The 72,089-nt window shown below is 35.2% G+C and overlaps 1 protein-coding gene across 7 annotated transcripts; it reads right to left on the bottom strand.

Annotated features, from left to right (window-relative positions):
- Positions 1–21,208: 21,208 nt before the first annotated feature.
- Positions 21,209–51,772, bottom strand: LOC131073399 (uncharacterized). 7 transcript variants are annotated; one of them, XM_058009840.2, is made up of 5 exons: positions 51,621–51,769; positions 50,320–50,379; positions 50,078–50,250; positions 21,943–22,042; positions 21,209–21,833 (listed from the first exon to the last, which is right to left on the bottom strand). In XM_058009840.2, exons 3-5 carry the CDS (start codon positions 50,246–50,248, stop codon positions 21,577–21,579), a joined length of 528 nt encoding a protein of 175 aa, XP_057865823.2. In that variant the 5' UTR covers positions 50,249–50,250; positions 50,320–50,379; positions 51,621–51,769; the 3' UTR covers positions 21,209–21,576. The 7 variants fall into 7 exon arrangements, with proteins under 7 accessions (XP_057865823.2, XP_059069217.1, XP_057865824.2 ...); XM_059213234.1 differs by lacking the exon at positions 51,621–51,769 and adding an exon at positions 50,989–51,536; XM_058009841.2 differs by lacking the exon at positions 51,621–51,769 and adding an exon at positions 50,544–50,719.
- Positions 51,773–72,089: the final 20,317 nt, after the last annotated feature.

Below are 72,089 nucleotides of genomic sequence, written 5' to 3'. Positions count from 1 at the left end.
TCCTATGGTAGGGAGAGATGTGGGAAGGATTGGAGTAGGTAGAGGTGGATCTGATAGGGGTCGAGGTAGAGGCATTGATTTTGGTCAGATTGCTCCATATCCTGGTGTTATAGTAGCTCATGGGGGATATGATGAGGAGGATTTAGAGGATGAGGTCCCATTGATCAGACGCAGGATTAGGAGATCTACCCGGGTACAAGCTCTAGTTGGTGGTGAGTCGGGATTGGGACAGGGTGGGGTTGACAGTGCAGGTGATTTGAGATCCCAGATTACTCAGTTGACTGCACAGGTATATGCTCTTACTCTGGAGAGAGAGAATTCACTTCAGAGATTACAAGAAGCTCAGGCCCAGATCACCCAACTTACAGATGAGTGGGATAGAGAGATAGCATGACGAGGCCGTGTCAAGCAGCTTGCAACAACAGTATAATATGTAGCCACACAGGGACTCACGAGTGACACTATGAGAGAGCTCATTGATCAAATTTCTCGAGCAGAGTACTACAATAATATCTTCTTCCAGGTTGTTCCTATAGAGAGACAGGCACCGACATATGGGCAGAGTTCTTGTCGTGGGGGATCTCAGAGATGAGAGGACAATGAGGGAGTGGTGGATCCTAGGAGAGACCCTCTAGGTGGTGATGATGGCGCAGTTGTTGGAGGTGCTAGACCCATAGGCTTGAGAGGCAGTCATGCATGATTCATCTTTTGAGACTTGATTCCATCTTTGATTTTGTACCAAGGAAATTATACATTATTTATTATTATTATTGTGATTTCATTATATACTTGGACAGTTTATTTTTATGATGATATGCAGACATGGACTCTATATGATGTTGATTTGATTTATCATGCATGCTATTTGATGATGCTCTATTGATGACCTATATGATGATTACTCTCATGATATTTACACATGATCTATATGATGTTGTTTATTCTATTAATGATCTATGTTACATGGTGATTCATTTGATGACCTACATGCATTTGATTTTATGGATGCTGTTACGATGATCTTATCTATGATGTATGCATTGATTATTGATGACATGCTTATATATGATGTGATGATTATAATCTATATGTGATGCCTATGATGATGATTTTATGATGCAATGCTTAAATGATGCTACATGATGATCTATATGGTGCACTTACAATGACAATGATATTATGAAATGATTGACAATAATGATGCGACACTTGTTTCCATGATGTTCATGCATATGTTGATTAGATGATATTGTGATGCTTATGTGATGTTATGATATGGTTAATAAATATAAATGTAAGGATGAAAAAATGAATCTAAATGATAAATGGCTAAATGATTAATGATGAAAATGAACTTAATTAACTAAATGAAAAAATGGTAATGGTAAATGAATCTTTTGCACTTAATGATGATATATGATCCCAATGAATATTGAAATGCACTTTAATGCAACCTAATGCAAACTAATGAGTGCAACTAATAAATGATAAATGTTGAATGATATGATGGTAATGATGAAAAGAACCTTAATAAATGCAGGTAAAATAATGAAATGATCCTAAATGATTTTAAATCCAACTAAATGCAAGCTGATCATGAATGAATTTGAAATGTAATGTACCTAATGCAAACTAATGCAATTAAATGCAAATGCAAAATGTTTTTGTTTGTCCAAGTATACTTAATCATTATTTATGAGTCATTGATCTTGAATGATATGGATGAAATGATTATAATGCAACTGACAATGAATGCTTATAGCGAAAATGCAAATGCAATGACATAGTTACATGAGATTGCCATCTTTTCAGCCTTTTTGGAATAGTGCTTGATTTTATCATTGAGATTTTAAAATATTATAAGAAAATACAATCAACTTGGCATAATGATCCAGGTTGACCTGAGTACTTCTCACATGGATTTTTATATAGAAAGTTAATACAAGCATCTCGATATAAGGAACCAAGATGATCTAAGTACTTCTTGCATAACAAACAAGGATTATCCCCTTTCATATATGACTCAGAACGTCCTCAATGATCTTTTATCGATCATGTCCTTAGAAAAGTACATACATTACTAAGAGACAAACCACAAACAACAAATAAAGAAAAATAACCATGCCCCATCATATCTCTTCTAGTTTTGAACATCATCGAGTTGCATAAGGGACATGATTAGCGAAAATCAAGATACAAACATTGAATCATGCATGTTACATGAACATTATCAAAGGTAGATATAATCATCCTGATTAATGATTGTTGAAATGTGTCACTTGCTTTGTTGATTCTCCAAATTCTAAGTTTCATGATTCAATTTGTTGGATATCCTAATTTTGTTAAGCCTTGTTGCCTTACCACTTGTTGGTTTTGCTAAGTTTTCCAATGTTTTTGGATTTTCAAGATTTCAATGTTGCCCCCAACTAAGTTTTGGATTTTTCCCCCAGCTAAGAAACAAACTTTATTATGGATGTATAATGATGATCCAAACCATGGTGGGATACAATGCAGATAATTGTTTAGATACACAAGGGCAGTGACTATGCTAAGTATGTCCATGTTTGACAAGCTTTGTGAGTTGCGGAATTCTGTTGATGGCTTAGGTCAAATGGATGCAAAAGAAAAAAGGTGAACTCATAGATAGAAGAGCTGACTATTAGATAGAACCTATTTGCCAGGTTTTCACCATCTCAATTTATTGTATTTTTCCATTTATTTGTTTTTTTCATTGTTTTCATTGTTTTCGTTGTTTTTTGTATTTTCTTCTTTTCTGCTTTCTAGGGATTTTCTCTTTTGTACTATTTTTTAGATTTTGTTGCTTTTATACTTTTTATGGTATTTTGATGATATTTCAAGCATATAACTTCTTGAGATGCATGGTATTGATAGGTTCATCGAACCATTCACCCTCTGGTGTAGATGATCTGTATGCTCCTGATCTATATGCTGCTACCATGACAAAAGGACCCAACTAGTTTGGTTCATATTTTCCCTTTTTCTCTCTATCCTGCTAGTTGCGTGGATTTTCTCTTAGAATGAGATCTCCTATCTAAAATACTCTTGGCTTCACCTTATGATTGTAGCTTCTTGCCATTATCTGTTGATATGCCTTCAAGTGGTCTGAAGCATTTTGGCGACGTTCTTGTATCGTAGAGACTCTTTGTTCTTCTTCTGGGATAAGTCCTTTCAATGACACACGTAGAGAATATATCTCTACTTCAACTAGTAAGATTGCTTCTGATCCATACACAAGGCAATACGAAGTTTCCCCCATTGGTGTACGAATCCTAGTGAGATATGCCCATAGAGCAGGGTTCAACTAAATGTGACAGTCTCTACCAGCCTCATTGACTGTCTTCTTCAAAATCTTGAGTATTTTTTTATTTGATTCCTCGGCTTGATAATTTCCTTGTGGATAATATGGTGTTGAGAACCTATGTTGGATCTAGAATCACTCACATAGTTTTCTCACATATTGATTTTTTAAAGGTCGCCCATTATCAGTGATAATGGTCATAGGAACACCATAGCGACAGATTATGTAGTTCAGGATAAATGATGAGATCTGTTTTCCTGTCACTGTTAGCAAGGGCACTGCTTCAACCATTTATTAAAATACTCAGTTGCAGTCAGAATGAATTTGTGTCCATTAGAAGATGAAGGATTTATATTTCCCACTGGATCTAGTCCTCATTGAGAGAATGTCCATGATCCTTCTAGAGGATGTAGTTCTTGCGTCGATGCATGAATGAGATTCCCATGAATCTGACATTGTTTACACTTTTTAGCATATGTGAAGGAATCTCTTTCCATAATGGGGCAATAGTACCCCAATCGAATGAGTTTCTTAGCCAGTGTAAGACCACTTGAGTGTGTGCCAAAAATACCTTCATGGACTTTGTTTAGAACCTTCTCAGATTCTTCACATTCGAGACACCTTAAGAGAGTGGTATCCAAATCTCGCCTATATAGAGTATCAACGAGTATAACAAGCTGATTGTCAGATAAAGTTTCACTTCTGATTGCGGGATAGGTTTTGGGGAAGGATATTATCTTTTAGGTATAGATAGGTTTGGTCGTATAGAGAGGCATTAGCTCAAGATATGTTGCAGATGATTTGGGTATTTGGGGAATCAATGGTAGGATAAAATATTTCTTCCACCAAGAACTCGTAATGCTCTTGATTTTCCTGAGTTTGCAAGAGAGATGCTATTGTTGCCATAGCATCAACAACTTTATTCTCACTCCTTGGGATCTGAGTAAATGTGATTTCAATAAAGTTCTCTTTGAAATCTTCAACCAACTTCTTGTATGGCATCAGTTTGTCATCCTTGGTTTGATATTCATCATTGATTTGATTGATTATTAGTTGTGAATCGCCATAGACATGTAACTCCTTGATGTTCCATTCAATAGCCATTTTGATCCCAATGACTAGTGCCTCATACTCCGCAGAATTGTTTGTACATGGAAACTGCAGTCTATATGATTTTGGAATTGTGTGACCCTGAGGCGTTATGAACAAGACCCTTGCACCTGATCCATGTTGTGTGTAGGATACATCAAAATACAACTCCCAAAACTTTGTGCTAATTGTATTAATATTTGTATCAGGAAAATCAATGTGTAAAGGTGCATCATCACACAGGGGCGCTTCAGCTAGTTGATATGCAATTACTTGTCCTTTTCTGGCTTTCCGATCAAAATAATCAATGTCAAACTCACTTAATACCATGAACCATTTAGCCAATCCACCAGTTAATGTTTCCTTGATAATTAAGTACTTCAATGGATCAATCTTTGCAATTAGCTTAACAGAGTGGGTAAGCATATAATGTCGCAATTTCTAAGTTGTGAATACCACTGCTAGACATATCTTTTCCACTGTTGTATAGCTCAACTCATATCCAACCAAGGTCCTGTTGATATAATAAATTGCTCTTTCTTTTCCTTTAGTGTCATATTATGCCAGAAGAGCTCCTAATGATACATCTATTACTGAGATGTATAGAAACAATGGTTTTCCTTTTATTGGTGTTGCTAGCACTGGTGGATTTACCAGATATTGTTTGATTTGCATGAATGCTTCTTCACATCTATCATCCCATATGAATGGAATATTCTTATGTAACAAATGAGTAAAAGGGTGACATCTATCAGCTAATTGAGCTATGAACCTCCTGAATGATTACAATCTCCCTTGTAGAGGACGCAATTGGCTAATATTCTTTGGGGATTCCATCTCCATGATAGCTTTTACTTTTGCAGGATCCACTTATATTCTACGAGCTGATATGATATAACCTAGGTGTTTACCTGATGTAACCCCGAAAGAACACTTCTTTGGATTTAACCTCAACTTGTATTGTTCTAGTCTATCAAAGATCTTGTTTAAGATTTCCAAGTGTTCCTCTCTTGTATGTGATTTTGCTAGTATATCATCCACATAATCCTCCATGAAAGTATGCATCATATCATGGAAAATGGTTGACATAGCTCGTTGATATGTAGCTCCTACATTCTTAAGCCCAAATGGCATGACATTCCAACAGAAAGTACCCCAAGGGCACATGAAAATTGTTTTCTCTTGATCTTCGAGAGCTATCTTGATTTGATTATACCTCAAAAAACCATCCATTAAGGAGAACATTTCATGTCCTGTAAATAAATCCACAATGATATCAATATTTGGTAATGGAAAGTCATCCTTTGGGCATGCTTTATTCAAGTCCCTGAAATCTGTGCATACTCTGATGCTTTTGTCTGGCTTTGATACAAGAACAATAGTTGACACCCATTATGGATATGCAACTGGTCTTATAAACCCTACATCTAGTAGTTTCTTCAATCTGGCTTTGACTAGAAGAGCAATATGGGGATGCATCTTTCTAAGTTTTTGCTTAACTGGTTTTGCTCCTGGAGCAACATTGAGATGATGCATAATAAGATATGGATCAAGTCTTGGCATATCAGCGTATGACCACGCAAAGTTGATTTGTCTCTTCTTGAAGAATTCAATAAAGTCTTGTCTTTCTTGTTCTGATAAAGATGTCACAGGATGAAGAATCTTAAGACTCTCTTGAGTTCCAATATTAACTACCTCTGTGGGTTCTATCAGAATAGATGATCTCTCTTAAAAATATTCTGGTAGGATGTCAAATTTTCCATCTTCTGGCGCCTCAAGGAGGTTTTCACCATCAAATACATCCTTTATTTTGTCTTTTGATTGACCTAATGTTTCCGTAAAATGGTTTTCAGTATTAGACCTTCCTTTTTGTTTTATTTCTTCACTTTTGCAACTAGAATATTTGGCACCCTTTGGACTACAAGAAGCGTTATTTGATTCATTGATGGAAGATTTCTTTGGCATAACAAGTTCAACAACATTAAGGTATATGGATATGGCATGGTCATTTGGAAAGGTATCCAGTTCAAGGATTTCGTCATTTTCCCAGTCAATCAATTCCTGGTGGATTAAGGGTAGGTCATAATCTTGATCCATTTTTGTGTTTTCAATTGTCATACCATAATTGTCAAAAAATTTGGGTATATTAGTTGAGTTAAGGATTTCACTCTCTTCAGGATATACTCTCTTGATCGCTCTCCAATTAGCTCTAACAAAGTCGGAATGAGTAAATTGTGATTCACCCTCAAGTGGTTTTTTTGCTGACATTTGTCCCTCAAATGAATGGATCATATCAACTTGTATGTCTTTTGGATAACACACCTTTTCAAAACAAAATCAGTATTTGAATCAGTTTCATCACTTGCTTGTATTTGACATAATTGAGGAGCTTTTGCTTCTTTTCTTATCATTTCGTGTCTTCTTTCATACTTTTCTTCTTCTGGACTGATTGTCTCTCCCACTTGGATTTCTATTAATTCTTCTATGGTTCTACCAAGTTTCGGTTCTTGATGACTAGAGATTGATGGATATCTCATGTCCTTTTGTTCTTCTGACTATTGAGTAGTGACCATTGCTATCTTTTGGATTGAGACTTCTTGCTTTCTCTCATTTTCTTCTTCATGTTTTCTAGTATATGATTATTTTCTTTTGATTTTGATTTCTTCTTGTCTTCTGTCAAGTTCTTCTTTCTATTTCTTGGAAGATGTGTTATCTTTTGGAGTAGCATCTTTGTCTTCAAATTCTTCACTTGATAAATCAGATGGTGGATTTGGACCCCATTCATATTCACGTGAGTCAGTTTCAAAATCACTTTCTAAGACTACACCACTATATCCGACAAGGATATTGTATGGCGAGAAGAGTTCATTGATAATGGATACCAGTTTTATTGCATGTTCTTATTCAGGTTTTGCACTTTCTTGTACTCTTTGGATTTGTTCATAAACAGACTCCTCCTTTTGACTGGTGGGTTCTTGTTGTTGTTTCTCATATTTCTCTTCTCTTTGTTCTCTAATTGTTTCTTCTACTATTGATTCTATACTAGCTTTATCAAGTTCTATTATGACTTGCACTTGATGAATCTATTTTATAAGAAGCCTCCTCTCTTTGAATAGCGAGTTCTTCTTGTTGTTTCTCATATTCTTCTTCTCTTTGTTCTCTATTTGTCTTTTCAGCTACTTGATGTATCACTTCTTGCCATGATTCCTACTTTTCTTCTCCATTAGGTATTTTGATGATGATCTCATTTTTGTATAGGTTGAGTATGTTTTTCATATCCAAGTCCAAATTTATCTTTAACATGTTGAGAGTAAGGTGTGATTGGTTTTATAATGCCTTCTTGATGCTTGCCAATAGGGCCTTTTCCTTGATATCCCATTCTTTGCATTATCCTGAATCCATTGCCATATTGTTATGTGGGGACAATCATATCTAAAGTTGTTGCTCTGATTTCCTCTTCATCTTTATACAACCAATCAAGAATGTCTTTCTCTTCAGTTTCTTCAGATAATGTTCCAACTCTGACAAATTTTCCACAAATATTTCAATGGGTTTTTGCTAGATTTGCGTTTTTTCATTTGTTGGTTTTCCATATGACTTTAGAGAAAGTGGTAAAGTTTGTAAAGAATACTTTCCCATTCCAGCATCATTTAATTTTAGTTTTTTCTCAAAACTTTTGAAAGTGGATGTATATGATGTCTCTTGAGATGCCTTGGTAGGAGATAATGCTTCTCTGTTATGAGGTACTCTTGCATCTTGAGTTGGTTTCAAATTGTTGCAATATTGACTGGAATCTATTGATATGGTTATTTCTTGTCCATTATGAGGAAATTTGACACATTAATGATATGTCAAAGGAACTACTTGCATATCATGAATCCACGGTCTACCCAGAAGAATGTCATAAGATAAATTCAAGTCCAAAACTTGACAAACTATATCTCTCTCAACTGGTCCTATTTTGAGTGGTAAAACCACTATTCCTGTAGAAGAACATTCTTCTTCATCATAGGCCTTGATTGTTATTTTCTTTTTAGGATCCACTGCATTTTCTGAATATCCCACAAAATTCGAACTTAATGCACAAATGTTTAAGCCATCTCCTCCATCTATAAGAACACACTTGACACTGGTTGTATGAATAGTGACTTCAATGTTTAGGGGACGTTATGAGGATTTTGCAATGATACGTCATCATTTTCTATGAATGATAAGCAATGAGGGGCTATGAGATATCCCACCATGTTTTGAAATTGATCAACATCCAAGTCCTTAGAGGCTATTGTTTCCACTAGAGCTTTCTCCAATATTTCCTTATGCATTGGTGAGATCTTGAGAAGCTCTAAGATTGATATTTGTGCAGATATTTTATGTAATTGATCCACTAAGTTGTATTATCTTGAAGTGGATGTTGTATTGTTTGTTACACCTGAAAATGTTCCCTTTGCCTTACTTCGAGTAATTGTGTTCACTGGTTCTGCAGATGCTTTGTCTTTAATGATGATGACATTCACTACATTGTCATATGTGTAAGTATAGTTTACCTTTGCTTTGCCCTTGTCATCTTGTGTATTTCAGGTTCCACCCTTTTCATAGTTAGGGAGTGGAGTTTTGAAAGCTAAGTGTGATTCATTCGTTTTATGACCATCCACTGTGATAACCTCATTATCAATCAAATCCAGAAAGAGATGTTTCAGTCTTTGACAAGCATTCATTTGTTGTCCTTTGTTTCTATGAAAATAACAAAAATGATTGTCATTCCACCAACTTGGTTTGACCTTAGGTTCAAAATCTCTTGCTTCTGGTAATGTGATTAACTTGTTTGCAAGAAGCGTTTTTAGAGCCAATTCCAATGGTTCCCCAATGTTTGCAAATTTTCTATGGGGGTTGGAATAAAAGGACTTTGTTTTAGTATTTTCTTGATTGTTTACTGGTGTTCGACTTGAGAGATTGAAAATGGGTTTTTGTGGTTTAGCATCATTGTCATGAGATACTCCCTCATTGGCAACATTTTTGTTCTTTGTCCATAATTTTGGTTTATCATTGTTGCTATTATTGCCATTGTTGTTGTTAACATTGTTGTTGTTGTTGTAGTTAGAGGAATTATAAAGTTTTAATTCTCCCTTCTTGACCATAGTGTCCCCTATTTTCAAACCATTTTCAATCATTTTTGCAAAACTAGGAGGACATTGCATTTTGAGTCTATAACTCATTTCACTGGTAAGATTATCAATGAAGATGTTCATTTTCTCTTGATCTGGTACATCTCTTGGATACCTATTAAACAGTCATCTCCATCACTGTCGAAAAACCATGAAAGGTTCACCATTCTTTTGTTTGATGTTGCATAGGTCTAGCATTGTTATCTCATTTATTATGTTGTAGGAGTATTGTGAGATGAATCTATTCACAAGTTATTCAAAAGATTTAATCCCAGATGGCAATTTTGAAAACCATTTCATTGATTGCCCACTTAAGCTTCTAGGAAATAAACGCATCAAATAAGCTTCGTTGTGTGCAAACTCCATACTCATAGTGCAAAATTCCCTAATATGATCTTGAGGATCGGATTTCCCATCATATTTATCGTATTTTGGGATTTCACAATGTTGTGGGAATGGTATCATGTTTAAACTCTTGTCAAAAAGATATGGACAGATGTCCTCCAATGAATATTTCTTGGAACTTGTTCCATTCTGCATATCTTGTATTTTTTGTTGCAAAGTTTGCATTTGTTGAGTGAGATTTAATAGAGGATTATCAACACTGATTCTCCTTGCATCCTCATAAGTTCTTCTATCACTTCGCTCCCTTCTTGTTTCATCTTGGTTCCTTGTATCATCGTGGTCTCTTCTTGTTCTATCTCCTCTTGTTTCTTCTCTATCTCTTCTTGTTTCTTCATGGTTTACTTGGTTTACGTCATCGTCATTGGGATCATCAATGAATTGATTATGACTTGTTTCCACATCTTGTTTCAAACTTTCCGTGTTAAAAACTTGTGGCAATTTAGCTCCTGAATTTGCCAACATTAGGATATACTTTTGTTTTTGTTTTTCCAATAGTTTTTCCATTAGTTTGTCAAATCTGGAATCTTGTTCAAGATCTCTAATGGTATTATTGACTGCTTCTTCATCAACATCTGTGTATCCAAATGGTTGAAACATTGAATTTTCTTCTTCCATTTATTTTTGTTGTCTTCTCAATTGCTCGTGTTGAGCTCTAGTCCAAACTGGCATATGATTGATTTGAAACTTCCCAAGTTTTGATTTTATAAATGCAACTCAATAGGTGATCACTTGTTCGGGAAGATAATCTAAGTTGATTCTATCACCCCTATTGGTGCGTTGAGATAAGGCATCTCTTTGTTGAAAAGAACATGCTTGTAAGGTTTCTTTGTCAAACTTCATTTCGTAACCACATAGATAGTTACGAAAACGGTGTAGGAATGTGCGATGGTTCAATAAAATTTTGCGGCTTATGTATAGAAATCTTCTCTTCTTCAAGATTGCCTTGTAACTAAGTTTCCTTTTCTTGAGACGACACGAAATGGTCATACAAGCATGTAATGGTTGACAAGTTTTTGATCCCAATGTGAGTGCAAGTTTTGTGAAGTTTGATAATACCAAGTTCAAAGTGAAACGATATATCCAAGTCAATGAACAAGGTTAATCTGATTTTAAAGTTTCATGATGAAGGATGATGTATCTTGTTGAGAAACTATGTTTGAAAGATCAAATTTATCAAGAAAAATGTGTTTTGTGCACTTGAGGTGTTGGATCTAAGACTCGTTAAAGGTGAATACTTGTGATAACCTTAGGTGTGATCTATTGTTTTGGGTATTTTGTTCAAGAAACCTATTTGTTTGACTAGTTGTGATATCTGCAAAAGTTGAAATTGATTCTTCTCAAAAAGGGTATCCAGAAATGTTTTCAAAATTTTGAGTTAATGGTAGGATGTACCCTCTGTTATGAATGCGTGAAAACAAATGTGCGACCTTATTGTATATATGCGTTGTCAAATGTGATAAAAATGTTGCACTATTGTGCAAATGTGTGACTCTATGTTTCAAAAGGGCGACTCTGCATTGCAAATGTGTTGTTTTATGCTAAATGCGCTATCAAACAGAGTGTATGTGTGATCTACAGTTGTAAATGTGTTGCTTTGATATGTAAATACGCTGTCAAAATTTGCAAAAGCGCAACTCTACACTGAGAATGCGTGACTCTGTTCCTTTTCCAGCAAGTTTTGAGATTTTTTATCAGGGTAATTATTTTTCTACTTTTGATTTGAAAATGTGATGCAAGCACAACAGACACAATGTTTCAAAAGCAAAATGCACATGCAAGTACAATTCCTATGGTAGGCTAGGACAATAATTGTTGAATCTCACATGGGTTTCCCTGAGGCTACGTTAATCATAGCGAATACTTAGATGCTTGACCCCATTGGCTCCATCCTCGACACTCACTTCTCTAGGGAAGCCAAGCACCAGTTCCCATGAAAACTCCCCATGGTGAACTTTGTATCTCTACTAAGAACCATATGTATGTGAGCCGCTTCAGAGGTCCAACCTCATGCGCCAATAACTAGAAGGATTTGGGACTTTTACACAAAGAGTTTTTAGTCAAGGCATCTGGTCAAGTGGCCATACATGTGGCACCTTATGCTCCATTAAAGAAGGCTCCCAACCTATAGAGGTTGCGCTCTATAGGGTGTATGGGGATCGGAAGAACTAATAGACATGGTGTCAGTATGAACTAATCAACACTCGTTGCTTGTAACTTTCATTACAAACACAATTTATTTATAGTGGATCGGAAGAGCTTGGCGTTAGCCCATTTCCACTTGGGTCATTCCCTCTCACTGAGCCTTAAGGGCTACTTGGGAGCCAAACCCTCTAAAGGTTAAACATTCTAGAAAGTGGGTCTGGTTTTCTGATCACCTGGTTGAGGTGAGGGCATATTAACCTACCACTTTGACAAGCACAGTGAACAAAAGATTGATTTTCCTCCTAAATTAATCTAAGTGCAACTAATCTAAAGAAGACACTCAATGCAAGTTTGCATGTTGTTCTTTCACAACTAGATGAACAAGTATGATCTTTTACTTTGAAAAACCCTTAATTTAGTTAAGTGGGGAAATGCATGAAAAAATGCTTTAAAATGAACCTTGCAACACCCAGTTAGTGGTTTTTCAAACTTCTTGTCTTAGACAGTCGAACCTGCAAAAAGAGTTAGCTGACAAACTATAAAATTCCAGTTTTGCATATTAACAGAGTAAATGCGCTAAAAAAGTATATGTGTGAACAAAATTTGTAAAAGCGTTAACCTTCATCACAAAAGCATTAATCTGCATCACAAAAGCGTTAATCTGCATCGCAAATGCGTGATTTTATCAATAAAAGTGCTAGACAATGTAGTAAATGCATTAATAGAAGTAGTAAATGTGTTATCCTATAGAGTAAAAGCGTTGCCAAATAACACACAGGAGTGAAACTAGCTTACAAATGCATGATTACGTGAAATGAAATCTAAGCTAGAAAGAAAAAGATAGGATATTGGAGGGATGTGAGGCTTCGAGCCCCATGGTGAGCGCCAAAAATGTATCGACTTAAGTTGAACTCCTCAAAATAAACTTGCAATTTGTTTTCTCATCATGAAATACAAAAAGCTATAGGAACTCAAGCTTCAACCAATGAAAAAAAGTAAAATAACAAAATATCAGAGATTATACCTTTTTACCCTTATGTCTCATTGTGTTCTATCCCCATAGTTCTTGGTTGCAAATTGATGTTGCTCGCAGATAAGCATTGTTTAGCTTCCAAGATGGCACATGAAGAATGGGCAGATAACTGGTTGTTGATTGATGATATGCTAAATGACATTAAGCTAATATGCAAAGATAATGATATGCTATGATAAAACTCCTAAAATGCTAAATTGCTTCAAACTCAAAACTCACGAATGCAAAATGAAGACTCCTAGATTCACTATGAGATTAGATATTAGTTTCAAAAATGGCTTAGGAGACCTCTTTTTATAGATTTTTGAGAGGATAAGCTTAGGTGGCGGAGATCAACAGTCCTGATTAAATCTTGCAATTTGGATGGCTATGAAATAAGAGGCTGAGAAGTGAGAGATAAAGGTGGAAGATGTTCTTCCTACACCTACAGAATGGAGGAAAAGGTGGAAGGAGAAGCCAAGTGTCAGAAGGCTCACCTTGACTGAGGATGAAGACTTGAGAGAATATAGGATAGTTGGAGAAGATTTAGGGATATGAGGACAAGTAGACTCAACTCCCTCCAAAGATGTAGGAAGGTTGGAGAAAATATAGGGAAGTTGAGAAATGTGTGTATGTACACATTCTTTGATTTATAATTTAGAAGTTGAAGATAAATGATGTATTAATATTTAAAAATATTAATATCTTTAGCCACATGATTGATGAGTTGACAAAAGAGGAAGTGATGTGGAGATGAGATGAGTTGGAAAAGAAGATTATTTAATTGATGAGACTATAGGATAGTGGATGGGAGATAACTAAATATTATATATTTAATTAATTGGTTTAGAAGAAAGAGATTAATGAATTAATTAATAAAAAAATTCAATTTAATTAATTAATAGAATAATATTAATGAAATCAAATTAAATAAATAAATAAATTATTTAATAGAAGAATTAACACTAAATAAATATAAAATATTTATTTAATTGCTCATAGCCAATTTTAAGTGTATCGACTTAAGTTGAAATCCTCAAAATAAACTTGCAACTTGTTAGCTCATCATGAAATACAAAAAGCTATAGGAACTCAAGCTTCAACCAATGAAACAAAGTAAAATAACAAATTCATCCCTACTATTGCTTCTACTAATTTCACCACTTAAATCATTTGAATCATATCAGAATTGATCTTTCAAATCAAGCAAGTTATCTCTACCTAAAGTACCAACTTCACTATTTGAGGAAGGAGTTTAGTTGACATACATTTATTTCTAACCTTCCGTGTAGCATGTTGTCTTCCCTCTTATGTTTTCATGTCTTTAGGTTCTTGATGATCCCTTGAAAGAACTTTTCTTTCCATCTTTATTTCTTTTGAGCTACAAATTGATTTTGAGCTTGAATATGATAAAGTCACTAGTCTTCACTTGGAAGTGATAAACTTTCCTTTGTCATTGAAGTATTCAATATACCAACCAAGAATTGACTATATCTTCAATGACTATGTTACTTGAGGATTCAAAATAAAAACCAAGCTATACATCACTATATCTTTATTTATTTGAGTTACACATTGATTTTGAGCTTGAATATGATAAAGTCACCACTCTTCACTTAGAAGAGATAAACTTTCCTTTGTCATTGAAGTATTCAATATACAAACCAAGAATTGACTATATCTTCAATGACTATGTTACTTGAGGATTCAAAATAAAAATCAAGCTATACATCACTAGTAATAACGTCATTTTGTTGGGCCCCAAAATCACCACACACACTTCTAGATGATTCAATCCACTTTAAGGCCAAGAAAATTTCATTCTTAAAGAGGAATGAATCAACACATCATCAACATGTGAGCGATGATAAGCCAATTGTTGACAGTGGATAATCTCTCCTTCACTTTCGGATTAGTTAGACCTAGATGGGTATTCCAAGAGGTATCCTAAACAAGATTACCATAATTGAATTATAAATAGACAAATCGTAGTAGTATCCACTGTATATCTAGCCCCAAAAAACTCACTAGACTAAAGATTAACCTACTACATATATTACCTCTATTAATTTAGTGAAAATATGCAAGAAATGATTCTCTAAGGATATAAAGCTATAGGCTCACTGTAAATATTTTTTCTCGATAAATCATCAAATCATGAAGTGTATACAAACTAATATCTCACTCCCAAACCACTAGCTAAAGATGTTTTTCATTTTAAGTACATGGAAAGTCAAAGACTTCTAGAATCAATACCTTTTTCGTGGTTTATAGAGTTAGATCTAAAGGTTACAATGCATAGAAATGACAAAAAAATGATATGTCAATAATTGCACATGCTTAATCATCCCTCTACAAATTCCAAAAATCTATATGTGATATTGAAAAGACCATTATAAAGAATGATTCTGAATGTTGCAATATTCATCTAATTTCTATTACATTCATACCAATAAATGTGGCAAAAGAAAACCCTAACCTAAGGACTTTTTACACTTCATCTCTTAGAAGCTTTTTTGTAGATCTATATGATCGAGGAGACATTCTGTTACAAATATATACTACAAGTAAGATACCTCTTTATGAATTACAAAGAGAGCTACTCAATAGGTGACTAGATGTGTAAGACTTGGAACCCTTGAAGCTCTTTGAAACTTACAATTATGTGGAAATATAAAAAATGATTGCCTTTGTTATGTCATATGAACTCATATTTATAGTGCTTTGTTTGGTCATTGAATCCTTACGAGAATGCAACTAAGAACCAAATCATTAATATGGCATCTGTAACAAGTCAAATTCCTTCAATTCATTTACGTGGTGGCCTAATGATGGCATAGAGATAATCTACATTAAAAACTTTAGCCACTACATTTAGGGTGACATGGCATTCTTCATCATCCAACATTATTTTTGAACTTGGATTCACACCCTTGGGACAAACAAGGTTTTTTGGGAAGGAAAGACCAATCCAATAGTTGCAGGAGTCAAATCAAGCATTAATGGCACTTATGGGACAATCCAACAAGTGTGGGGGACCATTTGGAAGAAATATGAAAGTTTGAGGATGAACAAGATGTGAGACATGTGACATGTGCTTTTGAGTCAAGATCAAATGTCAAAACATGATGGGAGAACTAGATGTTCAAAATTTAATTGGAACTCCACATAGGAAGAAATCAATGGCTAAAAGCATGTAGAACTTTTGTGCAAGTTTGATGCAAAATTGGATTTGGGAAGTGGGCATTTGAGATGAAGGTTTGGATGTCCAAATGTACGAGGGAAATCCACAAAGAAGAGTACAAGAAAAATTTGTTGAACAAGATGGAAGAAGTAGATGAATTGAAAGAAGACAAAGGTCTAGATCCACCTTGAAAGTATGCAAAAGTGGAAGGGTGGGAAATTGCAAGTTTATAGGAAAGGAAGGGAGGTCCAAAGGTGAGAAAAAAGGTATGGATGCACATCAAGATCCCAAAAAAGGGATGGGAGAAGGGGAATGAAGGGCCCAAAAGTGCATGCAATTTTTTTATATAGGATTGGAATATTGGAACTAGATATGGATAGCAAGAAAATGTCTAGTTGTTAAATAAAAGTTTGCAATAGTAGAAAACAGTAAAAACATTCCCACACTTAGAACTTCAGAGATTTATGGAAACTTCCAACAAATGAAAGGAATATGGAGGATAAGGGAGAACAACACTTGGGAAAATTTGACAAAAAATGACTCACTTGTAGACCTCTTAGATCTCTTAGCTATGGTGGGTAAAATGAGGCCTAAATGCATAAAGGAGTTGGGACTCAAACAAATTTTGACACTATCAAATTGAGTCCCAACAAGCACAATATAATTTATACACTTGAGACCAAATTTTTTATATTAGTAAGATAAAGTGGGGCACATTTAAATCATCAATATATGTATATTCATCAATGATCTATGGCAAATTTGGGTTATGCTTCCTACTATGTATGTATGAATCCTAATATAGTATATGCTATTGTGTGGAATGCAAGGGTTTGACACATTTGTTGGCCTTTTGAAACCTTTCACAAAACATTCTACTAGTCCACATATCTCTTGTAGTTCATTCCTCACTTCTAGTTAACATTTGCATAGGTCACTTGGTGATTAGTTTATGTCACAAAAAGCATTAGGTGGGGTCACTAAACTTCATCCAGCTCTATGCAAGAGCATATTGGTTCAATACATTTGCACGGTTGTGTTGAGAGCCTATCAAATTAAAACATGTGCATCAATCCACTAAAAATGTGATATAATAACTCCACGAAAAACAAATTGTACAAATAATCATAGGGTGCATGATCCCCACGAACTCTAGCAAGTGCTTCGTGTTGGGTGAGCTCCAAGGTATTTTTATTGAAACATTCATTGATCTTTGTGTATGTCACCTTTTGAACATCCTTAGACTACAACATCAATCATTAAGAGGTGTCTATAATAGGACCTAAATGTTAGCTATTTTACCACCTTGCATGTTATGACCTTAACTAGTATGTATTTATTCATACCACGTCAAGGCATATTAGTCAACTAAAAAAATCAATAAAGGCACCCATGGGTTACAAGGACCTCCTATTGAAGGAAATGATACAATCTACTATTCTCTAGCATGAATAACATAAAATAGGAGCATCAACCAACATCAATCTCATTATATTGATTAGAAGATTCAGTGCAATGTTTGCACAACATGCAAAATAGGTTAAATACATAAATCCCTCAAAACAAGCATGAAATCTATGTTCTTACTTTTGACTCACACTTGCTAACTACAGTGTCTCTTATATAAGCTATTATAGTTTCAAATATAATTTTTGTGTTACCATTACTTGCATGTTTATATTTAATATCACATTCTTGTGATGTTTGAACTAAGGATAATGTGTCCTCTCACAATATTAACCTCACACCACATACCTAAGGAATACTAACACTATACATACAAAAATGGCACACAAAACTAATCACAAGTAGACTTATAAGCCTATATTCTATTATTATCCAACCATTTGACCTTCCTCCATAATAAGATGGATTCAAGTATGTTTTTATTAGTTCAATATAATACTACATTGAACTCCATTGATAGGTTGTAAAATAATTCCTATTCAAAAGGCTTATTAGTTCCATAATGGAAAAATCTTCAAATGTCATACTTTTATTATTATTTATACATGTGCATGATGTGTGTACACACACACATCCATGTTCACACTTTTGACTCGCACCTACCAACTACATTATGTCTTATAGGCTATTATAGTTTTAAATATAATTTTTGTGTTACCATTACTTGCATGTTTATATTTAATATCACATTCTTGTGACATTTGAACTAAGGATAATGTGTCCTCTCACAGTATTAACCTCACATCGCATACCTAAGGAATACTAACACTATACATACAAAACTAGTCACAACTAGACTTATAAGCCTATATTCTATTATTCTCTAACTATTTGACCTTCCTCCATAATATGACGAATTCATGTATATTTTTACTAATTCAATATAACACTACATTTAACTCCATTGGCAGGTTGTAAAATGATTCCTATTGAAAAGGCTTATTAGTTTCAAAATGGAAAAATCTTCAAATTTCATACTTTTATTGTTTTTAATAGATGTGCATGATGTGTCACATGTGTGCACATGCGCACACGCACGTGCACACACGCACGTGCACACACGCACGTGCACACACGCACATACATACATACATACACACATACAAATACATACATATGAAAATTTGACATGATTTTTAAATTATATTTTAATTGCACTACCTTGATTTTTTCACTCCCCACCCCAACACCCACACCCACACACTCAACATCCTGGCACACACACCCTCCCTACACACATACACTCAACCCTCCATACTTGCACACACGTGTGTGCACCAAACCATCTACCCTCCCTCCTCTCTACACACACCCACCCATTGACCTACATGCACACACCCACACACAACCAGTTACCTACCCACATGCAAATGCATGTGCGCTCACCCACCCCTCCCCCACACACACACGTGCACTTGCGTAGACACCACTTGCACATACACCCACCTAGACATATACACAACCCCTCATCCAACCTCAAACATGCTCACTCACATGAACACACACCCACCTACCTATAACACACACCCGCACCCACCAACCTACACACCCACACAATTTAACATCTGCCCTACCCTCCTCACCCCATCCAATCCCCCAACCTGCTACCACCCACACTACCCTCTTCATCCCTCCCCACAAATATTGAAGCTATGTGATGGAAGGTAGAGAGTGCCAAGAAGAGTTGGAGCATCATTAACCTTGAAGAGTTTTGTGACTTTCACATATCTTACCAAGCCCACACAATACTTCATCAAACATGTCAAAAAGAGTGCAAAGGTTTTATGAATTCTTGTTTCAAAATTGGCATGAATTTATTTTGCATTTGTCTTTTCTTTCAGCATTTGCAACACAGTTTTGAATGGGATGTCGCTTATCCTCAAATCTTTAAGCTTCACAATAAACTCATCCACCACATCAATGATAACACCAATCCATTCTTAATCAAATCTTTAAGCTTCACAATAAACTCATCCACCACATCACAAAGATATCTCTAATGTGTATGGTAACATTTGACTAAACATGCGATTTATTTCTCAAGCATGTTTGGTAACCAATCCTCCAAAACCCATTCCCTCAACCTTGAAACATAACTTACTAGAAAATTTATTCTGTGAGCATGCTCCCTCCTAGTCACCTAATGGCATCTACAAGCACACTTCGTGGACAAAGCAAACTGCAAACTACAAGATGAATAGTTGAACCAAGGTGCAAGAAAATTCAATAATAACAATAAGATGGGCTTATCTTTAAGTCATTAGACAACAAAATATTGTAGGCGTAACATGCATACTCATGTATTCAAAATCTTAACACTTTACTCTAATCACTGGATTTTCTTTTACAGAAATATTTTCAATGATGAGGAAGGTGGTGACTAATAACAATAAGATGGTCTTATCTTCAAGTCATTAGACAACAAAATATTGTAGGTGTAACATGACATACTTATGCATCCAGAATCTTAGCCCTTTATTCTTATCACTAGAATTTCCTTTTAAGGACACATTTTCAATGATCAGGAAGGTGGTGACTTATGGATTTTGCAAGGAAACCTCCCAGCACTGAAGATCATACTTATTTTGTCATGTGTCATCCCTCTATTACTTATAGGTAATGCATCTCCATTAGCTTCCTTGCAATAATTTGCTAAAACTTATAAATGTGAAGTTCGTAACTAAGCCTATGGTCTCTCATAATGCTCTTGCGCTTCTAAATTGGGAAGGATTCCTTGATCATGGCATTAGTGATCAATTGATTTGCCCTCAACCATCTCTTTAAGAAGATCGTTGTCTTTTAAGCCTTCTACAAAGGGCAGTTGTCTCTATTTCACTGGTTATGCCTCTTCATATAAACATGGATGTGGCTCCAAACAGGGTTCCACTATCTTTCTTTAGCAAATAAATCTGTCCTTCGCTATCCCAAGATCACCTTATAAGCATCATCTTATTGTTTATGATCTACTTTTCTTAAGTCTTACCGCATTTATGGAGGGTAAAAGCCACTGCTGTCAATATAGGATCGATACTACATTCATGCAAGTTGGTACTACGCCATAATTGGGGAAGTGCCACGACAGTCTCCCATAATTGATATTTAAAAAATTAATAGACAAACAGTTGAAACTATTGTAATGTTAATCTCGATGTCTTGTTCACAAGTATAATCAAATAATGGTATGATACATGCTCCATCTTGTATATTTTATAGTGAAAACAATATTATAGTGAAGATTAAGCACCAAACATCCACTTATTTACCAATCCATGACTTTGATTTCTCTGTCTAAAATATGATCCATGATGTTATTAGTCAGTAATATACTAATATTCACGCGTAAGTTCATTTCATTTCTGTCGTTTCATTCAGCAAGCAATAGAAACCATAAGCAATGTCACATTAAAATACAGATCCTCCACTTGTAGTAGGATACAATATGACTTACCTTTTTCTCAATTATCAAATTACTTCTAGGGAAGTTCCTAACCTTCTGGTCCACATTGAAATTAAATCAAATGCCACACATTTAGCAAATATCCAATTTCCTTCACCTTCTCTCCCTTAAAACAAAATACAGATGTTAGGCTGCTTCCTCATCATATGCAATTTATATTACGGGCATGTCATTCCAAAAATTGAAGAGGTAAAGTGCACATTCAGATACATTCTGCCTCTAAATTAGATAGGGCATTAAATTTGAGAACCCCAAGCATAGAACAGGAAAACTAGTTCTAAGGAAGTAGGTATTAAAGTGTTCTATCATGGACATGTAAAATAATGCTTGCATTGGTTATCAATCATCAAGAAACCCCAGAAATTGGTTTAGTGATTGAACTACTGGCATAGGATTTGATGGTGGATAAGGGAGAAGTGATTCTAGATCCATGCATTCTATGGTTTTCGCTAGCGTTTCAGGACAAGCACAATATAAGAACTTTCTCTCTGCAAGTTCCTCTGCTAATTCACTCTGATGATTGTCCATCAATGCTTCATTCACTACGACAATAAGGGGCCGATTCACAAGTAGAGTTTCAAATATGCTACCTGACCCTGCATAGAGATTTATGGTGATTATTGAGAATCTGAGACATTATATAATGTGTTTATCAGTTCACATAAATAAACAAAATGGATCTATTATCCCAAAACTTCAAATCACCTGCATGACTGATTACCAAGGCTGCAGATTGCAGAAAACCTGCAATGTTCAGTGAAAATGTGAAGTATTCAACTTTTAGACCTCCATCTTCGCCTGAAGACTGAAATTTGAGGTTTAATTTGAAAAAGCCAAGCAAGATATGCTATCAGCATAAAATACAAAATCCAAAGTCTTGTGTATCAATTCTGAAACAAGTTTTCAAGTCAAATGGCTAATAATGTACAAGTACCCATAACTTTGCTCTAAAAGAGGTCATATAGTAGAGAATCAGACTTTAAAAAAATTGAACAATTTTCCTAAGATGCTTTATCATTTTCATTTTCTCAATAGAAAATTCTTCCATTCGCATGAATAAGATGCATTTCTTCTAATGAACTCTTGCACTTGCAACAAATAAGCTACAGTAATTGTCTATTTTCATTTAGCATTTACACATAAGAAGGAAATTAAAATGTTTCGTTACATCCATTTCTTTCCCAATAAACCACAAGTCAGCCCTCTTGAACACAGTAGTTACTGGCAGGAATGGTAATAATTTTATATATAATTGCATATTTACTAATAAATGTTTAGCTGTTATCTGACACCAACCTTCATGGCAACTATTGATTTCTAATAAACATGGTCAATTAGTTTTGAAGGTAGCGAAAACACCTATTTAAATATGATAAGATATAATTTTGAGGACACAACATGATATTTGATGGAACGGACAAGTTGTTTTGCAAGAAATATGCAAATAAAACCTTCACCCAGATTGACCAAAAAACAATATTTAAAAATGACAAGTCAACGTTTCATTTCACCTATTAGTAATTTATTGAATGAGACAATTGCTTTTCAAGCTATTTATTTGAAATAATTAATAATTTATAAAAATAATGCAACATCAAACTCCTTGTTGATCAAAGATGCCAAAAGGTAATTAGGGCGTTAAAAGGGGGTGGTTCCTGAACATGCAACCGAACTACTTGAAGATGCTAATTGTCTGAATAAAAAGAATATTATAATTTTAGGACTAAAAAATAGTCTGTGGAAAAACTTCAAACAGAAATTTCATTACCACTTTCTTAAAACTTCAGCCGGAACTGACAGTGAAAACGAGGATAAAAGTAGACAATGGGCAACTATTGTGAAAGCTTGATGAATCCTAGGAAAGCACTCTTTTTCTCATTTAAACTAAATTAACTAATTTGCCGGTTCAGGTTCGGGTTCAGATTTGGGTTCGAGGATCCAGTTCACCAGTTCAACAAAATTTTGAAAATGGGTTTTAGGTTCATTAGTACAAAAACAATGTAAAAATCATATATATATATATACACACACACACATATATGTACATATATGATATATACATACACGCGTGCACGCACACACACACATATATGTCTACATATACATATATATTCAAATGTATTATTTATTAAATAAAATAATATTATATTAAATTTAAAATTAATATAAATATTTTACACTTATTAAATTAAAATTATTAAAAATAAAACAATATTATTATATTTTAAAGATAATACTTCCAACCATACCTTTAAAGTTTTGGTTTTGCATTCATAATTCCCTGCCCTTCTTGCATTCTATCTTATCTCCTTGACAATACACATCTGGAACTGGAACTAGATATAGCCGGCTGGGTAAATATAGCTGGGCCTCCTCCGCTGGGGGAGTGCCAACTAGAACCAGAGATAGCCACCCTGACTATAGAGAGTCTCCTCTCTCTCCCAAGTGGTTCATGATTCACCCATACCATCTACAGATTCTCATTATATGGGGTCAAGGTGCTTATAGTCGATAGTCTTTGCGAATGAAAACCAGCAAATGAAGACCAGCACGGAACCTTTCATCGACCGGCTAGGGAGATAGATGGCTGCACATGAAGACCGACTATATAATTTTTCCAATACATAAATTTTGCTATTATAGATGACCAAATAAAGCCACGTGGACGAAGGACTATCTTTCAATTCCCCTGGCAAAGGATCACACATTTCCCATTCCCCCGATTTCAAGTCATGAACTTCAGAATCGGACACACCCAAACGCATACCAAACCAGTACCCGGATCCGGTGCGAACCGGACCTAGATCCAGCCAAGTAGCTGGCAAACCCAGTAACTTAGTAAATTAATGATAAATGAATATTATCATTTTACAGCAACTTTCCTGCTATTTCCAAGAGGCAAACAATCCAATGATTTATAGTGCATTGATGCCAACTTTTAGATTCACATCCTGCAATTACTGCTATACACTCTGGTCCAGAAGCCATGGGTACTATAACATGACTCACAAATTTTAGTTAACATGACTATTTTTGTAGTTTTGAGTTTGTTTCTGAGTTTCCATTTACATTAGAGAAGCCTGTAAATGTAGGTTAAAATTTTTACAATGGCCTTTAATGTTCTCAGTTGTCGATTTACTTTTATTTATTTCTATCTATCCTTCACAATTACTCCAGCTGTCCATCTACTTTTATTTCGTTGCTATCTAACCTTTACATTTGTTGCAGTTGTCAACCCAAATTTTTATTTATATCTGCTCACTTGCAAGTGAAAATGATTTTATAAATTACTGTAGTTCAATTACTCACTTTATTAGATGTCCTTGTCATTTCTTCCCCGCTTAGAGGAACTTGTTCCCGGTTTGAACAGATAAATCAAAATCACAATGAAGCTGTCAAGATAAACCAAGAGAAAATGTAATCTGGCAGAGTATAGAGTGCATTTAGACCACAAACTATGTCAGTGGAGTCTCCAAATAGATATAATCCAAATGTTGAACAAGAGGAATTGGAACGCCTCATTCCATGAAAGCTGAAATGCTCACCAAGCTGAATAGTGTCATGTGCTAACACAACCCCAAACTGTGCTGAATGATGTATACACTCTGGTTCATCCAAATCCTGCAAACTAGTTGTACCACAAATACTAATGTACTCCTCCATGATTGAATCAAAAACCTCATTCAAATCCAATTGCACATCCTCAACACATACCTCTGAAATTTGAAGCACTTCATGTCAAATCTAACAATCTTCAAATTGCCTCTCTATTTTATATTCCTCATCACAATCTGCTGTATAAAATCTGCTGCTAAGAAAACAATCAGTGATTTGTTCTCTTTCATCCACCCGAAAACCAACAACGTGATCCAATTGAGAGCACATAACATCAGCATCAACAGTCCCAACAAATGAGCTTAAAAATGTGTCCTTAATGCGATCCCCATCAATAGAAGATAACTGCTCCAGACCAATCTCTAAAAAATTTGCCCTTGTCCAAATATTTAGGGCTAGAAGCAGTTAAATCATGCACACCTTTATAAACATCCCTCAGTTACAACAAGTGTGTGAACCTCGTCATCATCAAGATCAACAAAACAAGTAAGGATATCAAATGAAAAACAAAGTTGTTGCACCTCAACTTACTTACCTAGTTACCTGTATCCTCAAAAACAACATCATTGTTGCGCTCGGAAACTGACCCATCAACCTGACAATTAGGAACGGCTGCATCCCCACCAGCATTAGGAGATATAATATCAACAGCAAGTGTTGATTGAGCAGCACAGTTTGCAGTATGGAATCTGCTGCTAATAAAACAATTTGCTCTCCTTCATCCACCCAGACCAATTGAGAACAGATAACATCAGCATCAACAGGCCCAACTAATGAGCTCAAAAATGTGTCCTCAATGCAATGCCCATCAACAAGACAACAACTACTCCAGACCAATTGCTAAAAATGTGCCCATGTCAAAATATTCAGGGCTAGAAGTAGTTGAATCATGCTCACCTTCACATACATTCCTTGCACTTACAACAAGAAGTGTGTGGACCTCATCATCCTCAGGATCAACAAAGAAAGGAAGGACATCAAATGAAAGACAAAGTTGTTGCACCTCAACTTACCTGTATCCTGAACAACACCATTGTTGCCCTCCGAAACTGACCCACCAACCTGATAATCAGGAACAGCTGCATCCCCACCAGCATTGGGAGATATAATATCAATTGCAATTGATGATTGGACAACATAGTCTGGTGTGTGAAATCCGTTGCTGAGAAAACAATCAGTGATTTGTTCTCCTTCATCCACCCACAAACCAACAACATGATCCAATTGAGAACACATAACATCGGCACCAACACACCCAACTAATTATTGTTTGTAACTAGGCTCAGAAAAGGGGATTCGGATTGCCTAAGGCAACATCTGAATCCCTAAAGGGCTGGGCCCCCCTTTCACCAAGCCATAACATGTAGGGCTGGACCCTACACACCAAAGAGGGTAGCGTGCTCCTAAGCAGGGCCAGCCCTATAATGAACACCCCACACTAAACCAATTTGGCGCCAAACATATATATTTAATTAAGGCTGACTTAAGGTTATATGCACATATAAATAAAGATCATTTGACAAGTTCATTTCATCTATTTCATTCATGCAATCAGCGAAATCCATCTGCTCCTTGGTGTGCAAAATAAAAGGTGAACTGGGTGAACTAAGTCAAGGAAGACAAAGCAATTTTGGTGTTCCTTATTACTGTTAGATGATGCATTAAAGAGCAGACTTTGTGAACATAAAAGGGCAGATCTGAATCATTCAAGTGTGCAGGTTGAAGATTCCAGATCTGAGACACATGACTTGAGCTAAGTATTGTATTGTTACAATTCAGAATTGAATACATAATCTGCCCTGTGGGTCTTTAGTGCTGGGTTTATCCTCCTTGGAGGTTTTCCCAGGGTAATTGAGTTTGTCTCTTGTGCACTTAGTTTCTCTCTTTAGTTTGCTTGCTTATCATTTATTTGATGTTAATCTGAAATTAAAGTCTGATCCCTGGTCTGAGACACAAAAACTAACACTAATGAGCTCAAAAATGTGTCCTCAATGCAATCCCCATCAACACAAGAAAACTACTCCAGACCAATCTCTAAAATTTTGCCCATGTCAAAATATTCAGAGCTAAGAGCAGTTGAATCATGCTCACCTTCACACACATCCCTTGCAGTTACAACAAGAAGTGTGTGGATCTCATCATCCTCAAGATCAACAAAGCAAGGAAGGACATCAAATGAAAGACAAAGTTGTTGCATCTCAACTTCCCTACCTGAATCCTGAATAACGTCACTGTTGCCCTTCGAAACTGACCCACCGACCTGACAGTCAGGAACAGCTGCATCCCCACCAGCATTGGGAGATATAACATAAATTGCAAGTGCTGATTGAACAACAAGGTCTGTTGTATGAAACCTGCTGCTAAGAAAACAATCAGTGATTTGTTCTGCTTCATCCACCCACAATCCAGAAAAATGATCCAATTGAGAGCACATAACATCAGCACCAACATACCCAACTAATAAGCTCAAAAATGTGTCCACAATGCAATCCTCATCAATGGAAGACAATCACTCTAGACCAATCTCTAAACATTTGCACATGTCAATTTTTCAAAATATTCAGGGCTAGAAGAAGTTGAATCATACTCAGCTTCACACACATCCCTTGCACTTACAAGTTACAACAAGACGTGTGTGGACCTTGCCATCCTCAGGATCAACAAAGCAAGGACATCAAATGAAAGACAAAGTTGTTGTACCTCAACTTACTTCCTGTGTATCCCAAATAACATCGTTGTTGCCCTCCGAAACTGACCTGCCACCTGACAATCAGGAACAGCTTCATCCCCACCAGCATTGGGAGATACAAAATCAATTGCAAGTGCTGATTGAACAGCATAGTCTGTTGTATCAAATCTTCTCCTAAGTAAACAATCAATGATTTGTTGTCCTTCATCCACCCACAAACCAACAACATGATCCAATTGAGAACACATAACATCAGCATCACACACCCAACTAATGAGCTAAAAAATGTGTCCTCAATGCAATCTCCATCAACAGAAGACACTACTCCAGACCAATCTCTAAAAGTTTGCCCATGTCAAAATATTAAGGGCTAGAAGTAGTTAAATCATGCTCACCTTCACACATATCCCTTGCACTTACAACAAGAAGTGTGTGGGCCTCATCATCCTAAGGATCAACAAAGGAAGGAAGGACATTAAATGAAAGAAAAAGTTGTTGCACCTCAGCTTTCTTACCTGTATTCTGAGCAACATCATCGTTGCCCTCCAAAACTGACTCACCAAACTGACAATGAGGAACAGCTGCATACCACCAGCATTGGGAGATATAATATCAATTGCAAGTGCTGATTGAACAGCATGGGCCCACTCAAACATCATGCTCAAATTCTTTGGTTTAGATCAAGTTTGTACCAAGATAGAAAGCCTCACAATACATGTCTATACACAAACTTTCATTAGGCCAGCACTCATGTGAAAGACCATTAATGTCAACAACAAACCTGCCATGAAAATCCAAAACTGATTCTCTATCCTGCCTTTTGAGGTGTTCTAAACTTTTGTAAGGGGCAAAGTCATAGACATGAGCATCTAATTACTTGAAACCAGCAATAAAGTCATCTTGTTCATCATTAAACACTGCTATTGTGACATTTTGGGCACCTGTTGATGCAAATCGGTCATGTGATTGCTCACTATCAAGGTCAATAATGAATATAAGGCTTACTAAATCAACAAGCTCTTGTGTGGAAATGTCAAAGAAATGTGCAATAGGCATCTGCATAACCTTCTGCATTTCAAGTGCACAACCATTTGTGCACTCCGATGAGTATGACCAAAGTAATCAGAATGATCCATGATTACCAGATATAATTAATGCTAAAACAAGATTATATTCTTTTCACAAAGATATACCTTTGTATAGTAAAAGCATGCCTCAAGATATAGAAAGAAGAACATCTTTGTGTACCCTGACGAACTACTGCACCAAACTAGAAGAAAACTTGTAGGATCACCAACAAGCATAGGTAAGTAGCAAAAACTGAGATTTAAGACAACAGAGAGTCGCCATCTCATAAAAATGAGGAAATCCTTGGAGCAAACAAAACCACCATCGCTAGAAAATAATTTGGGTCTTCTCACCAGTAGAGTCTTCAAATCTCAACCCACTAGTGTCTTCTTGAGTTGGAAGCCCACCTACTTAGACCAAAAATATTGTCCCTGATTATGGCATCATTCTGTTTGGTCCCAAAACTACTGCTCCAAAATCCTTGAACACAATTTTACCTTCAAGGCCAGGTATGTTATTGGGAAAGCAAAACCACGGTTCTCTACAGATCATAGAGGGTTAAAGGTAAACAAATGAGAGTGGGTAAACAATCGTGCAGTTTGGGCTCAACTAAATCACGGAGGGTATTCCTAGAGGTAACTTTGAATAAGTTTTTTGTTACAGCTGAAAAATAAACATGTAATAAACAAATTGCAATGATACCCAAATGCAAGATTTAATACCAAAGCATGTCACTAAACCAGCACTGTTCATCACTATGACCTTGTTAGCCCTAACTTCAAACTTGTCAAAATTTAAACTTTTGTGTCAATGTTCCTTCCTAGTAAGGTTTTTCATAATGTGGCCAAGTTTTCAAAGATGCCAAGGTATTCAATCTTGAGGAATTTTCAATGAGTTGTTACATTTTAATAAATCACCGAAGATGAAGCTTTTATCAAATTGCATATCCAAATGATATTTATTGCTCATTTCACAAAGTTCCCGGAGTTACCGATGAAGTGAAGATATACATGAAGTAATATTGGCAAGTTTGCCAACTTTGCAGAGTATAGCAAAACACCGAAAGCACAATCCATGGATAACATCTTAAGTTATTATACTTTGTAAAATATAGTCAAATATCGATCAAGTATAAACAAGGATGTGAAGAAGTTTCAAACTCGTCATAATTTGGATCGTTATTGGTAAGTTGGCCGAGTATTTAAAAATGCCGATAAATCCATAGTAGAAAAGTCAGTTATTATAACTGATTTGAAAATTGTTACGAATCTACACCGTGCTCACTAAGAATGCCAAAATTGCGGCAGAAACAAAATTCAAATGGAACGAACGTCGGTGTTTTATGTTGTTTAGCAAAGTTTCCAATATATGGACCGCCATTGGCTGAAAGAAGGTAGTTATTATAACTACCCAAAGCACAAACAAAATACAATGATCGCAGGGAATGCACAAGATGGATTCGTTTTGCAAGTTTTAGAAACTTCAAAGTAAATACAATCAGCAAGGGTATAATTGATTTCTACATCTTTTGGACAGAAGGTTTCAAAATTATGTCATCTCATGCAATGCAATATGTGGATGCGCAGACAAGGCACGATAATAGCTTGACAAAATGCTGCAAAGAGATGTCATCGCAAACAGCTGCACCGATGTACCGGAGATGCACTTGGTTCATTATTCATTCAAACTTTGGCAAGTTGGCCAACTTACACAAGTTACCGACAAAGGAGTTTCTTGTTTGTTTCCGAATGGTTAAAGCGGAGTTAGTTATGATAACTACTTCAAGATAACTACTTCATCAAATGCAATGATGGTAGAATTTGCCGAACACAAGTAATTAGCAGAAGCAAAGTCAAATTCCACAACCGCTGCTGGCATTCTTCCTGCCTGTGCAAAATGAGAGCTCTCGAATGGGTTTCACTCATGCATCCAAATATATCGAGGCCTGGACATCCAAAAACGTATAATGTGAAAGTCTTGACAGAATGCCTCCAAAAGACGTCATCTCAAGGTTTTCAGTAAGGCGACTGTAGACCAAGCACAAAATGGAGCCATTGAAGATGCTTTAGAAACTTTGAAGCAATGCAAAAAGCAGGTGTAAAACTGTATTATGCAGTCATGTTGTCATCTTCCTTGCCCGCGATTTTGGTAATGTAACTCAGAGAAATATGGTCTAATGACAAGCAAATAGTGTAGGATATGCGCATCAATGATTTGTGCAAAAGTCTTTAGAAAGTTTCAGGAAAACCGTGCCAATGGTCTCCCTGTCTACACAGAATGGGTGTTCTTGAACAGGTTATGATTATGCATGCAAAATGAACAAGCGACGAGAGGTGTGAAGACAAGATTTGCAACGTTAGCCGCCACCCTCTCTGCCAGTGCAAAAATGGAAGCTTCGAACGATACACAATGGGAGAGAACATTTTGATTTCAAATCTCGATACCAAATGATTAAAGTTCATCAATGCATTGGTTCCAAAGGTGTGGATATTCTCTTCGCAGTGCAAACAAAGAATTCGTGATGAGATCATTACAAAGACCAAAGATTGACATGAAGATGGATAAGCACCTCACTCCAATCCTAACTTGAAAGTTTCAAGATGTTCTTTTGAAGAAGTGGCTATGTTACTCATGTAGCTATAGGTTAGAATTTCGACTCAATTCTTGTAAAAGTTAGTTATCCTAACTCATTTCTACAAGGGTAGTTATTTTAAGTAGTTAGCCAAGTAGTTATCCTAAATGGTTATCAAAAGTTAGTTGTCTTAAGTGGCTATTTAGGATGTTATTCTAAATAGTTACACAAAATAGTTAGATTAAGTGATTACCAGAAGTAGTTATGAGTTGGTTATTAAGGTAGTTATTGCAGGATGCCTATAAATACAAGGCCAATTCATTTGTAATGGGGGGATACTGGGACAGAGGGGAGACTATGGAGAAATTCTTAGAGAAATAGTTTGATGAATTTTGTGTTTGCACTTTGTATAGAAGAGTTCTTGAGATTGTATAATTTCATGAAGATAATAAAGGATGCATTTAGCTCGTATGTGCTAGATGTGCTTCTTAAGTTATTATTACTAATCTTTCGTATGTCAAATTAGTGATATCTTTTGTCTATGTGCAAATCGTCTGTCATCTATTGGAATGCTTACAGTTCATGCAATTAATGTAATGAAACACAATCAAGCTTTGGTATCTTGGTTTGGATGTGCTAGAGTTACCCATCTCTTCGTATGTTGAGATATTTGTGTGTCAAACTTATATTGTGCTTCAATCCCCCTTTGTAATTGTTATCTATTGTGAAATCTCAATTGGTATCCGTATGTCTATTGTTGGGGTTTCTGTTCTTTATATTTCTTTAGTTCTATGTTTTCTCCTTTATGTACTTTCAGGTTAAAAGTACACAAAAATCTCAAATACCCCCATCATACGAGGGAGCTGCCCCTCTCAAATGCAGAGGAAGATTGCAGATTGATTGCAATCTCTCCAACTGTTGGAACGGTTGTCACTTCTCTTCAGGCGAACAGGGTCAATTTTAAATGAGAATTCACAGTGACAAATCTGTTTACCAACAGACCTCTTATATAGTTGATAATGACATCATTGCCAAAAATGAAAGATGAGAACAAGTAAACATGGTTTACCAAGAAGCACAAATTGATAGGTTTGTTAACAATGCTTCCCTGTTTAAACTATTGAACCATGAATTGCACAAACACTAAACTAATTTTGAACTATTGGTAAATGATTTGTTTGTTCGAAAGGTGTGTGATTGGTTAAATATTTCTGAGACCAATGCCTATCCATTTGGCAACAAATTCACAGTTTACCAGAATAAGTAGCTAATAGGAGAAACAAAGGATGACAAGCTATGCAATTACATACACTATAGATGTGACCTCAAACATAGAACATACTTAATAATCCACCAATACACTACAAAATCCATATGAAATACACAATAGACCATTACAAAGTTTCTAATGAGTTAGAATGTTGTTACAGTTGTCAAACCTGCATTACATTCATACCATAAAACATGGCAAGAGAAACCCTAGCAGATCGAAGGGCTCCCTAAATATTTACAGGCATTCATGGAGACATTCATGTGCTTGGTATCATGTGTAACACTACGAATCCCATGAGTTTCATGGACTTGCTGCTCAAAGTGGATTTGATTGGTGTGGTTTGAAAGTCTAGAATGCTTTGGCACTTGTAGACATCTGAAAATAGCAAAGACCAGCCCTTAGAATGAAGAATAAACAAATATTTATAGCTGCTAGAAAACTTTGCTATTGCCACCTGCAAAAATGGGCCTCACATCTTAAGGTTCTAAAAATATATATTGCATTGATGGCAGCCCACACGAGAGAACACCATCCCCCATTTAAAAAAAATGCATCTACAATCATGCCTAAGAGAACGAATCGCATTTCTGGGAAATAAAACAACTTTGGAATGTTGTAGAAGTCGAATTGGGGCACTTAATGGTGAACTAGAAGTTGTTGAGATGGGTGGATGGCGTACAGTGTGAAACATGAGACGTGTGAAAGTTTTGAAGGTGAAGGCTCAAGGATGCTTAGGAAGAAGTACTTGGGTAAGAGGATGAGAGAAATTCTGACTCTGAATAGATGTATAAGGGAAACGGCAGAGTTCGAGTGAAAGGGACGCTAAAGTGGAGAAGTTTAGAATTCCGATAAGGACCAAGGAAAAGTCAGACTTGAGAGGTAAGGCTTGATCAGATGAGGATCTCCAAAAAGATGCATAGAAGGGAACATCAAAATTCGAGGATTGCGAATGACAAGTAAAAGGTAACTGACTATGGGTAAGGCTGCAACTCCAACAAGGAAAGGAAATTTAGTGCAAAGGTTTGGGAGTCAGGATGTTGGAGGGATCAAGGATTGGGGTTTAAGCATATATGGCACCCATGCAAGGGTAGGCCTGATACTCAAACACCAAAGGGGAAGTGGAAGGATTCAGGGTTTTGTAGATCGAAGGAACAAACGAAACAGCTCCCAAGGAAGGGAAACTCCAAAACTCTGGTGGAAAAAGAGAGTTAAGGCAAAAGGTTGAGGTTTCAGGGGTCTACAATGAGAAGGCAATGGAACCTGGGGAAGGGAAACTCCAACATCTTGAAGCGCTTAGGCATTTGAACACAAATCACTCAACACTAACAATTTCTTGGATTTTTACAACTTCCAATAAATGAGGGGACTCACTTGGAATTTCTCAGATCATTAATCAGTGGTGGGTAACATAAGGCAAGGACAACAAAGGGGAAGGGACTCAAGCAAAATTCAGCACTATAGGGTTGAGTCCCAACAAGAATTATGGAGGTTGATGGGAAAAAGGTTTGTAAGGTGAATCCTTCCTCTCTGCTTGCTCTGCCTTCTAGCACTCTTTGCAGTGAAAAATGAAAGTTGCAAGGTTTGTGGCCTTTTGGTCCTTTGGGTATGGCCTTTTGTTCCTTTGGGTATGAGAACTATAAGTGACCCTTTGAAGCCTAATGAGAATGGATTAGTTAAAAGGGGGAGATGGGATCCACAATTCAGCAGTTCAGTGAAAGAACTGCAGCAAGTACTCAAACCTCTCTGGATTTCTTTGTGTTTAAACCACTTGACTAGTCTCTCAGTTGAGTATATGCTAGCTTGTTTCTATGGCGTTGTGTGTCTAGCGAATTGTCTTTTGCATTTGTAGTGCTGCTTGCCTTAGCAATTTGGTTTTTTCACAGAGCTTCTTTGGTTCAATTGTTCCTCCTTAGGGCCTTTCAAAAACCCACCTTTACTAATAATATCAAACAAACAAAGTACTTGAACCTCCTAAATTTGATGATAGTGAAGCTGCAGAACATGTAGTAACCCTAAGGGTTGTAACTTTTGCAATGACTTCATTTGTGGTGGCAAATAAGAAAAATTAGTTCCTTTCAGCATAACACCAAAAAAATGGAACACTGTGTAAAGCAAAGCCTTTCTTCAAATTGGAAGGGGAAGCTCCCTTGTAAAAGTAAAAACTTAACAAAAACCGTAGAAGACTAGTTTACGGACAAACTTACATTTTTACATGTACAATGATTGTTTTTGAGAATTTCGTGTAAAAGAAAAAAAAAAGTTAATCTGCCACATCTATTTTTTCTTCTCAAGTATGTGCACAAGACTTCTCAATTCATCTACACATAAATGAAAGATTTTTTATCTTTTATGACGACAAATAAATTCTCTCAACACAAACACACACTTTCTACCTAAATTACAAACACTGGGAAGTATTTACACATAAGAGAGCTGAATTAAAAAATTGGATTACACAAACATGACAATATCTCACTATCAAATTACCAAGTATTTATATTCAAAGCTACAATCACCCAAAATAAGAATCACAATACAAAATTTGCAAATATTGATAATCTATATTCAATCAGTGAAATAATTCACACAAGCCAATATCCAATGGAGATAACAAATTTGCATAAACAATAACAGTTTCATCACACACACTAAGAGAGCTTGTACAATAAAATTTTGCACGTACCATACAAAAACTTACCATTAGGTTTCCCAATAACAATAGTCTTATATAGAAGGTTTTAAAGTACCACTTTACACAATTGCAAGTCTTCTAAAAACAAAAAATACTTTTCAAAAATGTTGTATGGATATTAAAAATAATTTTGATCTAGTTTATCCATTAGATAAAGCTTAAACTCTAAAACTAAGTTTAGCTAAAATCAAAATTAACTTTTCTCTAGCAAAGTCGATTCTATTTTTAGGCATCATGTAAAAATAGCAGTCTACAAACTTTCCAAAAATAGCAATTACTAGGATTATTGGCTCTGATGATGAAGTGAATTCTTGTTGATCACTTCCTTTATTCAATTTGTACTCTTTGAACCACAAATTTCACTTCGCTAGATGTGGTCATGCATTACTTCGAAGCCTCGACTCTTGAATATTAAACTTATTGGATTTTTGTTATTCCTCCTCTTCATCAAATATTTTCATTAATTCCATAATCTCCCTTATCTTCTCCTCATTGAAATCCATGGGACTTGCCAGGTCTATTTTCACATTCTTTGTTAAGTCCTTTTCTAACTCACCTTTTTCTCTTATGTTGCTTTCAAAATCCTTTGGAGAGCAAGAGATGGAATCTAGGAATGAATCAATCTCATTTTTCATTCCTTCTAATTTTTTAATAGTTTCTTTTAAATAGCTAACAGCACAATGGTCAACCTATGCCATCTTTACAAAGAACCTAGTGGATTCGTGCTAGTCAAAAGAATGATTCACTTGGTAAGTGGGAAAAATACCAAGACTCGTTAAAATTTCAGATTCACCTCAACCATGTTTTTCAACTCAGGAATATCCTTTGCCCATTCTTTATGGTCTTGTTGTGATGTTTTCACACATCGCCCCATTGCAAATGGGGACCCCTACTTTTTTTGCTTTCTGGGGTTTGCTTTCTAGGTGTTTAGGGTTTGTCTGTTAGCCTTTGCATTTTGAGTGTCGCCAGGGGATCAATAGGATGGTAGGCTTTGCTTGAGCCAGGGGAGTCAGCAGGTGCTCCAGGTTAGGGTTTCTTTGAGAATCTTCTTTAGGGCCTGGTTTTGCGCTTGTTGCTAATTGTGTCTTGCTTTGTGAGTGGGTATCATCCTTGAAGGTCTGAGTTAGGTCGAGTTGGTGAGTGATGAAGTCTGAAATGTAATCCTGATCTTCAAATGCCCTGAAATTTGACTAAGTCTGGAATGTCCTGATCCTGAAATTTGGCTAAGTCTGGAATGCCCTGATCCTGAAATTTGACTAAGTCTGGAATGTCCTGATCCTGAAATTTGACTAAGTCTGGAAAACTGAAGAATCCTCCAAAAAACTAGATTTTGCAATATAACTCCTGGAGGTCTGAAACCACTCTCAAACATCCTAAAAGTATATATGGAATATAACTTAAAGTATAAGTGACATTTCCTATGTTATATTCCATAAAATGATCCTGACGGAGAGTCTAAAATGTCAAATTTCGCTCCTAACCCTTCCAAAGGGTCCAAAGCGAATTTCGCTCATGACCCTTCCAAAGGGTCCAGAGCGAAATTCTCCTTAAGACATTTTAGTTTGACCTAGACTTAGAACCAACTCGTTCCAAGGCATCTTTGAGGGCAAAACACTTGTTTGGATGAAAAATGTGAAAATGAAGTCAGGATTTTGGCCAAGATTAGGAATTTCGCTCCTGACCCTTCCAAAGGGTCCAGAGCGAAAATCCTTATGCACCTCAATTTATCACTTATCAAGACCAAGTTCCTAGTTTCCAAGGCACGTGTGGAGGTGTTTTTGAATGTTCTTGCCTTGAGAGGGAGTTGGATGATTTCAAAGATCAAGATTTTGCTTAAAAAGTGATTTTCGCTCCTGACCCTTCCAAAGGGTCCAGAGCGAAAATCAACCTAGGACTCATTTCTTGCCTTATTTGACCAAATTTTGATTTGCAAGGCATTTTGAAGGGAAAAGCGGACATGTTTGGACTTTGGAAATGTTTGAAAACCTTGAAAAAATGATGGATTCTAGCCTAGAAGAAGAATTTCGCTCCTGACCCTTCCAAAGGGTCCAGAGCGAAATTCATCATAAACTTCATTTGCCACCTTGTTTGAGCTTGAAACCTTGTTCTTAACTTGGAAAATGGTCTAACTTTGCCTTGTGAAGTGGTTTGAAACTTGAACATTGAGCAATTTGGCCTGGAATGAAGATTTCGACCCTGACCCTTCCAGAGGGTCCAGAGCGAAAATCTTATAAGAGCTTATTTTTCACTAACTTTGGCTAACTTTTCATGTGCAGGATCTCTTGGAATGAAGATTGGACATCATTTGATACATTTGAATATTTGGAAGCGTGCAAAATGAAGATTTTGGACAAGAAAGGTGAATTTCGCTCCTGACCCTTCCAAAGGGTCCAGAGCGAAATTCTCAATAGCTCCCATGTTGCGATGAAGAAGGTCAAGTTTTTGACATGATGGAAGAAGAATAGCTTGTTTTTGCCTCCTGAAGAAGTTTCAACTTTGAAGAATGAGGGATTTTGCTTAAAACCTAATTTTCGCTCCTGACCCTTCCAAAGGGTCCAGAGCGAAAATCTCTATGAGGGATATTTCTTGCCTTGTTTGGTCAAGTTGAGGAGTCTAAGGCATCATGAAAGGAGGAATGAGCATATTCAAACCCTTAGGTATGTTTAGAAGTCATGAAGAAATGAAGGATTTTGCCCTAAATTAAGGAATTCGCTCCTGACCCTTCCAGAGGGTCCAGGGCGAAAATTTTCAAATCCTTCTATTTTTCTTGCAAAAATCTAGTCAAGCTTGGCATCGATGAAAGAGGAGTAGTGTCTTTTTCTTGAAAGGTGAAATCAACTTGAAATGATGATTGAATTGAGCCTAAATTGAGGAATTCGCTCCTGACCCTTCCAGGGGGTCTAGGGCGAAATTTTTTATAAGAGGCATTTCTTGCTCAGCTTGACCAAATTGTGATGCCCTAAGCATGTTGAAAAGAGGAATGGACATGATCTTGCTTTGAGAAGTGTTTGATGGCAAAGAGAGATGGAGATTTTAGCCAAGAAAGGCAATTTCGCTCTTGACCCTTCCAAAGGGTCCAAAGCGAAATTCCTTGTAAACCCATTTTTTTAGCCTTTCTTGGATATGAAATCCTATTCCTAGCACAGTGAAAGGTGAAATCCCGCTTAGCAAAGAAGTTTCAAGGTGGAAAATGAAGGATTTTGGTCAAAATGGTGAAAATCGCTCCTGACCCTTCCAAAGGGTCCAGAGCGAATTTTCTCAAAAACACTTTTTGCTATCAAATTTTGCTAAGTCAAGTAGGGGATAAGGTGAAACATAGAAGGAATTGCCCTTGGGATTAAGTTGAGATTGGAAGAAATCATCAAAAGGTGAAGGAATTGAGCCAAATGATGAATTTCGCTCCTGACCCTTCCAGAGGGTCCAGAGCGAAATTCCTAAAAAACACCTATTTTTTGCAAGGTCAGGGCAACTTTCTAGATTCTATGGCTTGAATGGGTGTGAGGAAGTGTGTTTTGCCCTTTGAAGATAATTGAGGCGGTCAAGAGGAAGCAATCAAGCCTAGAAAATGATTTTCGCTCCTGACCCTTCCAGAGGGTCCAGAGCGAAAATCCTCAAAACTATCCTTTTTTCCAAAGTTTGGGCAAAGTTAAGCTTAGACGTGGGTGTGAAAAGACATTTGAATTGCCTTGAAGTGGAATTGGATTGCTAAGGATGCAAATTTTGATGCTGTTGTGACCATTTCACACATCACCCCATTAAAATGAGGACCCCCTCTTTTTTGCTCTTGTTTTGCCTGTTCTTCTCTCTGCTTTAGGGTTTTGGATTAAATGAGTGAGTCGTCTGGATTAGGGTTAAGCCTTAGGGTTTCCTTTGATATTTTCAAGCCAAAGTCCAGTCCAATTTTGACAAATTATTAAGCATCCTCGCATTGATTGCAATTTTGAAATAAGATGAGCCTGCCAGGAAGTCAAGTTTGTCTCAGGATGGGTCCAATTAAGATTTTGAAGGCAAATTCAAGTTAGGTCTGAAGTGTTAGCATTTCAATGATTAAATTATGCAATTTTGTCCGGGTGAATTTTGACCATTTTTTTTGATGGTTTACTAACTGGCCCTTGGCCTTGGAGATAACCTAATTATGCCTTGTCAAGTGATTCGAAGACCTAATTTTTGATATTTTGGCCTGCAGAGGTGAAATCGCCCCTGTCCCTCACCCAGGGACCAGGGCGAAAATGATATTTGGTGCATATTGGTTATTGACTTGTTTAATTTATTTTGTGTGGGGTCTCCAGGGGGACAAATTGGACGTAAATTGAATATTTTGAAGATTTTGAAGACTCAAAATGACAAGTTTTTAAAGTTTAAGACCAAATCACTCCTGTCCTCCACTGAGGGACCAGGGCGAAATGGTTTACTTAGATCGTTTTGGGCCTCATTTGATCAAACTGAAGCATCAAGGACGCAATGAAAGATGAAATGAGCATAAAGGAGTATCCAGACTTCGTCATTGACAACGAAAGATTGAGTTTTGGGCCTAACAAGACAAGTTCGCTCCTATCCCTCACCCAGGGACCAGAGCGATTTTCCTCAAACACACCTTCTTGGACATTTTTGGATTTGGACTTTTGTTCATAACTTGCGAAATGATGGTATCTTCCCCAGCAAAGGAAATTTGAGATGAAAATTATGAGGATTTGACCTTAAGGAACAAAATCGCTCCTGTCCCTCACTGAAGGACTGGAGCTTGTTTTTCAAAGTTGCACTGTCCTTGCAGGACCAAGACAATTTTTTGATTGGAAGAGATCAAGGAGGGCATGTTTTGTCCATTGAATATAATTTGAGTAATTGGCAAGTAAGGAAATATGCTAAAATGACAAAAATCGCTCCTGTCCCTCACTGAAGGACCGGAGCTCGAATGCCAAGTTTGCCTTATGCTTGCAGGATTTAAATGATTTCGCGATTTGAGAAGGACAAGGAAAGTACGTTTTGCTCATTGAATATAACTTGAATGGACCACAATGGAGAAAATCGATCCAAATTGGCTAAGGCGCTCCTGTCCCCCTCTCAGGGACCAAGGCGAATTTCAAAGGTAGCTCTTGTCCCTCTCCCAAGGACCAGAGCGATTTTCTCAAAAGACAAGTTTTGACAAAAGTGAAGCAAGTTTTATGTTTGGGATGAGTAAAGGAAGGCCTAATCGCTCCATTGAAGATAATTTCGAAAGATTGCAAAATGCAAAGTGAGCCCATAATGGCCAAGGCACTCCTGTCCCTCTCCAAGGGACCAGAGCGATTTCCTCAAAGGCAAATTTCCCGCAAAGTTAAAATGAATTTCATGTTGGAGATGAGTGAAGGAAAGCATAATGAATCCATTGAAGATAGTTTTGAAAGTTAGCAAAAAGTGATTGCGCTTATAATTGTAAAAACGCTCCTGTCCCTCGCCAAGGGACCAGGGCGAAAAACATATCATCAAGTCTTTCCCTTCAAATTTAGATGAATCTAGGACAAGGCACAAGATGGCGATGATATTGGAAATGCTTCGAGGAAAAGTGAAGTTACAAAGACCACGAAATGTGATGAGAAATGGCCAAAGCGCTCCTGTCCCTCACCAAGGGACCAGAGCGAAATCTTCAAAAAACATAAAATGCTTAACATTGCGAAGTACTATTTCCTGTGTCCAGGACTCAAGGTGGAAGGGAAAGTGATATTCTACATTTACAAAGCAATTTAAGGATGATACAATCAAAAGTTTATGCCAAGGACTAAAGGGCGCTCTTGTCCTTCACTCAGGGACCAAGGCGATTTTCATAAAATAATCATTCCTTTTCAAAAACCACGCCAAGGCAAGGTTGTGCAAAGCAAAAAATGTCTTTAGCAAGGCGATGAATAAGGAGTTAACCTCAAAATCGACAATTTTAAGCTCAAAAGCAAAAAATCGCTCCTGTCCTTCACTAAAGGACCAGGGGAGAGCTCATTTGGTCTTGAGAAAGCAAATTGGACATGCATGAAACGAACAATAAAGATCATTGCCTGCCTCACAACTCGATTTGGCAATTAAAGGGACAAGGATCAAGGATAAAAGATAAGTTCGCTCCTGTCCCTCACCAAGGGACCAGGGCGAAAGTACTTTAAGGCACACTCCTTCCACAAAAGGAATGAATTAAGCTCAAGGTTCCCAAGCAAAATGCTATTTTGGACGTCCAAGATGGGACTTTGCACGTGAAAAACAAGAAATGCAAGGCCAAATGAAAAAGGGCACTCTTGTCCCTCTCCCAGGGACCAAAGCGAGGTTCTCAACAAGGTGGTATTTTTACCATGCTTAGGCGTCAATGTCATCTTAATCGCATTAAATGCTAAGTCCGCTAAAACTTTGAAATATTTTTAATTAAAATTGGCATTTAATGAGTTCGCATAAGGCATTTAATAATTAATTTAGCCTTTTAAAAAATCGAAATTTAATTGCAAAGGCATTTAATTAATTAATTATTAAATTAAGTGAAGGGAGTGCGCTTGGGGTTTTATTTTAAGTATTTTATAAAGGTCGGCCTCCTTTTTATTTAATTTTTGTTTATTTTCGCCTATTTTCTAAGTCGGCCTATGGGCAATTGCAAAGCATAAGCACCTATATATGGGAGGTACTTTGAGGCATTTTAATCCATCATTCAATCATTGTTTAAATGCGATTTGGAGAAGCAATAGAAGGAGCGAAATCTCATCCAAGGAGAAGTGCGAACTTTGATCCAAGGAGGAGTGCGAATTTTGTTGGAGGTGGAGCGAATTGTTCCTCAAGGCGTTGAAGACCCACAAGGTGGTGAAGTTGATGAAGGAAGTGCCTTTGCTAGAAGACTTTGATCTTCATTTTGCCTAGCAAATCTCTTAATTTTTGCATCTTTTTTTAGAGCTAGTTCTCCAAGAAAGGTATGGTGAAGATCTTCCTAGCCTAATTTTGAAATTTTGAAATTTTGAATTTCCAATTGCATAATCGTATTTAGGAAATGATAATTCAAAGATTTATCATGAAGTTTCCTAAATTTAAAGCTTAAACTTAATCTATATTTTTACGTTCCAAGGTATATTGCTCATTATGAAATGTTGTGTAGGTGTCAAGATGGCGACCCCAAAGCCAGGAGCATCCACCAGTCGTCCAGCCCTCATGAAGGAAGATCAAAGGAATGAAGAAATGGAGACCAAGATCGTGTCAAAATGGAGCAACATTGGAGATACCAACGTGGGAAACTTCAGTGTGAAGAAGTTTCGAGAGGTCCCTTACATTGGAAAGCCATCACCTGTCGCAAGGAGAATAATTGAAAGTGGCATTATCAAGGCGGCCGGCTTCCCTCCAGCAGTCCAGTGCCATGAGCTGATGATCGAGTGTGCTCGCCATTATGACCCACAGTCAAGATCGATCGTGTCCAAGGAAGGAAACACTTTGGCTTATCTTTCAGATGAGGCTATCAGTGAAGCTCTCCATCTGCCAGAACATAAAGACATGATTTACAAAAGCTTGGAAGGAGCTAGATCCATGTATGAAGATGATCCAGACACTTGCTTGAGCATCATCAACAAGAATTGGTTACTCAAAAGTCGTCCTCGCCTGAGCAAGATTCCCAACACACCACATAGGATCGACTTCCAGGAGGAGTACAGAGATTTGGTAACCTTACTCAATCGAGTTACAGGGGCTCCTCAAGCCTTCTATTTTGAGAAATGGATGTTCTTCTTCATCCAAGTGATAGTTCAAGGAAAAGGAACAATTCATTGGGCTAGAATTATTAGCCATTGCTTGGACGTACAGTTGAAAAGACTGAAGGCTACCAAGTCATTTCACATGAGCTCGTACATCATGTATGCCTTGATCAGGAGTTTTGAATATGCAAGACTACCTCACAGAGGGGCGATTGGAAGAGGACCTGGAGAAGTCAGAGTTTGTGACTCTTATGTTCATTTGCATCATCCACCTGGGAGTAATTACAAGTTAGTCAATGATACTTTCACAATGAACATCACCAGGACACTGCAAGGCGGGATTCACAATCGGCTATCTCAGGAGGCACAAGAACTTGTAAAGAGGTATGGTGCTTGGTTTATCCAATTCCAGAAGTTTACATATATTAGAGTTCATGGGTGTCCTTCACCTCCATATATGTTGCCAAGATATCCGACAGACAGGATAGTACTACTTGAGGTAACTAGGCAATTGGCAGCTTATGCGAAGGCATTCAGACACAGGCATGGAAATGGGATTCCTGTACCTATCATACTAGGGAATTCAGTTGAGGTATGTCCTAATGTTCCTGCTTTAGACGATGCAGAAAGGGAGTTGGCCTTATATTCATTTTCATTTTTTTCATTGAGGGAGAATTTTGATCCTTATGGATATATAGAAGAGACAGTTGGTAGAAAATACAAGCATGAATGTCAGGTAGAGGACTTTTGGATGAATCTCTCAGATTATTTAGAAGTGAAAAGAAGGATGCATTCCAGATTGCCTTTGGATTTCATCAGGAAATGCAAAGTTTACAGAGTGGCCGATCAAGCTCAGGATAGTGGTAGGCACCTCCAGTCATCCTATGATAGAGAGGACAAGGCAGTAAAGATAGATTGGAACGAGCCTGAGGTTGTGGACTTGAAGACTTTGATGGCTCCAGTTTTGTCCTGTACTCGCAGATGGGTGGATGTGCAACATCAAAAGTTGAGAGAGCAGAATATATCAATGACTTTTACTTTGGAGGAAAGGTCGGCAGAAGGAGGAGCAAGCGCAAGTGAAGGCCATCCTCATCCTAGAAGCACAAGCGAAGGCAATCCTCACCCCAGAAGCGTAAGTGAAGGCAATCCTCATCCTAGAGGTGCGAAGAGGAAGGAAAGACCTGAGAAAAGAGAATCTTCCAAGAAGAAGCAAGAGGCCAATCGAGATCGCTCATCCGGCACATCTTCTCGACAAGAGAAGAGGGTACTTGAAGTTGAGGAATCTATGGAGTCAATGGTTCAGAATGATAAACATGAAGAAGGACAGGCATCTCAACGTTCATCAAGTCAATCTCCCCCGGTCAATGAGCTACATGAAGACCAGAATGACGATGAAGCGACATCTCCTCTCCGGAAAGAAGAGCCACTACCTAAAGAAATACAAGTTAGAGAGACAAGGTCCGCCATTCCAGATTGGTTGAAGGAAAGACTAACAAGGGTGATTGTGATCGAAGACGAAGAAGATAATGTGATTGATTTAGATAGCCTTGTTGGGAATTCTCAGGGAGTAACAGAAAAGAAGGCCACCAAAATGTCCAAGATGATCAGGGATGAGACAGGGTCCAAGAAGTTGCAGATAGCTACACCGGCAATGGACAAATATGAAGGTGAGATCCTTGCAGAAGAATATGATGTAGAAATCGTTGAGCTTGGTCCACTCACCACCGAGCAGGCATTGGATGAGGCAACTGATTCATTTGAGGCGCTTAAAGATAAACTTAAGGAAGAAATGGAAAAGAATAGAAAACTTGAGAGAGAGGTCGGTGCTTGGAGAGGCTACTTTAGCCACCTTAGTCAACCTTTGGGACGTCAGGATCCAGCAGTATCTCCTGTGCAAGCACTTCCCCTTGAATCAGTTGGTGAAGCAGAGAAAGTTAAGAGCTTGGTCCAGCTTATGAGCTCTTGGATTGACAAATCCCATACAGTTGCCATTGAGTTTGCAACAAGAATGATGCAGACCATTCATCGGGCTATCCAAGTCCTCGAGATCATCCACAACCTAATGATAACAGTAGCCGCCTTTGCTCATACTAAAGATGTTATCATTCCTGTTCTTCAAGTAATCAGGCAAACATCAAGGAAGACCTTAGCACAAGAAAAGATAATGGATGGAGGAGCTCATAATTTACTCCAGTGGTCTACTTTACTCCAGATGAAGGAAGTACTTTTCGAGGACACCAGCGCCAAATGCAATCAGGTGGAGGAGGTCATCCATCCAATCCAGGACAAGGTGTTTGGGGTTTTATGTACTATTCTTGGTAGAAGGATCGAAGTTGAGACAGATGTGGATCTTCAAGAGTTGGAAGAAAGGGTCAAGGTCATCTTTTGCAAAGATGAGAATGTGATTACAGATGAGCAAAGAGATCAAATGTTTGCTACTATGCTCTTGATTGAGAAGATCAAAGAACTCGAACTTGAATGGGACGCAGCTCTTCTCAAGGCCTTTAATCAGATTATTCACTTGGAAGAACGAATGAGGAATCTTCCTGAGATTCCTATTGCTGAGATTGAGGGAATCGTGTCCAGATTCATTACATATGCTAAAAAGGAGCATTGGAAAGGGAATAAGGTTCTAGAAGAGAGGTTGTTATAGATGACTTGGCACCTTAATTATCATTGGTCTATGTTTCCTAGATGTTTGTGCCAAATTAAATATTTGGCTATGCATTTAATGTTGTGCAATAAAAAGAGAACTTTTGTAATAAAACCCTAATTAGGGTTTAGGTGTCAGAATCTCAGTCGTTGATCTTCTTTTGATCTGGGCCGTTCATTGTAATTGAGGATGCTATATATACCCTCACTCATTTTCATTTTGTCATTAGAAGAATTAGAAATAGAGCAATAAGAAATAGTTAGAAGTTTAGAGTTTTTTTGGAGAGAAGAAAGTTATTTTGTAGCAAGATTGAGTTTTGAAGAAGGAATTTCAAACAATTGTTGTCTATTTTGGCTTTGAGATCAATAAAATATTGAAGTTATGGTGTTTTATTGCAATTCTTGTGGCTATCTTCATGGTTGTTTACTTTCTTGAATCATTCTCAGTCGAAGTAGTATTTAAGTTTGAAGGACTAAGTGTTGGGCTTGATTTTGGTGAGATTCACGTTCCAAACCACTAGCTTCTTACTGATTGTGGGAACGCCTTGTGTGGTCAACTGGAGAGACTTGAATTACTTAAACCTTCAATCGTCATTGAGCTTTGGATATGTGCCTTTGTGGTAGTGTCCATGATCCTTGATGAATTGAAAAATCATTTGTTACCTTAGAAGATCGCATCAATTTCAGTTGGGTTGTTATTTCATGGCAATATTGAAATTGGTAGAATCTTGCCAAGTCTAGCCTACATTGGGTCATTCTTAAGATTAGATTAGAATTTATCCCTTGCAAGCTCTACCCTTTGATCTTTTTTGAGAACTTGTTAGTTTTAGGCAATCCTGTTCCTACAGCTTGGAGGACGTAAGGCCCCTTGATGAAACAACATTCACAACGACCACTGGTGCTTATCCACACGTAGAGACCCTACATAAAAGAACATTGGAGTCACCCTGATTGATCCTTTTTTGCGACATCTTCAGCAATCAGAGGCTTTATTCAAGAGAGGATAAGGTACCCTTGGGTATTTTATTCTGTGTATGATTGTGTACAAAATACACGTCAACAGATGCCAATTGGGAAAATCGCTCTTGACCCTTCCAGAGGGTCCAGGGCGAAATTTCCAAATCTTCATATTTTCCTTGCATTTCAAGATGATATTTTGGTTCTCAAGACTCAAAGGGGAGTAAGGCGTGATGTTCTATGCCTTGGAAGTGATTCGAAGTTGGAAAGGATGAAGGAATTGTCCTAAAACCAAAAAATCTCTCCTGACCCTTCCAAAAGGCCCAGGGTGAAATCCACATTTTCACTTAATTTCCTCATGTGAAATACCAAAATTTGAAACACAAGACTTTAATTAGGTATGAACTCACCTTCCAGGAGATTTTGGAGTCAAGGAAAGGGATATTCAGGACCTAATTGAAAAAATCGCTCCTGACCCTTCCAGAGGGTCCAGGGCGAAATCATCAGGAAGCTTCATTAAGCCTCAATCAAACCTCCATATTCCTAAATTTTCACCAAATTTGCCAAATTCAAGACATTTGGGAGGTTGAATTAAATTCGCATGAATTAAGGCATTTACAATTTAATTAATTAATTTCTAGGCCTTGAAATAATTGAAAAAATCCACCTTTGAGCTTTGGAATTAATTTAAAAATTAAAAAATTATGCTTAAGCGCTCAAAAATCATTATTGTGCCTTTACAAACAAGTCGGTCATCTTTTGAGAGGACTTTTATTTTATTTTATTCCCTATTTGCCAAGTCGGCCTTGAGGGAAATCAAGGTGAGCGCCCTATATAAGGGAGGTGTATTGTAGCATATTCAAATCATTCTTTCATTATCTCTCATGCAAACTTGAAGAGCATATTTGGAGGTGCGAAATTGAACAAATTGGAGGATAATTTCCAGATTTTGGAATGAATTTCCAGATTTTGAAAAGCTAGTGGAAGGCGAAGCTTTTTGAAGGCTAATTGAGGCGTAATTCATCCAAAGGAAGACAACAATTCAATCCTTATCCAGCAAAATCTGATCTTCTTCCTTCATTTTTCAAGGTTCATAGTTAGGCTTTCAAAGGAGAAGGTATGAAGAATCCTTTTTGAAGTTCTTATTCAAGACTTGTTTTTATTTCATAGCAATCTTTTAAAGTCTAAAGTCTTGAAAAATCTAATCTCCATTCATAATTAATTTGAAAATTTAGAATTCTGGATTTATCATGTCATTTTCAAATTAATATCTTAAATCATTCTCTTGGAAGGTCCTAAATTCTATGCTTTAAGGTATGATGCTCAAAGACTAACTTTAATCTTTTGTGTAGGCATCAAATGGCGACCCCCGGAGTCGGAGGATCAACTACTTGGCGGACCCTCATCAAAGAAGATCAAGTCAGGACAAGGACGACCTCCCCCAATCCAGTTTCATTAAGGACAACCTTCTCCATCTATCTTCTAGTCCAGCATTTGAAGGAAAGCATCACCAAATTGAGTATCAACCAAGTGTTAGACAAGGTGGCATCCCAGTCATCACTCCTCCAGTTAGATTGGTCCACCTCAGCGTGTCCAGATTAAATGCACCTGACTCATGGGAGATGGCACAAACTTCGATGTACCTACCCCGGTTATCCATTGGTCAAATATTCCAGAGAAGACATGTGTCCAAATAATGCAATTATTTCATTGGTCAGAATTAAGTTGGTTGTAACAAACCCTAATTAGGGTTTCATTGTAAAATCTTGGCCATTGATCTCAAATTGATCTAAGCCATTGAATTGTATTGTGGGCACTATATAAGCCCTGGCTCCTCATTTGTAAAGGCTAATAGTTAGTGAATAGTGAGTCAATAATAGTTAGACATTAATAGTTAGAAGGTGAATAGTTAGTTCATAGAGGTTAGAATAGCTAATGATTAATAGCAAATAGAATAGCAGTTAGAGTAGAATAGGAGGACAAGGCAAGAAATTGTTGCCATTGATTGTAAATAAACTCCATTTTCATTGAAATAATGGTGAAGTGTGTCGTTTCTTGCAATATGCATGGTTTCTTGTTGAATCTTCAATTCTAGATGGTAGATGATTAGATTGAATGAAAAAAATTGTTGAATGCACCTGTGTGGAATCCGTCTAATCCAAACCACTAGCCTCTTGCTGATGGTAAGTGCACCTTGCGTGGTCAATTGGCATAAAATGAGCTTAATCTTAAGTCGTTACACATCCATTGTTCATGCATTATCTTGAATGGTGATCATTGTCAGATGGTGTACGATTTGAACATATTGGAAGCATCCCTTAGAAGATCGCACTGAGTTGGTGTTGAATTGTTTAGCCTGATGGTGAGACCCAGCCCAGTAGGACTCCACCTAGTCATTCATCCATCTTCTCGCATTCTAGGTAGTAGAGTAGACTTCCTGAACCCTGCATCTTTTGCCATTTGTTTGTCTTCCAGTTAGTAAATAGGACTTGTGATTCCAGCAAATCGGACGTTTAGTCATCAAGTGTAAGTCCCCTTGTGATTCCAGCAAAATCACATCATACCACAAAGAGCTTATCCACGAGTAGAGAACCTACATACAGAACCTTGGAGTTACTCCGACTGATCCTTCAGTGAGATCTTCAGCAGTCGGAAGCTTTGTTCAAGAGAGGATAAGGTACCTTTAGGTATTTTATTCTGTGTTTGGTCGTGTACAAAAGACATGTCAACAGGTCTGCATCCATCTCTTTGTTTAATAGCTCAATCATCTCCTTCTAGAAGTCAGACATACTACACAACAAAGAATCATTGGCCCAGCAAGTGGAAAAAATGCCAAAACTTGTTAAAATTGTAGGTTCAACCTCAACCACATTTGTAAATTCAGGAATATCCTTTGCCCATTCTTTATGATCTGCCTCCATCTCTTTGTCTAATTGCTCTATCATCTCCTTTTGGATGTCAAACCTACTACACCGCTTCACTAAATTATCAATTAATTTCAGCCTCACTACATAACTCGTCAGCTGCAAAGAGCACATCAATGCAAGATAATAGTTCTCTGAGTGAGCTTTTCCAAAGAAGCTGTCAGTTCTTATGTAGAAATTGGTGATGCTTTTTTTTCTAAGAAAATAGAAACTGACAAGCATCTACTAAGTTAATTATCAATCAGATCCATATCCAAATGGGTTAGTGGAGTTTTTGAAAGGGTAGAAAGATATAAATTAAAGAGGTAGACAACTGGAAGTTGGTAAGTGATTGGAAACATTAAATGTCATTGTAAGATTTTTATCCTAAAAAATACATTCTCCCCTATAGTGATAAGCACGCAGAAATAGAAAAATCATATCAATTGTGCCTACATGATGATTTTAAAGTGTTAAGAAAACAAATCATGCACTAGAACATTAACACAGATGAAGCCAAAAAGACGTAACTACCACTTGTAACTACAATTACACATCACATAAGAGTGCCAGTTAGAAAATGTAGATGAAGGTGGCCAAAGGATTTATGATCAAGGACATTATATTATTATTTATGTCATCACAATCCACAGTGGTGGTTTCAATGAACATTATAAATAGATTACAATTAAGCTGAACATTATGCATTAAAAATGAGTGCCGAAAGTATAAGGGAAAACCTTTGTTGGGAAATATGTGCCACGGCCTAATTGGATGAGCAGATTGGTATACCCCTTACTCACTAAGGCTTCTTTGCATTGGGTAGAATCAACTGCCTTGACAAGGGAATCGAAAGAAGTAGTGCCGACTGTCACAAACACAGTTCTCTCCCTTTCTCTGTCTGAATCCATTCCTGTCCTCATTTAAGGCAATTAAAGCTCTTTTCAGTGTCAACAGATAATCTTTAAACAACAGAGAGTACCTATTTTTTCACAATAGTGTCCATTTAGCAGAAATTGTGCCTAGCATATAGCCTTCTCACCTGTCACCATTAAGATAATGTGTCAGTTGTAGTTGTTAATCCATTTCTTTAAGAGATTATAATTAGTTTATCATAAATTGTATGTCATGCACAAAATTCAGAAGGAAAATAAATAGTTTAGGTGAGAAGTCCAAAAAAGCAATAATCTTAACGAAGGGCCATACATTGTGGCATGTCATTATTCCATTGTTCCAAAAGCCCGTAATATATCTTCCTTTACATGACTAGGTCATCTCTAAGATTGTTCCCAATCAACAAATTTTCCAAAAATAATCATAAAATGGTACTGAAATCGTGATAGAAGAATGTTACCAAATGTGTGAAGAAATATTAACCAGCAAAAATGGGGAAAAAAACAAAAGTAATTGTAGAATGGTAACAAACTCACGATGAATGAAAAATGCATAATTGATTGCAGATCTACTAACACTTTAGAAGATCATATCAAAATCAAATATGAACTAAACGGCCTTAATAATAATAGATCATTTGAGTTAGAAATAAAGCGGTTATAGTGATAAATAAGCCCACAGAATAGTTGACCTTAAACACAAAGAACATTCCTAATTAAGTATTAATGATGCCTATAGTACAATTAGTATATCTTACTTGAAGCCAAACTAATCCACTTTAATGATAGATATGACCTTTTGGCCAAGAAAACTGACAATGAGCCATCCGTTCGTGATGTACCATCTATTTTTTAGTTATAAAAGGGTGCAGCCTGACTAGATGGAGTATGGTGCCCCATTTTTATTAATGTTGAGCTGCAAAGTACACCCATTGCATGCCCCCAACTTCTCATCTTCTTAACAAATGATTTTGAAGCCAAGAAATTTTGAGAACACATCAATTGAGGTCAGAATTACAGGTCTCTCCAGAAATTCACCAGAATCAACAAGTCCCAAGGCAAAAGTAGCAGACCTAGGCAATTCCCAAAAACCTCAACCCAGTTCAAGGTGAATTTAATCAAATTCGCTGGACATGCGAAGTCCCGTCAACAAAAACTCACTCATCTGATTGCAGCAAAAAATAGGGAAAAAGCAAAGAAAGAAAACTCAAACCTAAAACACTAAAAGAACCTTTAGCACTTCAAAAATATTTTTTTTCCATTTGCAAGTAGAAACAAAGAGAGGAAATGCACATTGAAGCTAAAAATACAATCCATTTAAGCAAAAATCAGCAAATACATTGGCAACAAACAATTCATTGGATTGAACTTGTGCAGATTTAAAATTTACCTTGGTGCATCTGATGTAGCTTATGGTGCATTTAGAAGATCCCACTGTTGATCGGAGCAGCCACTGTCAATTTAGGGATATGGAATCCTTTCTTTTTGTTTTCTTCTTTTTTCATTTGGTATGTTTATTTTTTATATTGCATATGTTTCCTTTGTCAATAAATGAACAAATGAGATGTGGAATTAAAATAGTTTGATTATATTTTCAAATATATATATATTTTTAATATTAAAATTAATTAATTTATATAATAATTATGAATAATATTATTAATGTGATGTAAATTATGGAATATTTTATCTATTTAAAAGTTAATAGTACAAATTTAATGAATCGTTTTTTTTTAGTTTGTGAATACTAAAATCAACCACCATTTTAAACATCTCACTAGCAAGAAACAAACAAACACAATGTGTCTAATGCATTTTTTATATTTTCTATTATATTCATATACTGGATTGAAGAATGTTTGTCAATAAAAACTTTGTGATTAAAATTGTGTAAAGACTAAAATTTCCATAAATGACAAAATTCAAAATTTAACATTATTTTCCAAGAATTACATAAATCAAGTGATAAGATACCTAAGAGGTGTTAAATTATTAAATTCCTCATTTATCAATAAATAATACAAATGTGACCATATAGGTCGAATTACATATACATATGGTCTTGATATCGAGAGTCAAATTACAATTATATGATTAATAAAAGGTACTTATGGAGTCCGATGGGATCCTAGTGTAGCATGAATATAACTAAATCGGGTGCACATAAATAAATATTCCTAGTAAAGACTATAATCAGAATTAATACATATACAATAGACAATGACCAATTGTCAAATTACAATTATATGATTAATAAAAGGTACTTATGGAGCCCGATGGGATCCTAGTGCAGCATGAATATAACTAAATCAGGTGCACATAAATTAATATTCCTAGTAAAGACTATAATCGGAATTAATACATATACAATAGACAATGACCAATTGTCAAATTACAATTATATGATTAATAAAAGGTACTTATGGAGCCCGATGGGATCATAGTGCAGCATGAATATAACTAAATCGGGTGCACATAAATAAATATTCCTAGTAAAGTCTTGATATCGAGAATTAATACATATACAATAGACAATGACCAATTGTCAAATTACAATTATATGATTAATAAAAGGTACTTATGGAGCCTGATGGGATCCTAGTGCAGCATGAATATAACTAAATCGGGTGCACATAAATAAATATTCCTAGTAAAGACTATAATCAGAATTAATACATATACAATAGACAATGATCAATTGTCAAATTACAATTATATGACTAATAAAAGGTACTTATGAAACCCAATGGGATCCTAGTGCAACATGAATATAACTAGATCAGATGCACATAAATAAATAAATAGACTATACTTTTAATTTTTAATGACATAATTTCTTAACCCTTTAATACATTGATAATATAAACAAATTAAATAATTATACTCTATAATATAATTTAATATTCACTTTAGTTAACCCACTCGAAACTATTTCATTTAGTGGGTTTTTGAACTGACAACCACAGGATCTAAACTAATGTTTTCGCCATTACACCAATGGTTTGTGTTTAACATAGAGTTAGAGACAAATGAAATATAAACAATATTGCCATCACCTACCTTAGCTTTATGCCACATTATTTCGTGGGAGTGTACAGTAAGTCAATCAAAAAAATTATAGTCTCTATTGCTGATCAAAAATCACGGCTGACACAAAATAGGCCATTCCTGAGTAAAATTGAATATAGAGAGTTTCAGGCATCGTGAAGGCAGCGATAAATGGGAGAAAATGATATTGCCAAATCGTTTACAGAGTGCATTGATTGCAGAGTTTGTAGGCTGAAACGAGTTGTTGAGGGCTGGGCTTAACCAGCACACTCTAGCATTGACTGCTTAGGTGGCTAGTCTATGTGGACCCCTTCTAACTCGACCTTTATCCCTGTCTTTTAACTCGAGTGTTCAAAAGCTTGTTTAAAACCATTTCTCCCGCTCCTAGGATCTCTTCATGCAGGTTTGGAACAGGGTATGGACATCCATCGAAGCGTAATGGGTGGGTGATTTCATCAGCCGTCAAAGTTTGTAAACATGAACGCAAAAATGTGGAAGCATAGACAGGCCACGTCTGCTTTTTGATCAGATACTTCATATCAATGTAGTCTCATGGAATGCTATAATTACAGGATATGCAACAAAATGCATTTGCTGATAAGGATTTAGAGGCTTATTTCTATTGCAATGATATTAACAAAATGAGTTTGTTGAAAAGGCTTTAGAACATGCAATTCCATGCATAACAGACCTTCTCAAGCGTTGAAATGGGTCTTGGAAGAATGAGTGACATGGAATTTTTAATATTTTGTTTTAGTTTCTAATTAAAGATCTGATCTGATAATTTTAGATGGTCAGTGTAGTCATTGAGTATTAATATGCAGGTCATGTATGTAATAATGAAATTGTTTTCCAATTTAAATCAACTTGAGTTTCCTATTCCCCCTCTAACAATAGGGCGATCTTTTTTTTTGGACTTTTTTTTTTATTATTAATATATTTTTTATTTTAATAGAAAAAATTATATTTTTGTGTTAAAGATTTATTGTTTTAGTATTAATATATATTAATTTTTTGTCAACTAAAAGAATATAATATTGTCTTGGTTTACATTGACATAGTTTTTGAATTAGATAATAGGCTAGATTTTGTTCTCTTAAAACTTTTTCAAGAAAAAAGACATGATTAAATGTGTAGTTCATTGGAAATGTTTGACTTCCATGAATGTAATCTTTTATTTATTGGATTTTATTTTAAGTTTGTAAATATTGTTTGTATGACAAATAGTTTTAATTGGTTGATTTGTAAGATATGTGCTATTTTTATGTTTAGTTAATTTCTTAAAATTTATTTCATTAAGATGCAAGTGATTAACAAAATATCTAAAGAATATAAACTATATGGTATCCTAATAATTATGAGTTTTTTAATGTATCAATGACTAGTATAATGTAGTATAATAGGAAAGTTATCTATAGTTTAGAAGGTTATGTAATATATAGTTTAGTCAAGGATCTTATAATAGACACTTGAAATAAGTATTAAATAATACAAAAATATTAGATAAAAATTATTACTATAAAATATTCATAAGACAAATTTTATTGAGAACAAATATATAAGGACAATCAAATGATAATGTGTTATATGAAATATGAATCTTAAATAGATACTTTCATAAATTTATCCTTCTTATGACAACATGTGTGATCAAGCATATTTTAAGAGATATCTATGCAATAAGAAAAATCAGCTAGTTTTTTAGATTTAAAACTATTTTTTTATATTATATTTAGAAATCTGTAGAGATAAAGTGAGGAGAAGCATTTTAGTATTCCATATGGCTAAGTTGGAATTTTTGTATATGAGTTTGATCTATCATAGCACAATATGCATGTAATATAATGGCATCGAAGACTCTATGGATTAAATTGTTCAACATCCTTCATGTCTCAATGGATTTGTATAGTTGCCATTTAAGAAAGAGATTGGCTCCATGATCGTTAATGCGTAAAGTAACATAGTGGTTATTTTGGTGAATTAAATGTTCAAATGATGGTCATCCTAGTATAAATGAAGCCTTTTCTATCCCAATATAATAAAATTATGTATGATAATGTATAGTTGTCATTTTAGAGAGAGATTTTAGCTTTATTAGTATTTAATCCCTAATCAATCTTAAAATTAAACCTAAAATATTATCCGTAATGGACCATTAGGCCCTTAGTTTTAAACCATGCTTTGACACCATATAGGACAACCCAATGGACTTGGCCAAAATTAGACTATTTATTTAATTTAACATTTTAAGTTTTTGCAACGTATTATGTAAAAAAATGTAGTCTTACAAAATTAATAAATCTTTATGAAAATTCATCCAAAAAATCTCTTGGATCAACATACTTGGGTTCTTGGTTTTGATTATAACATTAAGCTTAGGGATTCATGTCTAGATCGAAAAAAGTCTTTGTTTCTATCTTAACATAGGGTGACATTTGAGAGATGGGCAATAAGATAAGATTTAATATAGGTTGAATTGTCAAAATTTAATAGAATTGTTATGGGAACACATGGACAAATGTAATTAGTACATTCTCACATTAATAAAATCCCAAGCACATTTGATATACTTTAATTTTGAGTCTAATATTTGACATTATTTTCTTAGGGTTAAGTTAAATAGAAACACATGGCATTCATTAATTGTTAGGTTTCTTGACTCTCAACATCTTAGGCACAAACATGTTATCAATCCTAATTTATGAGGGAGCTTGGTTTTGGAACTTAAAGGATGTATCTCTAGGTTCTATTGACCTAAGAAGCCTACTAACCTTAGCTATTTTGTGTGTTCAAGTTTTAATATACTAAAAATTATCTTCCAATACTCATCTATCTATGAAAACATATATAAAAATTCACTCTAGTAGACCAGTGGACATAGATCTAATCTAGGTAAATAGTTAGAAAATCAACTATTACTTGCCACAAATGTGGGAACTTCATACATTTTGACATGTGGGAACTTCATACATTTTGAATGTGGAAATTTCATACATTTTGAAATTCATCTAGAAGAAATATTTTTGGGTCAACTAGTTGTGTGCTACACATACCCTTTTACTGACCTTGGAGGATGTGTGCCAACATGTGCCAACTAGTTATTTCTAAGGTTGAACCTTTTGGGATTGAAAATGATCATAGTAAGCATTCAATTGAGGAAGACATTATGTATATTTTCTAATCTTTTTTGCGTATCAAGAAACTATTAATTAGATAAGAGACATTTGCATGAGCATCATCATGAAAAAGAACATCTCTAGGGTACTCTTGTATCATAAAATAACCAAGTTATTTGAAACGGCATATGAGTCCTTTACTCTTGTAAGAGATTCTAACTACATATAATAATAAATTAATGTATGATTGTATAAATAAAAATGTGAGGATAAATAATTTTTTTAATTTTTAGCTGAGAAATAAAATGCTAAAATTGATGGGAGGTGACTTAATTGAAAAACGGGATATGAATTAGCTAGAAGGTGGTCCCTCTTTAGTAGAGTTGGGCATTATCTTATCTAGATAATGTAGAGATTACTACAAAAACCCCACTTTTTCATGGGGAAAAAATAAAAAGTGTGTTCCTTAGTTATTTTGGCATATATGTATACAAACTAGTGCATGAGACTTAATTGAGGCCATGATATTGAAGGATAAATTTCACTAGATTATGATAGTTTTCAATGTCATCCACCATCTTATGGAATATTACTTCAACACCAATTTCATCTTTTATTTAAATACATCTCAAATTTTTAACTATCATGAGAATCATTATCTCTTTATAAAGCTAATATTTTCTTCCATTATATATAGTCTTTTGACAATGTGAACCTCTAAAACACTCAAAATGGCCTCCCAATAGAAATAAACTCACTTGATATGTATACTAGAAGAATATTCATTAAGTAGTTTGTTAATAAAATATATCAATTCCTAACCTAGAAGAGAGCACTAAGAGTGGGATTAGATAGCATACAATAAGATAAATAAATAAAAATTAGAAAAAAAATTTATTAATTCATATTTCATGAGGAATAGTTTGTTAAAATCCATCTCATAAGACTATGAATGATATAGCTATCATTCATTGTATCTATATTATGCTTAAGGGTGAAGCATTAAATTTTTTGAACCATGTTAATACTTCTATGTGGCAAGTGATCTATAGCTAAAACATGATCTTAAAAATAAAAAGACGACCAAAATTTATCTATTATTTATTCATAAAATTAATTTAACCTTTAGGCCTTACCTTATTGCAATTTAACTATTATTAATTTTCTTTGAAAAATTTATAAAATTAATAATATCTTCATCTCACTATCCATCCCCTTCCTTCTTGCCCCCCTCCAATATTTTTAGAAAGTAATTTCCAAGAAATTAATTCTAAGAACGTGGTGGGAGTGAATAGTTATGGTGGGTTGAAGATAATTTTATTTGTGAGAGAGAATAGTTATGGTGGTTAGGAATTTTTATTTCAAAATGGGGAACACTATTAATTTGGGATAGAGTGAGTGTATCTTCTCCATTTTGGGCCTACCTAAAAATTGATCTAACTAGATGTGGAATACTAGTCTTACCTTGAGTTTTGAAATCTAAATAATATGCATAAGGATAGGTAGGGTTTAGAAACACCAAGTTGGACAATCTTTTAAATTGTGAAGATAGAATTATCCTTAGTCTAACAAATAATAAAACAACTTTATAACACCAATCAACTAATAAAAACATTATGAAAGCATGCAAGGTTATAAGATGACACATATTGATATAATTCTCCAATAATATTGCTAAATTTCTTTTGTCTAGTTTTACAAATCAAATTCAAAATATATTCAATAATTCTTATATGATTTGAAATGAATGAATACATTTTAATACAATATAACAAAATACACAAATTAAAACAAAGTAAAATTGATTTTAAAAAATCTGAAATTCAGATACACAACTATAAAATTAACCTAAATCACATGAATGTAGACTAGCAAAAGCTTATTACACACTATGAATAAATTTTTTGAAAATTTGATCTTCTCTAATATATTTTATCATTTCATTGCCCAACACTTAAAATTTAGAGAATACAAACCATTTGTCCAACATTTCAAATAATTTGAAAGAATGTGATTCGACATACAAGAGACTCCTTCTCGAACAAGTACACAAAAATTCCGGCAGCGCGGTAATAAGGTGAATGTCTAATACTCAAATGTTGCGGCTGTAACATCTTAGACAACAATAAATTAAGAACATATATTTCATAAATGCGACAAGAAAGGAAAATGCTAATTCTCACTCTTTCAGAGATTTCCTCTGCATGTGCATGTGATTTATTCCAGTGACTTGACCTTTCAATCCTATGGACACGAGATGAATCGAGCTGAATATGGAGTTTTAATCTATTACATTTTGAGACAGGCACAATTTCCAGCGAAAAGACAAAGTTCGATGACACCGTAATTTCCAATGGTTGGTATACAGATCTGGGCAACTCATGATTAGGCTCCCGAAAATCCGACCTGATGCCAAAAGAACTCGGGAAAATACTGTGCATGTGATTCTAGATGCTAAGACTAGTATATTAGACTTCTAAATTTTGCTTTCGTCGATTAGAGGCAGAATTATAACTTTTTTCACCACGCTATATCAATGTTGGATTTCAATTTTTTTTTAAATGCCAAACATCTAATCTCATTGGTTCGACTAATCATGCATAAGGTTTGCAAGATCTATGTTGGTCAATTCGCAACAATTAGTTTGAAATCGAATATGAATTATTTCCATTTCTTTTGGCATCTATTCTTTGTATGTTGTAGACGCAATCTTACAGTCATGCGCTGGGCTTATGATCCGAATTATGGATTCGGATGACAACACCTAAGTGAGAACCTACGGTGTTGTAGATGAACAAGATAATACAGAATTGAAGCAAGCCAAAAAGTATTGTATTCAATTCGAAAATCCAACATATAGTAATCCAAGGGATTCGAAGGGTCACCAACAACTCCTTGAGAATCGAAAAACCAACACTCATATCAGGTTTATTTACATAATAAAATCTAAACTATGTAATTTTTCAAAAAACTATATAAAATTTGTCCTAACTTTAACTAGGCATAACTTTCTGCACAGGACTTGAAATTACGAGCCGTTTAACTCATTGGAAAGGTCTCCAAGAGTTGTAGGTGAAGATTTGAAAGAGCATTTATGCTCTTCCACTCTCAAGGGCTAAAAGTGCTCCGAAGGCCTTCAAAAATGCCATTTACTAACATATAGAAAAACTAAGAAAACATATAATAATATTTTCAAATTTTATTCTGATCAGCTTAACCAACACATATGAAGCATTGATTCTTAGGTGGGGCTCAGCCATAATATGTCAGCTTCCGCCATTTGGTGGATGTAGCATATGCATGGATGACATTAGATGTCTGTGTCGAATGCTGCAGCTATTTTGATTACAAAATAGTCAAAACGTATATCATGATATTGACAACTGAAAAGATCACAATCATAAATCACGAAATCAACCATCAATAACATGCGTATAACCTTCGTGTTATTGACAAAATGTATTTTTTAATGTGTTTTTTTAAACCAGAATAACTGGTCCCAACTACATATCATCCTGCACCATGGTCTTATCATTTGTCAGTATGATAGTGGTCTCAGCAGTCGAAGGTCAATCACACAATTATGTTCTTTTCAAATTTGTCTCCTCCCGCCTGATAACTAAACGCCCACCCAAATCAAAATGAAAAACGACGAGTCTTCAATAGCTTTCTTTTATTCATTTTTGAATGCATAATAAATTATTGTTCACACAGTATAGGCTCTGTTTTTGGGCTTTGTTTCTCTTTATTTAGTTTTCTAATTGCATAGTTTTGTAATAAGACTTTTCATGTAGTCGAATGCATGATTTCACTCTATATTTTTAGAGCTGTTTGAAAATAAAATCTTCTGTTATTTTCAGTTTTCATAGGCTGTCAATACTTTGAAGAACTTTTCTTTATATGTACGCTACTTTAGACGAATCATTCAGTGAGAAATAATACAGTTCTTTAATTCATTTGTGCTATTCGCATTGTTCAGAGCAGATTTTTATTTAAGTTTCTTATTCAATGTTCCATGTTTAAATGTGATGAGTTTTATTTTTGATCTTATTTTATCAGTATACCTCAAGAGCTTCAGAATATTTTCCTTCACTGTTAAACATGGACAAAACCAAATCATTTTCTTATGGGCGGGGAATGATTTTTGCAAGATATAGTTGTCAAGCTTTCTGAATGCGGGTTATCTTCCAAATGCTTGTAATTCCTTATGAATTATCATGATAGAAATGCATGCTGGTTGTAGTACCCCTACTCGTTTGAACTCATTGGACTCATATTTTATTGGTTGTTTTCAGTGGATACATTACCATGTTTTGTTATTCAAACTTATATGACATTATTTCATGCTTTATCTGGATAGGAGATACATAATTAATTTGCAGTATTTCAGTACTTGTGATTTATGACATTTTATGGATTATTGCTTTGTACTGACACTTTACTTATCTATGCAATGTGGAATTATATGTTGTGTGTCTGCGAGTGTATTGGATGTAAGGGGACGATTTTCCTTCACTCATTTCGGTGAGACGGGGAATGTCGTGATTCTCCTTCATCGGTGTGTATGTCGTGTTTTCTATATTGTATATATGCATGTGTGGTTTGGTGATGTAGGATATTGCAGGTACAAGTACCGGGTAGGTACGAGGTATCGTCTCCACCTGGCTTCACAGGTCTGAGCGTGCCTTATATATTTTCCAATGGAAGTGGAGGAGATAGTAGTTGACCCTATTTTATTCAGTTACACTCGTGTGAGTGTCGTCAGTTGGTCATCCGGTTAGTTTGTTCGGCCTTCGTATTTTGTTGTTTGACCTTTTATGAGAAGTCGCTTGATGTTTGCTCGGTTTGTGTGTTTAGTGATTTTAATTATTGTATGATGCGTTTATTTGTCTATGAAGGGTGAAAAATTATTTATAATAGTGACGCTAGGATTTAACATCCTTCATGTAGAAGTAGGTGAATTATCGAAACTATGTTCGATGTTTGGTTTTCAAATTGTACTATAGTCATACGTATTTTATATGTAGATTCGGACTCGGACATATACATATATATACGTGTAGGTAATTAGGAGTCATGTTCAATTATGTTGATTATTTTAATAGGATCATTTGGAAGTTGAATAAATTAGAGTTTACAATAACGTACCATATATATATATATATAGAATGATTGATTTTTAATTAATCGTTTTGTTATATTGATGCAAGTTAAATATATTTGGTAGTTAAATAACTGTGAAATCGATCGTATATATATATATATATATATATATATATATATATATATATATATATATATATATATATATATATATATATAAACAATTACCATGAGAATAAATATAAATACATATTATACATATGTATATGAATCGACCATATACAAATATATAAATATGTAATTATGATATATAAAAATATTTTTTTTATAAATATTACTTTAATGAAAAACCGAAATATATATTTACATATATATTTAATTTGTTAAATAATGATTAATGTTTAAAAATATATATTAGTGAAAGGGTCATTAACTATATATTAAAAATATATAATAAAAAAAAATGGAAATTAAAATAAATTTAAAAAAAAATATAATATAATAATAATAGCAAGGTGGCGGGTTAAGTTTAAAGAGTTTTAAATCAAATAACTAGGGTGGCCGATAGTAATATCGACCACCCCCTTAATAAAAGGGAGGGGTCGGTATTACCACCGACCACCTTCCTCCCTTTTTGTTTTACATAGCCCACGTTAACATGCAAATACGGTGGAGGCACCAATTAACTTGCAACCATATCCATTAAGGTATGTGGTGGAAGGAATTAATGAAGGGGTAGGAGGTAATGTAGGGAGTAACTTGGAGAATAATGTGGTTTACCAACCCACGTAAACCCACCCATATCCACCATGATCAACATGTATTAGATAGTTATTTAATTTGCTTATTTTTAGGAAGTTATTTTTAGTAAAGTCGACTTAGTCTTGGAGTTAAAAGCCACATGGATAAATTATTAATATGGACTTAACCACTTTAGTGGTGTGGTGTCATGAAATGGTTAATGAAGAACTTTACATGGTGAACACATAGGTGTTCAAATACGATTAGGACTGTTATGATGCAATTAGATCTTGAGTGGTGTCTCTTAGAATCAATCCACCTCTAGGAGAGATAGCCCGAAAGTAGGAAAGAGGGTAGATGACAACCCTATATATAGACCATTGAGTTGGAAGAGAAGGGGAGGTGAGATGCAACGAAGGATTAGAGAATGGAATGAAGAAGATAGGAAGATAGTGGGTAGCAAGATAGAGGAGAGCAAGAACATAGAAGAGCGACAAAGAAATTAGAGAGAATAGAATAATGGAGATTTTGATGTGTTCATGATCGAGTCGTAAAAGATCGATGATGATCATTGCTGATTTAGTGTCGAACTTAGAGGTTAGGCTCTTGGATGAGTGTTAGTTGCTTTATTATTATTAGAGAAATTCTCAGAATATAGAAAGGATAAGGGCTAGGAATAGAGAGCTCGTGAGATAGAAGAGCGCCGGAAAGGAAAGCGTTGGAATCCAGGTGTATTGCCAACAATTTGAAGTTATCAAGGATCGTAATAACCATGGATCGCGTTTCTTGAGGTAGGCTCAAATCTAGTATGTTTTGTTGAAAGGATTTAAGAGATTGAGAATAATCTAGATTTATATTTATGAAATATTCTCATGGAAGAGTTAGAGTCACAATATCAATCAATTTATAATTGTTTAAATTACGATCATGCAAGTATAGATGCATTAATGATATATTTCATGAAAGTTGGTTTATGACTTATTAAATAGTGTATTAATATAGTTGTAATTCTTATTTTCTGGAAGTCTTAAGTTGAAAGCTATTTATGCATTTTGTTGTTTTAAGAAAAGATTGCCTGTATTAGAATCTTGTGTAAATGGTGTTTTCAGTCAAGTTTAAATTATGTTGCAATTCTGGTTGAGTTGTCATTGTGCCCTATGATATTATGTTTCTTGGTCAGGTGTAGATGTATAACCTTATTGATGTGAGCCATTGTGTGTTTTGTCCAAATGATCAATGGTATATCCTTCACCTGTGGTTTGTCAGGATTAGGTATGGCTGTCTGTTTCACCATAGAGTTCTCGTAGAGAGACCTTTCCTGTAGTGTCCTATGAGAGAGAGTGGCTTTCGAGCGGGGGTTGTGCCCGAAGTGGATGACAGGATAACCCGTCGAAAGTCAGTTAAAAAGTGATAACCTAATAATATATTGGGGGGGAGTGAGATAAATATTAATTAAGATAATGTGCCTCGTGCATAGGTGTAGTGCTAGTACAAGGCTCATAATGCTACAAGAAGGCCTGGAATGGCAAACTTACCACCTTGTCTTCATGAAAGGATTGGTAGGGTCCGCATGAGACTTAGTTGGAGCCGGAAGCCAGGAGAGGTTACCAGGATAACCCAGGATGGGGGACGGGACCTAGGAGGTTGTACCATGGTATCCATCGTAAGCTATGCGATGACACTCTCTCCTTAGAGTCACTAGTGTTTGTGAGTTGGGTCACATGAATGTTTGCGGAGTCTTGTAGTTCTTTCGTACTTGTCTTACTTTGCTTTCTTGAGGGTTTTCTACTATCTCCTAGCACAGTGGGGTGGTTCCATTCTGGGATCACATGGTCAGGTGGTAGTGCCACTTCCCATCGGATGTTCTGGAATGTATCTTCATGCGAGGAAGGGCTTCGTTGATGTTCTTGGTTCGTGGTTCATGTACCAGCTCTTGTTCGTGATCATTGTTTAGTTGAAACCTTGAGGTCATTGTATCAAACTTTTATGTAACCTTGATTTTGTAACGTTGTAATTCATGGTATTTTTGTAAACATGTATTTATGGATATTGTAAAAGGGAATCATTGGAATGTATGTTAATTCAGTTGCTTTAATCTTTTGTATATATAAAATGAATGCATTGGAGTACTTTGATTCTTTCATTATGAAATTTAGATGTATGTGTAGTTTTTTATCTTAAACATTTAATTTTCCTAAATAGCTGAACAATAGGATTTTCCATGGTGTTAATATAATCTACGAAGTAATCTTCGTTGGTAACCCTTAGGGAATCAAGTGTTAGACTTCCGATGTGTCATTAAATGAGCTATTGATTTGATTATGCATTTAATCTTTAAAAAAAAATTATTACACACTTTTAGTTGCCTAGTTGTATTGTTTTCCTTAGGGGTTTCTGGCGGGGCATTACACTGGTTTATGCAAATGTATATTTTTTATTGATTGTTATTGTGCTTTTACATATGTTTATATTTTGAATGATGTTTCGTCTTTCTAAGGGATTTTAGTCGAATATGTCATTTTTTATAATTGAATATTAAGAAATGAATGGTTTTCTTCACTTAGAGGATTGTATCACTGTCATAGGTCAATGGTTGTAGTATATGGTGGTTAATTTAAAATTCAAATTGTAAGCTTATTTTTCCCTTACCTCCATTTTTCAGATTTTGTTGTTTTTTTAAATAATGTATGTATGGTTCTTGTGAGATAATTATTTTGCATTTAAGTGTATAGTTTGATAAATGTTATCAAAGTTTGATATATTGCCCTCTTTACATAAATCTTTAGAGTCAAGAGCACATAACCTTAGGGGAGAAGATATTTTATTTCAAGAGTGCTAAGTATTCAATAATTGTGGACTCATTAAAAACAATAATTAGGTAATAAATAGGAAAATAATTATTTTCATCATTTACTTAGATTTTGTGGGTTAAATATATATGTATGGAAGTGATTTGAGTCAATTGTATAACATACATGCATCATGATTTTCATTTACTTTAAATGATAGATTAATTTGGAATGTCTCTATGGGGATCGAAAGTATAGTTTATATTTAGTTGTTTACCATCCTAATTTAGATTCACATCTATGAAATTGAATGCAATTATGAGAACTAAATGTATGGTCCCCATCATCACTCACCCCAAAGATTGAAATCTTACTCTATCTCTAGTTGTTCACCTTAATTAATTTGTCATCATATTTGAAATAGACAAGTGTAAAGAAAGACAATATAATCCTAGCTTATAGTATCCCTCGTTCACTAGGACATTATTAATCTAGGGTTTTAAAAAAATGTTATTTCATTTGAAGAACCTAGTGTGGTCCTACATTTTCTCTTCAATACTTTCGAACACATCAACAAACTATAGACAATTTAAAACACTTTCTTTTTTGTTCTTCTTTGTAAATTAGATCAAAAGTGAAATAAAAAATAAAAATAAAAATTGGGTTGTTACCTTTAATTAATTTCCTTAATCAAAAGGATGAGGATAGTAACCTATATCCAACCAATTCTTTTCTTCCCTCAATCTAATCTTGACACATTTCTCTTTGCTCTTCCCAACAGTTCTCCTAATTATACAAACACTCACTTTACCTATCATCACACCATCATCTTCACTTGTTAACTTCATTGTACACTCATTTACAAATTTTCAAGACCCAATTAACTTTTTCTCAACACCTACACCAACCTCTCTACTTGTGAAAACTAATCTCCATATAAATATATTTAAGAACAAACATACATACAATTCACCATTGGCCAAAATAGTAAAAAAAATCACTTATAAATAAACATGATTTACTACAATGATGCATGCACTAATCAAATGCAAGTCACATTTTAAAAAGAATGCTTCAAAAAAAATGAGTAATTATCTAAATGGTTTCAATATCACTAGAATTGACATGGGACCTCCCAGTAGGGAATCGAGATGCCAACATACATAACTTATAGGTTACTGCAACAAGAGTTATGGAAAGAGTAGAGAAAGATAAAATAGATAAAGAAGGTTTGAAAGCCATGATGAGGAATTGTCTGAATGACTAAATTCTTTATCGAATGCACCATCATCACAAGATTCTAGTTCCTCGGAGACTATATTAAATTTGTTGTTTGATGTAAATAAAGAACTAGTCACTCAATTAAAGGTCGATGACCATTTTGGTCGTGTTGCACGAGAGTGGATCAAAAAGTTAAAAGTTAAAGGCCTTTCTTTCATTGACAACTTGACAAAGTCATATAATACATTGGTAATAGCAAAGAATATATATCTTTTAAGATTGCTATTTCAAAAATGGAAGACTACACACAAATAAACTAGGAGGTTGTTGTAGGAGATCATCAATATGGGTATCGATGTAGCTGCGACTAGAGGTATGTGGATTCAAATTTTAGATTGGAAATGTGATGTCTACAAAAGAATATTATGGAGAAAAGCAAGCTGTTGGAGGCCAATAAAATGATCACTCGGGTAATTCAAGAATTCAAAGGCACTAGTTTTCAGCTAAAGAGAAAACATAGTTTCGGGATCGCCTCAATAGATGAACTGAAAGTAAAATTTCAAAGTAACATACATACATTGGGCGACCTAAATACCTTTTGTGGTGATAAGCATGATGACTTGGCTAGGATTGCTACATCCTTGATTTGGTGTGTTAATCATCATAAGGTGTTCATCTTCAAGGTCGAAGAAATAAAAAAAGAAAATTTTTATTGGGTGTTGTGAAACAAGAATGTAATCAATCTTGATGAAGGTGGAATCCCAAGTGTTATCAAATCTCTGCAATATTTCAAAGGTAAGCAGGTGCAACAATAATCAACTCAAGCAAGAGATGAATTTCCATAAAATGAAGTCATTTCTAATGTTGTCATATGCTTTCTTCATCTTGATTTTTGTAACTTTTGTTTGAAAATTTGTAAGGGTTCTTCAAATAATCGATTTTCCTTAAAATTTGTGGAACAATTATGTTTTGGAGGTTTTATAAGAGGAAGTTGAATATAATAGGGGCAGATCGACAAATTTTGATCCCCCTTGTCCTTTGAGGCATGAGTGAGACATGATCAATTTTTGTAGATCATTTGTATATACATCTTGAGCAGGTAATTTCTAAGTTATGATGTTTAGGTGCACCTAGTTTTTAATGAACTCATGTTGATATGGAACTTTGATTTCATGTGTTAATGAATATTCTTTCTCTTTGTGGTGTCAATTATTCTCACGAGATCTTCTTTCCTCAAAATTAATTTTAACTTAGAATGTTATGAAGTATATATGAATGTGGTTATTGACCCTTGAGTTAATAATGCATTTGGAATCATTTTCTACAAAAGATTATCTTATAAAAACAATTCCTTTTTCCCCATAAGATTTATCTGGTTCTTTGTTGTTCGCATCTATTTCATGGTGATGAGAAGGTGTTAGTTCCTTTACTACTGTCTAGTCAAAAGTATGCCCCCTTATCTATCTTAAAATTTAAAATTTAATTGGTCTTAAGAAGGGAGTTGTATCTTTATCTCAAAATTCAGAGGGAAACTATTAATTAGTTTACCCAACTATTGCTTGACTGATTAGGTCTTCTTTTGGGAATAGAGTCTTGATTAGAAATCATTTGCAAAAGACCAATCTGTTAACCAACAATATGATTTATCTCATCTATACACAAACACAAGTTTCATTATGTTTATAGAAAACCTCTCATTTTTTATTCACATTTTCCTACATCCTACCTATACCTTAAGGATACCTTCTTGTGTGTTACCACCTCTCTCTTCCTTTAATGACATTATACCATCATTACTCACTTTTCTTCCAAGTTACTCCTACACAAAGACCCTTATTAACTTCTACCTATAGGTATTAGTTACAACCTCCCTCTTCCCCTCCTATTTTGGCGTCCTTTGGTCCATGTGGATCACTATCCTCCATCTAATTTTGTGCCTCCTTATCCATATTATCTTTATACTCCCTCCTCCCTTGATTTAACCTATATGTATACTAAACTTAAGTATATTGATATGCAATTGGATGCTTTCACTTCTATTTCTACTTCTCGTCCGACAACTTCATTGTTAATTTATCTTCTTTCTTCTATGATTCTCACATATCCTTCTAGTGGGACAGATAGCATATGCTTTGATAAATATAGTGGTCATGAAGCTCCTATTCAACTTGTAATGGGAGTGATTTTGAGAGCTACAAAGAAACCTAAGAAGAACCACTAAATTTGATTCCTAAAGACTCACTAATAGATAAAACCTTTATCTTAGGTGTGAACATGACAAATAATTCAAGATATTATAAAAGAAAGTTACAAACAATGTGATAACCATATAATCATGTGAATCCATATGGTTATACAAATTGGTATAATTATGGCTCAATCAACCCCCCAAAAAGCTTAATTATTTCATCACCAAATCTTAGTATGTTATATATGGATTGTATTTATAGGCTTTTGGAGAAACTAAAGAATTTACAAGCACAAGAATTTTACCAACAAGACCTAATACCTTACATAAAAGATGCAATAAAAATAAATTCTAGCTATTGCAAGAGAATAATGAATACAACATTCATAATTATTGCAAAATAATAGGATAACTTTGATACAAAGGCAACAATAAAATTGAAGATAAAGCCCTGGGATAGACTAATATCATGATAAGGGTATTAATCCTATGATGAGATATCAAAAGTAAATGAGGTTAGTAAGCTTAAGTAACTAGGTGTGATAAGGTCCTAAAGTGAATATAGTTAGGTAATATACCATGTTCATACCAATAGATGGTTATCTTGGATTGCAAGTTCAATTATGCCTCAACTACAAGATGAGTCAATGAATGATGAAATTGCTTATTATATATTTTTCAATAAATGGTACAAGAGTCTCTACCATGCCATATAATGAACTCAAATAATTCTCTAAACATATCTATAAATATAAATAGCACCAACACTAGAACAACACAACTCAACCATGTGGAATATTTAGGTCCACCACTTCAAACTAATAGATATATGATCAGGAAGTCATACTGACATGTAATACAAATAATGGGCCTAAATGATACAAACATGGCACCACACATACCAAGTACATACACATTATAAATCAATTACACAAGGGTTATGGCCTTCGACTAACAATACACAAGAATATGTTGTACAACCACCAAAATTGAGCAAATAAGCTAGTAATAATGTTTCACTCAAATATGAATCTCAACAACACATCAAGTACTAACCACCCTTTGAAAATAGGAAGAGGATAACTATGCATAAGACATAGAATGTCATCATTATCTTTTGATAATTCTACGTTGGCTTTCAATGTAAATTGTCATTTAGTACTATAATTTTACATCATTCCCCCCGTTCTTCAATGCAAGCACAAAATCATGTTTATAATTTAGTTCAATTTTTGGTGCATATCTTATTGTCTAGTTTTTTTTTTGTGTGTCAAGATCTCTTCCTATTTCTTTTTGTGTTATTATAAGCTCTCAAATTTATGGCCCAATAGATAAAACCTTGATCTCTTCTTCAAATCATATGTTTTTACTATGTATATAAGTTGTGTCACTAGTTAGAGCTAGTTATTGTTTTCATTTTTATTTTGAAAAGTTTTAATCCTTTTACATTCCCTAAGTTGACATGAATCATCAAGTCACTATGCTTGAAGTCATGACATTTTTTGAGTCATATGTGAGCATTGTTTGTAATTTAATCATGTCAATCAATCTTGGTCACCAACTTTCTTGATCATCTAAAGGTGTCAAATTACCTATCAAGTAAAACAATTATCAACCATTGGTTGTAGTTACAAGTGACCTATAATCAAGTTTGGTCACTTGAAAGTATCACAAGATTGTTCAAGTTGAATCGTGATTCATGATAATCTTGGTAATTTATGTGAAGGTGGCTAAATGTTTGATCAAACTTAAGTGGTAAAAAATGAAGGGTTTCAATGCAATTTGGTAGGGATATAATCTTGCGTTATGTTTCGGCATTTGTGTTTCACTAAAGTTCATAATTTGTTGAACTAACAAAATGACATGAATAGTTTGATATAGGTAATTAAAAAGGCTTTTTTTCATTTTCAATATGTTCATTTCAAGATTATTTAAAGGTTGAATGCAATTATAATTGATTCACAAGTTATTACATAATTCATGATCTCCTTGAAAAGCTCAATAATGAATTTGTGATGATTTTTTATTTATTTAGAATCAAAAGAAAATTGAATGAAATACTTAACAATTTTTTTTTTTAATACAAATTATAGTTTACCTATTGGTGGTTGCAAGTAGATTTTCAAGTTTGAATTAATTAACTCAATAAATTTTCTTTTCACAATCAATTAAATCACTTGAATGAATAGATTTGTGATGATATTTTTATTTTAGTTGATTGATTTAAAATCAGAATAAAAGTGAATGAAGTAGGTAGGATACTAAAATTATTATATAAGTTATAGTTTATCTTTTGAAAGTCATTTTAACACTTCACAATCATTCATGGTTGCAAATAGATTTTCAAATTTAAATTAGTTAAACTCAATAAAAAAAAATATTTTCAGAATCGATTAAATTTTTTAGCCCACAAATATATGATCATGATGTTAAATTGTCACTCACAGTGGCAATTATTTTAAATGAAGTGGTCAGTAGTCTATAAATTTGTTTATCGAAGTTTGATCATAAACATATAATATTCATATTTGATCAAAAGTGTAATAATCTAGTGTAAAATAAGAGTTACAAGTTTGATCATAAACATATAATATGCATATTTGATCAAATGCGTAATAATCTAGTGTAAAATAAGAGTTGCTAGCTTAATTGACAATTTTGCAAAATTGAAAATTACATGAGCATTCTCAATCTTCATCATCCAACAAAGTACAATATGTGAAACATAAAAACTTCACGAGTAAATGTTTTGGTAATTGCAAATTGAAATCTGATTTCTCCATGATACAAAGCAAAAGGAAACATTATATATTAATAAAAAGCGGAAGTGGGAAGTAGACATGCAACTCAGATCTATATTAAAAATTACGAAGGGCAAAGATGACCACTTTCTACAATCTCGCCACCACACAAAGAAACTAAATTAAACGAAAGTGGAAAATTCAAAGGGCAAAGTCCCAATGCACATTTGCAAACAACTCTAGATATCCTACATGTATTCAAAAGAAAAAGTAGAGGTAAAAGATGAAATTTTCTGACTCTATTCTAGGAGTGCTTGTTCTATTTGTTCTACCTAAAACTACGATAAATCATCCCTGCAAATCAATCGCAGTTGATGCCACCAAACCTGATTTTCTGAAACAAAAGATTGCTACCGGAATGCACAGGCAGCCTGCGCCAAGAAAGTACCAGGTCGTTTGTGAGATGCAGCGGTAAGTGACTGTGAGGCGCTTCGCATCTACCCTGCACTGAAGTTATGTTTCCTCTTCCTCGCTCCCCTCACGAACGTAATTTTGGGTGTTTTTCATTTTGATTTGGGCGGGCGTTTAGTTATCAAGAGGGAGGAGACAAATTTGAAAAGAACATAATTGTGTGATTGACCTTCGACTGCCGAGACCACTATCGTACTGACAAATGATGCGAGAATGGTGCAGGACGATATGTAGTTGATTTGGCAGGACGTGTCTATTCTGGTTTCAAAATGGCAGTATGGATTGACTAACACGCCGTGTTTTACACCGTCGATTTTGCAATAAACAACTGGATTGACTAACAGGTTGTTATCAGGCTGTGTGAAAGGTTTGTTTTGGAACCAGAATAGCTTCAGCCCATTTGACATAGGCATAGTATCATCGATACATATGCTACATCCA

Source organism: Cryptomeria japonica, chromosome 10, assembly GCF_030272615.1.
Source record: "Cryptomeria japonica chromosome 10, Sugi_1.0, whole genome shotgun sequence".
NCBI lineage: Eukaryota > Viridiplantae > Streptophyta > Pinopsida > Cupressales > Cupressaceae > Cryptomeria > Cryptomeria japonica.
This window is presented reverse-complemented; position numbering and strand designations above follow the sequence as displayed.

Bases quoted from the DNA above. Each gene is read 5' to 3' on its own strand.
- LOC131073399 (XM_058009836.2), bottom strand. From the start codon at position 51,651: ATGCACCATAAGCTACATCAGATGCACCAAG. The intron at 22,043-50,077 runs GTTTTCCCTTAT...CTCAAATTTCAG, and splicing joins GCACATATTTCCCAACAAAG to TCTTCAGGCGAAGATGGAGG. The intron at 21,834-21,942 runs GTGATTTGAAGT...ATCTCTATGCAG, and splicing joins CTTGGTAATCAGTCATGCAG to GGTCAGGTAGCATATTTGAA.